This window comes from Diadema antillarum, unplaced genomic scaffold, assembly GCF_040938485.1.
Source record: "Diadema antillarum isolate AM-2024a unplaced genomic scaffold, OU_Dant_1.0 seq00000459_RagTag, whole genome shotgun sequence".
Lineage (NCBI taxonomy): Eukaryota > Metazoa > Echinodermata > Echinoidea > Diadematoida > Diadematidae > Diadema > Diadema antillarum.
The window spans coordinates 401,290-462,237 of NW_027271430.1; the positions used below are offsets into that span (position 1 = coordinate 401,290).

At 38.4% G+C, this 60,948-nt stretch overlaps 3 protein-coding genes across 3 annotated transcripts; 2 read left to right on the forward strand and 1 right to left on the reverse strand.

Annotated features, from left to right (window-relative positions):
• Positions 1-1,047: 1,047 nt before the first annotated feature.
• LOC139732994 (uncharacterized) lies at positions 1,048-13,433 on the forward strand. Its single transcript, XM_071643833.1, has 13 exons — positions 1,048-1,267; positions 2,015-2,140; positions 2,953-3,063; positions 3,786-3,957; positions 4,845-4,916; positions 5,313-5,384; positions 6,419-6,490; positions 7,524-7,595; positions 8,637-8,711; positions 9,815-9,889; positions 10,851-10,922; positions 11,812-11,889; positions 12,383-13,433. The coding sequence occupies exons 1-13, from the start codon at positions 1,048-1,050 to the stop codon at positions 13,431-13,433; spliced, it is 2,268 nt and encodes a 755-aa protein (XP_071499934.1).
• Positions 13,434-22,695: 9,262 nt separating this feature from the next.
• On the reverse strand, positions 22,696-26,882 carry LOC139732972 (uncharacterized). The gene is made up of 4 exons (XM_071643809.1): positions 26,852-26,882; positions 25,058-25,147; positions 23,976-24,072; positions 22,696-23,306 (listed from the first exon to the last, which is right to left on the reverse strand). Exons 1-4 carry the CDS (start codon positions 26,880-26,882, stop codon positions 22,739-22,741), a joined length of 786 nt encoding a protein of 261 aa, XP_071499910.1. The 3' UTR covers positions 22,696-22,738.
• A 97-nt stretch (positions 26,883-26,979) lies between these two features.
• LOC139732973 (protein HIRA-like) lies at positions 26,980-56,534 on the forward strand. The gene is made up of 28 exons (XM_071643810.1): positions 26,980-27,111; positions 28,130-28,192; positions 28,712-28,822; positions 29,871-29,961; positions 31,329-31,414; positions 32,720-32,815; positions 33,382-33,464; positions 34,099-34,176; positions 35,545-35,712; positions 36,393-36,443; positions 37,228-37,284; positions 38,484-38,554; positions 39,865-39,970; positions 40,475-40,678; positions 42,209-42,297; positions 43,263-43,434; positions 44,262-44,264; positions 44,534-44,595; positions 45,478-45,811; positions 46,740-46,896; positions 47,805-47,898; positions 48,950-49,111; positions 50,108-50,166; positions 50,869-50,974; positions 53,174-53,296; positions 53,983-54,146; positions 55,599-55,693; positions 56,421-56,534. Exons 1-28 carry the CDS (start codon positions 27,075-27,077, stop codon positions 56,532-56,534), a joined length of 3,036 nt encoding a protein of 1,011 aa, XP_071499911.1. The 5' UTR covers positions 26,980-27,074.
• Positions 56,535-60,948: the final 4,414 nt, after the last annotated feature.

A 60,948-nucleotide genomic window follows, 5' to 3' on the forward strand; every position in this document is an offset into this window, starting at 1 on the left:
TATTAAGTACAGGTTCAAAGAGGCGAGTGTGGCCAGCGTGATAAATGAGATTGTGCAGGGGGGGATGTCTTAAATCATAATTACGCTCAATTGCTATGAAATTATGCCACATCATATCAAACAAAGGAACAACAAACAAACAAACAATCCCAAAAAGGTATCACAGTAGACAAAACGCATACTTATTTTCAAAACAAACAAACAACCAGAGAGACAAGAATTTTTAAGAAGAGACATTTCTGTGATAATTATGCCACAATTATTCTTTAAAAAAAAATAAGATTTTGCCTGGCATAAGACTACTTGCTGAAGCGTTATTCTTTTTTAAGGTGTATGAGGTGTATAACTCATGGGCTGTATATATGACTCGTGAGCTATATGACTCGTGGGCTGTATGATTCGTATAGGTGACGGTCTCGTGACGTGCACAAAAACAATTATGCCAGAAAACATAATTATGCCAACTCTGGAAGCATTGGGGTGTCAGGCACTAACTTGTGCTGCTGCCTCCCCCTCCTCGAGCAAACCGATATCAAGTATACTTCTCATCGTTCACAATCTCTCTTTCTCTCTATGTTTTTTTTTTTTTTTTTGTTAGACAAGTAAGAATCACGGCTCTCGTTCTTTTAAAGAATGTGGGAAGCATTGTGGCCCTTTTAAGGAAACAGAAGACAGGTGTTAAGCCAACACTTTCATCATTGTGAAAGGTGCTACATCCAGTCTGGGCACGTCAAGAATAACAATTTCCTCAAGTCATTTATTTCAGATTTATTAAATGATAATGAAATCATACAAAAAGCATAAGGCTTCCATGAAGGAATCTTCACATTCACACATTGATGCGTCTTAATCATTTGTATCAAATAGGTTTATGATAATCATGCATACGTAAAAAAAAATCATGCCTGCATGTATAATGATTATGATTATACATACGTCGGTTGTCTGGAGTTTTAGCTGGACGTAGAACATTCTGTTGAGATTTGGAATAGCCTCATTGAATGAGAAGGTAAGTCAATTTTTATACTGTCTTCCCGTCAGGTGCTGATGTTGGTCTACGCCTTCGACGTCGAGAAGATATGGGACTCTCTAACAATACGTCACGTCTCAGCAGACGACGCTACGGAGTCCATTGACGTAATGATAATCACTGGCAATACCACATCCATTCTCTTTCCCGGCGGTGATGTCGTGGTTGAGTTTTGCTCCGACCGGCTACAAGAGTTCGGTGGCTTCGCGTTGAATCTTCACTCCGTCCCCGCAAACGGTAGGCCTTTGCCATGTGGGCCCCATTCCATAAGAGTTGATATTGTGGCAATTTTGCTGGACAGGCAACTTCCCATAGTAATGGCCAATTGGAAAGTTGGTATCTTGTCGTTGCCATGACAATCGGGCAATTCCAGCAAGAATTGCTATATCAACTTATTTTAAAATGAAATAGGCCATTGATGTGTCAGCTTTGACTTTCTGTGCATTAATTGTGCCGTTCATCATGGTGCCATGTAAACGTTGATCCACTACGTTAACGCGAGTGGAAGAATCGATTCTCATTATTCATTGTCTTCTTATCACATTCCTACTTAGAGTATCAATATCCATCATTGGAACGTGAATTTCTATACACAGTTTCTTTTGGACTCTCCTGAAAGCTATGATGAATTAAGGCAACAAAGTTGATAGAAAATTAATGATGAACGAAATCGGACATGATTTGGAAGTAATTACCGATTAAAACGACATTGCGTACTGCCAGGAAGAGGTCTTGGTTATTTGACATTACTGTAGCTTGCAGATTTAACAATTCACAAATAAAGACATTTCTCACCTCGAATGATATGAATCAACAAAAACGAATACAAACAACAAAGAAGTCTTCGAAATACCAATTGGTACATTCGTGCATATCCATTTATTTGTTTGTCTGGTTGTCTGTTGTTGTGTTTTTTTTTAGCATAGCGAAGCACCCATATACTATTCGTGAGTCGAATTGTTTGCAATTTATAATCATTGACAGATACTGGCATGGGCGATTCGATAACCGAGTTCGCCTGCCTGTCTGGGGTTCAGTTCATCCTGGCAGCAGCACGGTGCGATGGTGAGGTCGACTGCTACGACTTCTCCGACGAGATGAATTGTGGCAGTAAGTCGTATATCAATTATACCCGGTTCCATGACATTTGCTTCTGCGACAATTGCTCCCATGAAATATCTGCACGCTTAGCCAAACATAAATTCTACGCAGAAACATAAACGTAGCCCCAATCTTAATCCTCATATCAAACTAAACCATAACCCGATCACAACCCTATCCCGAACCCTAACCCTAATCCTGACCCTAACCCTAACCCTAAGTCCTTGGAGAAAATGAGGAGCAAATGTCGTGCCACCCAATTAACAACAGATATCAATACTTAAGCAAGTAGCGCAGTCCTCAACCCACTTCTCTTTGTGCGCCTGGAGCACGATTCTATGTTACTATGATCCCGATGATGAAAAAATTAGGATTGAATGAATGTGATATTTTATGAAGCAGGTCAAGGGGAGTTGGAAGGTGGAGAAGAAAAAAAACAGAAGACAGTGACGGAGACCAAAAAGGTTGACTTGTTGAAGAGGAAGATCTTGAATAAAAAAAAAGGTACAAGGCAAATTAGAATTAGAATAAAAATTTAAAGAATTTATGGCGGATTCAAAATTATGATCAAGCAAAAGTGATTGGACAGAGGCAAAACGTTCACCGATGGATTTAGGAGCAATAATCAGTTCGAATCCTGCTCGAGTATGAATACCCAATGGATCCTATTTTTTTTTTTGTCATGGCTATACTATTAAAACACTGATCGATTCAGCGCTTACTTACCCTCAATGCAGGGCAATTTGTCAATCAGTTCAAAAAATGGAAGAATTTCATCAATTTGAGCAATGACCACGTTCTGCGCTCTTTGTTAATGGTAGATTGTGGTCCCGACTACTTCCACTGCCGGAGTGGAGACATCTGCGTACGGCGGGAGTTCCGGTGTGACGGGTGGTTTGATTGCCCCCACCGAGATGACGAGGAAAACTGCGGTAAGCGAAGCTGAGCTGTCTGGGGTAGATATGAAAACACAATTAAATCGGACACACGAAACCAGTTTAAAAAGTCGGTTAGACCTATCTGCATCATATAATTAGGGCCTACATGTATAAGTTGCATAGAACTCTAATTGTAAACAGATGAATCTGGGTACATTATGATATTAATATATATATTTTCGAATGATCTGCGTTTACAAGCTCTACTTTTTACTAGATCACTCTTTCCCGTCGCTACATTGTTTGTCACCCTTGAACACTGTGCATTGTTTCTATTCCTTTGTTCGTATATTTTGTATCAAACTTTATGATTTGTATTTCTTACAAATTAACACTATGATCTATTGAATGTATATTTTGTCTACGTACTTATAATTACCTTTGCTGGATGGAAATGTAGCGCAAATGTACTGAATTAAATTAGATTGAATTGAAAAGATTTGAATTGAATTGAATTAGATTAAACTGAACTGAATTGATTTGAATTGAGTAGAACTGAATGTCTAATTTTATTTCATTAATATCAGATGTTGCATTATTGTGAAATGCAGACGTAAAACATTTACAAGTTCTACACCAAGAATACACCGAGACTAGGGAAATAAAGTCACTTTGAATCGGACTTGACCCCTGTTTTGCACACACACACACACACACACACACAAAATTAATAGAAAAAAATCCTTCTTTATGGTTGCTTTTCATCGTCTTCAAAGGCATTGCACAGTGTCCCGACAGATGTAAATGCGGGGAAAAGACTTACTACGACGGTCATGGTATCCAAGCCCCGCCCTGCGCCTTGGAGAACTTTGTGCCTTTCTGGATCAACTGTTCGGACACGTGGAGCGGCGACCACGCCCGCAATAGCTCCTCCAAGGCGACAATAGTGTAAGCATAACGCCTTTAACAGGGTGCAGAATAAGGAGTGCAGGTGGTGATGGTGTGGTAGCTAACAGACCTTTCTAAGCCGGGTCTAGGGCAATTACCCCCTGACCCTAACTCTAATACTCATCCTGAACCTAATCATATCCCTAAGCCAAACTCTGTACCCTAAACCTAACCCTAACCCTATATAAATCTTTACTCTAGCCTTATTACTAACCAGTATTTAGCCGGGGGGGGGGGGGGGGTAATTGTCCTCGGGGGTTAATTGCCCTGATACGTCTGAACCACTTTGCCGCCGTATCCGACACTCTTCGACCAACATTTACAGAAGGACGGATTTTGTTCCGTCGTAGCCACAGCAAACTCCCTTTGGTTACAATAAGTTATGTCGTCTTTAAAAAACCTCTTAGCGAAATTTGAGCAATAAAATATAGTAAAAAGAAAATCACGATCAAAGTCAGAGACTTCTCCTGCTGAAAGGGCTCAAGATAAATGAAAATGAATTGAACTGAAGTGAAGATGAAAATATAGCGGTATTTCTCTATAGGGCTTATATCCGGGCAGCTATGTTACAGCTATGGCTTATATGGGCTACATACAATAGTAACTGCTGTTCTCAATTGAAGGGCTGTATTTCTTTCTTCTGGCATCGTAACTGCAATTATTATACATTGCCTCTACCATTCGCAGCCGAATTCTCTATGAATGGGCCCATTGTCTTACAGGAAACTAGGAACCAAAGGAAATTGCTCCTGGAAAAGATAGCTATATGATGTCGTCATGTCAATAGCAACATACATGCAAGTACACTTTTTCCTAAATCTAAAGTAATACGTATGTCTGTCTACCTGACCACACAAAGAAGGACAATTTCCATTTTCCATTCTTAGGTATTTGAACCATACTCCACTCTTCGAACTACACGCAGGTGATTTTCTTGGCCTCGGAAACGTACATGCACTGTAAGTTTTATGTGATTCACCTACCAATGAATAATTATATATTCAATGCATTTTTATGTGTGTTTTCATATTGCTTATGATTACATTCATATCATGTTTGGTTACATGTTTAAGATACATTCACTTTGGCTTCAAACTAAGATTTCTTACATGTGAAAAAATATTGATGATGGGAGGCATATTATGTCTTATCTAGTGTATATGTATTATTCACACAGTTATTAATCTAAACTGAAGCGTTACTGATGTGGATGTGTATATAGTCTATGTGAAGAAAGAACTAGCCAAACAGACAAACACATATACAAAAGTATTTAGTACTTCTATTGCTAAATGGATTAACTTGGATAGTTTTCTTTTTGTTGTGTTTTGTTTTTTAATCTCATTTTATTTCAGATATCTCTCCAGCTGTCAGCTCAGGCGCTTGACTCCCGGGTTGTTTCACGGATTACACCGAGTGTACAGACTGTATGAGTCTCGTTTGCATTGCACCTAAAATTTTAACGAACAAAAAATATATACATTTACGAGTCATATCATAATATACCATTGTATGTGTACATACCTGTAAACGTGAAAACATGTTGATAATGAATTTTATGTGCATCATTAATGAGCATCTCAAAATTTAAACAAATATTAGGTTTCTAAAAGTGAATACGGAAAATGAAGATGAGTTTATTTAATCTGTCTCTGAAAATGTATGGGACATTTATACATGATGAAAAATGAAGGATGAAAATCAATATGTTGGAGTACGTGACATGCTAATCAGCAGCAGTGGCGTGCGCGTAAAGATTCTTCTGTCTCACTATTACTACATAATAGGCCGCCGAGGGTCTTTCGTGTGTATGTGTGTGCGCGTTTGTGTGAGGGTGAATAGGTGGAGTAGACCCCCCCCCCCCCCATTCCACGGCCCTGTGTTGACATCGCTTATAATATACAGTTGTTTCATCTTTGATTTTCATTTGTGACTCACCGGTTGATATCCATTTCGAAAGGAAAAAGTGACTTCAGTTTCTATTAAAATATTGATTCATTCACGTTTCTCTTCAAACTCACCACTCACATATTTACAACATTCATGTTTAAAAGACCGCAAATCTACGAGGTATTCTTCCTGAAAGAGTATTTTGATATAACATAGTATGATATTTTAGATTAAGAAGTAAAACAAGCCATAACTGAAAACTGGAATGATAATAAAAATGATCTTATTTACCCAGGGGAGCCTCTTCAGTGTTAACACTGCTCGCTTAAGAGGGCCAGATCAATATTCCCTATTGCGTGATCATTTTCACACCTGGGTCGGTGGGGACATCTTGGGTTAAAACATCGAACTTGGAAACTCCGTTTGAAATTCATATCAACTATACCGCTGTACTTCCATCATCGAACAATTTATAGAATTGTGCTTTTAAATGATCGATTAGAATCCTTGCCTACCAGAATGAAACAAGTAATTTCATTCAGCCCAATAACTTTCATTCTTCACTTGTTAGAGACGCCATTAATAACAGTTTGACCTACTTGGAAAACGGCACCTTTGAAGGCCTCATCAACGTCCGAGTATTGTAAGTCAAGACTATCAATCCCATTTTATGATGTCGCAATACTTAAAACATTGTTATGATGTATCTCTTCATATATTATCTCTTCATATATGTCATGATAAAGTTTGCTTGTGAAGTGGCGTACTACGTAACTTCTGTCATTCAAGTAAGAAAATATAATTTTGCAGCTGTCAAGTCACTTTGTGTTGCAATTTCCTGTAATGAAGCAAAAATGCAATAACTTTGTAATTTTCAGAAAGTTTAATTACACCATAGTTTTCTCAATAACTAATTTTCTTTGCTCTGATTTTGTTTTTTGTTTGTTTGTCTTTTTTGCTTATCATTTCGTTTTAAATTTCTTATGATCATATTTTAATCTGATTTAGTCCAACAATCAATTAAGAAGTTTTGGAGTTTAATTATGATTATGGCAACATGATATGAGTATATTTAATCAGTTTACCTTCGTTCAATTCTACAAACCAATGTTATTATTGGAATGTTTCTATTCTAAGCCATCACATCCAATCTCAGAGACGCAAATAATATTTTACCTTGGAAATTCGCCGAAAACTCGCATACCCCCCCCCCCAAAAAAAGAAAGTTATCTTTATTCTAAATGTTTTAAAAGTCACAAACACGTCAGTATTTTACATCTATTAATGAGTACATTAGTACATTATCACCATAAGAGTTACTGTTGTATGTTTATCGATAGCTTTTTATTCAGTCAGTGGTCATGCACAATACATTTCATATTATATCAAATCACATACCCTAAAGGAACCGGTAAAAGATTGCATGAAAAACATTTTTCTTTCAGAGAGTAGCTAAAAATTATTTCTCAGAGTTACTTGTACGCACAGGGTTAAAAGGCACCCATATACTAATACATGCAACATATTTTCATCACTAATTTTGAGTGAATTACAACTGTTAGCATTGCGTATATTTAAAGATAGTTGCGGAAGTACTGTCAGCTGACTGTGAATTCTGAAGTATTGTTGTTGTCCTGTTTACCAAGCCTGCTATTCAATTTCCCACTTATTCTCAGATATTTGGAATTCAACATGATTCAACGACTAGATGAAGGATGCTTTCGTGGAATGCATAACGTCTTTCTGATGTAAGTGAAGGGTATTTTTTATTTCACTGCGCGAAACAAAGATTATTTTCCCCAGATATTAAACAATGTTAAAGAAGAACCTCGAGCATTTATTTTAATGCATATTAGTTTATAACGTACTAGTAATATAATACTGTAGACTCTGTAGACTGTAAACTGCTTTCTGGTTAATACTAAACACATCGACGTGTACAAGCTTGTTACATTATCATGAGTGGATCAGTGATCTCATAACGAACGGAGAGCAGCATTCAATATTGAACAACATGGTTTAAGTGCCATCATTAGATATAATGTTTTTCTTCCTGGATGAATAAAATTACAATGTATGAAGCCATTCCATTACAAACTACTCGTATTCTTGTTTGCGTATTTATGTTTCTTATAAAGTATCCAAGGTGTCCAAAATATCAATTCTACCTTATTCACTGTGTTAATGGTATTTGCAATTCCTCTGGGTAGCACAATGAAACATATCGAGCGAATGCCACAAGACTCATTTGTCCAAATTAACTCTTTGCTTCAAAGTGTAATTCGCACGGGCGATTAGGCTGAACACCGTCATCAGTGAAGCGGCTATTTCTTGCTGTAATGGCACATCGCAATTTTGCCCATCGGTTGAATTGATGTGGTAACGTGTGAGATAGCGGACAGAGGTATACTAAAGATGTAGGGCTTACTTGTACTGACTTGTGATCAAGTCCTATACACGCGCCATGCCCTGAACTACTTTACGAGAATTTTATGACCGTGTAGTAACTGACAGCCTTAATATGGAACAGTTTGCTTATCACGATGGATAGCCAGGTGATTACTTTCATTGCGGTGATATTGATAAAGCAACTTTTAAAGAGTTTTTCTCGAAATACCTTATGTTTCACAAGTGTCTTTGACAGTGTTTTATTATGGTGCATCGCGAAATGTTCGATTCATAGTTAAGAATGAGCGTATTCTTTATTTGTGTCTACTACTTGTGTCAAATGAATATTTCTGAAATGTATTTTCTCCCTCGACACTTTTATAACAAATTTGAATCCTCAGTGATTTTGAGAACAGCTCCTTGAGTGACATTTGGCCCGGTGCTTTCCGAGACATCGGAGGATCACTCTCCAGACTGTAAGTTAACCTTTTCTGTGCCAATGAGTAAAATGTGCACAAATTTCACATACCTATGGACATGAGGCAAGCATCTGGCACGCAAAGGCTTAAACAGAAATCTTTGATCTACTCGTCTGATTGAGAAGATGCACGTTAATGTAGCACATTCGCAACGCCGAACATATTCTGCATAAGCAGGTCATGAAATATTCTTTGCTGTGATGTGCCTTACACTGGGATCGTTTTGCTTACTCATACGTTTGTATGATTTTTATATCACAGGTCATCCATATGAAATGTTAATATTAAACATTCAAAGGTTGAGGGAACGATAATCAGTGTGATTACAGTCATTCTCCCGATCTCATAATATCACCGTATATTCTCCTTATACTTAAGTATATTTCATATTTCAAAGTTCAGTCTTGTAAGCTGGAAACGAAGTCGAGCGCACAGAATCATTCCTAGCTGTTGGTTAAAGGGATCGTACAGTTTTGGTTGAGACCTAATTTCAGGTTTCTAACATTTTTTGGTGAGATAATGAGAAACCTCTTATGAAATATGAAAGAGCATGTAATTTTATGAGGAATTCAACGTTTATTTGATGAAAATTGGTTTTGAAATGGCTGAGATATCTAAAAAAGAGCGATTCTAATAAAGTGTGGGACCCACACTTTATTACGATCGCTTTGTTTTACTTTGTTTTTGGATGTTACAGCTATTCCAAACCCGATTTTCATCAAATAAACTTTGAATTCCTCTTAAAATGGTATGCTCTGTACTATATCATAAGTGTTTTCTTGGTATCTCGCAAAAAGTTAAAAGCCCAATTCTCATCTCCACCAATACTGTACTATCCCTTTAAACACTGTTTCCTATAAATCTAATAGTAGGCACTTAGTTCGTGTTTTCTATCACTCTTGAGATTTAATTCAAACAATATTGCGTTTACTTGTTCTTTTCTTTTTTTTCTTCTTTTTTTTCTTTTTAACACTGTTTTTATACTGCATAGATGTAACTTCAGATAACTTTGTCAATCATAGACTGGATGTTATTGATAAACCATACAGATGATACCTGTATCTAATCTTCATTTCCCTTCTCCTTCGTTCGTAATTTAGCGTTCTGGACAGCAATAACCTGACAAGCATCAACCAGGGGATGTTTTACGGACTTGAAAACTCTCTTCAAGTTGTGTGAGTAGCATACCTTTCCTTTTGCATTGAATATACTGTACTGAAAGCCTATATTATATTTTTGGAACCCACATCCTACAAGTTTTGCTTTTTAGTGGGTTCCTCATATTACATGTTAATTATACGTCCTTATACATTTTGTACAATTTTGTTTCAAACTGACCATTGTGTCAAAAACATTTCTTTTCAAAATTAAATGGAATATAAAACTTGTATGAAATGTGGAATATGGAATATGAATCTTAAAAAAGATTAACTCCATCCAATCCCAATCGTTTATATAGCTGTGTAATGCATATTTTAAAGTAAACAGGCTTTGGACATTGTCGCTTGTTCAGGTGTGTAACATGAATTTAAAAGTGAACAGGTTATGAACATTTTCGCTGGTCATAGGAAAACACCAGTGCACCCTATGTGGAGCTGACGATCCTACGAAGCCTTAGTTTCTTAAAATGTCACTTTTTCTCTCTAACATTCCTTCTCTTCTGTCAACCAAGTCACCCATGCATGTTAATGTATTGATCAGATAGATAAAATTAATTTGTCTTAATGACTGCAAGCGTTATTATCTAGCCATCCTTATCGATTGTTTCGTTTGTTTCACATTGTTTTTGTATAATGTGTATTCTTATTTATATATATAAACCACTGAATGAATACACATCAAACTTAAATCAGATGTCGTTGTCGTTTTTTGTTTGTGTGTTCGGCATACGGAAAGAGAGAAGTCTCGTTCACGTTCAGGCGGGACGTAATATTGTAACAATAACTATTTACCATGAAACAGTAATAGAAGTCACTTGCACCGCGTAACAATTAAAACGGAACAGTAAGATACAAAATGATGATTATCCATGATGCTGTCTTCACAAATATAACAACCAGTATACCAGTAAATATGTTACCAATGCAGATGACCTCTCACCCCCAAAGTGACATGTGGCATTTTTCCCCATAACAGGAATTTCCAGGACAATCCAATCGGCGCCATCGAACCGCATTCATTCTCGCACCTCATGGCACTGGACGATTTGTGAGTATCACAAGGTGTTGCAGTGCGAAATAGTATAACATGTGACGATGTCCTTGATTACCCAAGGTATATAAGCTCTTCAGTGTTAACACTGCTCTGCCAAGATACCCTGCCACTATTACTACCCTAGCGTTGATTGTCTTAGGTAGAGCCTGCCTATATTCTTACGCCTTTGTCAAAGGGAAAATTGTAAAACATTAAATTGAAAACGAAGTTAAACATCTTATCCAAGGACATCAGCACATGGAAATTGAACTAGGGACCCCCATTTGTGATATTATGAGTCAAAGTCTAACCTCCTATATGTACAATAATCATTCTTATTAAATTTCGTAGTCGCAAGGGACATCAACTTCAGCCAAAGACTGGCTTTTGCACCTAGAATGATAGCCTTTGTCAGTTAATGTCAGGAAAGAAAATGAATATGAATGATTTTCTTTTTCTCTAATGTGCTAGATACGTAAAGATGGCATCCCTTTTCTCCAGATTATGAATGGGACTTTTTTAGAATGATAGCGTATAGCTATGTTTCTTTAAAATTCTTAAATAAAATGCTGTTGTGCCACTTATGATTAATTTCCATATCAGAATGCTTTAATTCTTTCCCAAGAACTACAGACCAATTTGGAAATTGCTTACTAGATTGTGGTTTTCTACACGTATCTAAACGGAATTCACTTAGACTTTTACGGGAAAAAATGAGGAAAATCAGACAATTCGTGTTAAAGATACCCATAATCTTTGTTGGTTATTGTTCTGACGAGAAATTATTTTCTGACAATAATCTCTCTTGTGTTGATAAAAAACTAATTATGAATAAATAAAGAATGAGCATACAGTAAAAATGTTCACATGGGTGGTGGTTTTCGTGTTTTGTTTTTTTCCACAGACACTTGAGGTCATCACTTCGATCATACATCAAAATCTATCCAGATATGTTCGAGTCTGGGCCAAACTTCCAAGCTTTGTAAGTTTGTCCTGTCATTGTTCAGAGATTTTTTATTGTCGAATCAGCAGTACTAGGCCGGCACTCAACGTACAGTAATGATTACTTTTTGAAATTGCTTGGTCAAATTATCTTCGTCCGTCCATGTATTGATATAAACAATAAATGATAAAATATGAAAATGACATGAACATATCAAACACATTCCACACACAACGCGTTATTGCCTTCGCATTGTGAACACACGAATGACCAACTCTCCATATCTCTATATCTGCTATGTTGATATAAAGAATGAATAATAGATAAGTAAGGCATAAACATGACTAATCATGTAAAACACATTACATAATATCGTACTGCCTCATATGCCTCACAAGCCCTCCTGGCGAGAAACATGCATAATGATGATCTAGAACTAGTTCGTTTGATGAAAACTGACAGATGGTCATCTGTAGAAGATGTTTCGTTTCGATTGCCATTAAATTCCAGAATATGCTGTTACCACCTGCAGGTTCGTCTACGACCCCAGGATGTGCTGCATCGCTCCGGACGTCGTCAACTGTGTGACGGTGGAGCCGGCCCACCCTCTCTTCACCTGTCGGAGGACGTTCCTGCAAAACGTGACCATCAAGATCTTCATATGGATCCTCAGCATAAGTGCCCTCATCGGTAACGCTTGCGTCATCATCATGCGAATGAGGAGCAAGCCGTCAACCACCGTGGCTGTGGTGCAGTCCATCCTCATCAGCAACCTAGCCGTGTCCGACTTCCTCATGGGAGTCTACATGTTAATCCTAGCCATCATGGACGTGGTCATCGGAGAGACGTACTTCTGGGAAGGACGGGCGGATGAGTGGCGGGCCAGCGTCACCTGCCAGATCGCTGGGTTCATCTCGTTCCTGAGCAGCGAGGCTTCCGTTTTCCTCGTCACCCTTATCAGCATCGACCGCTTCATCTGCATCGTGTTTCCGTTCAGCGAACGCCGCCTTGGTGTCGGTCTGGCTCGCGTCGTCGTCGCCATCATCTGGCTGGCGTCCATCCTCCTCGGCATGGTCTCCGTCCTGGTCTACTACCTCAACCCCGACGCCTACAGCCTCAGCGACGTCTGCGTCGGCCTGCCGCTCATTCGCAAACACACCGACTTCAACGCGAAGCTGGATGACCACACGCTCTCCCAGTACAACCACATACTCTTCAGGACCGTCGCCTCCTCCTCCTCCGCCACCTGGCAGTTCTCCATTGCCGTGTTCCTTGGCATCAACTTCATCAGCTTCATCATCATCCTCATCTGCTACGTCGCCATCTTTATCAAGGTGCGATTCGCGCGCGCCGAGGCCGGTCGCCGGGCGGACGACGACATCAAGATGGCGCTGAAGATGTCGCTCATCGTTGGGACGGACTTCTTCTGCTGGATGCCTATCATCATTCTAGGGATCCTGGTCCAGGCGGACTTCATCACGTTGACCTCGGACATCTACGCCTGGCTGGTGGTGTTTGTCCTCCCAATCAACTCGTCTCTCAACCCGTACCTCTACACCATATTCTACAAGATCACAGGTTAACGTCATAAAAAACCTATTGTGACGTGCTCGACGTGCTGCCCATTCATTCGTCCAAACATAAATTATTTCCTCTTTGACCTATTTCATCAAATAATTATGTGACTTATCTATTTTAAACATAAAAGTATATTTTTGGAAGGTTTTGTAGCGTTTTGGACAATTGTGCCTTCACTCATTAGAGAAGGAAAATAGATAATGAAATGTTACCAAAATTTGTGAGTTCATCGTTGCTTATGCAAGGCCTTGTTAGGCAAAGTGCTTGGAACATTGTGTCCACATAAAATGCAGTCACAATGAAAATCGCCATATTACAAAGAACAGAACAATTAATTTGAAATAATCATTTTTTTTTGGAACTACCAGTATGCTTTTTTTTTCATCTCGTTCTAAGAAAAAGAGGCCTTTACTGTGATGTAATTACTCTCTCCCTAAATATCCTTTCAAGAATATATTGTGAAAGCCTGCATGCCCTTTGCCAACTTGGAAATCCATTTTTGCGAAGAAAGTTAGTCCTGCAGTGACACTTTTCTCAACTATCATGCATATTTGTCCCCCTGAAAAAACGATGAAAGTGGTATAAAAGGGGTGTGAACAGGGTAAAGGGAGAGATTCTTGCCAGCATTTTACGTATCATTGCCGAAGTACACCCGTCCGTGAAAGCACTTAGCTTTACTGGTACAACATGTGCATAATGTGCACATGCATTGTCCCAATCCCCCAAAAACACACGCACACACACACACACAAAACATACACACACACACACACACACACACACACACACACACACACACACACAAAACACACACACACAAAACATACACACACACACACACACACACGAGACACTTTGCCATGGCCTATCATCATTCGCATCACCTCCGCTGAGGAGGTTACGTTCTTGCCGGCGTTTGTTATTTGTTTCTTTGTTTGTGTACTTTACAAAATAATTCAAAAAAAGTTAGGAACGGATTTGGATGAAATTTTCAGGGAAAATTTTCAGGGAAAATTGATAGTGATACAAGTAACAGATGATTACAATTTGGCAGTGATCCAGATCATCGTCTGGATCCAGGGTTGTTCCCTTTTCATTTTTTGTAGGATTCTTTATCATTGGGAAATATGGCCATTTTCAGCATAATGTCAATAAAACTGCACAATAAATAGATTACTTGGCATCACCATCACTCTTTTGTACACTGTATCATGATGATGACCATTAATTATCTTTTATTACACAGTGAGAACGTACGATTGTGATTATCAAGTGTGGAAATCACAATAACGGTGAAAATGAGGTGCTTGGAGGAGGTCTGCGCTCTCCAAGTGTTCTTCTGTACGATTGTAATATATTCATTACAGACATGATAGAGGCACTGTGGTATAATATTTAAAGCCTCTGCGATATTGAATTGAGATAATCTGATGTTCCTTACGGCGCAGATGTAAGAATAAGTAAGCCTAGCTGGTAACGTTTTGGTAATGATCATGACAAAGCTTTGCAGATGAGCAGAGCTAGGGGGCTGAACTGCGTACACGCAACCTGACGATATCTCCAGTAAAAAAAACCAACAACAACAAAAAAAAAAACAGTAAAACAAAGTATGCACTCTTAGCTCACTACTATAGCATAACACTGCAATGTCATCTGCGCAGTTTAATTCGTTGTTGTATCTGTTAGAATTCTAAAATTTGTGTCAGACGCAATGAACCAGTTTTTATAACCGTAGATAATCAGTTTTTCCAACATATGAAACAAACATGATGATGCATTTGAATTGTTCCTTAGGCCCCATTCCACTGACTATCGGAGGCTCATCTGATCCCCAAAATGCAAATATTTTGGCCTAACGACGAGTTCCAATGAAATCTGACCCGACAAGCTTCAGAGACTCGCACCAAGACTCACCGAGGGTGATACCAATGCCAGAAGATCCCCAGAACCAAGACTCAGGCCCTAATCAACCTACCAACCTACACTTAACAGTTATCGGACACCGGCTGGACACTCCCGTTGGCCACACAACACAAATCTGACACACATCCAACTAACCTGGCACTCACCGGACTTGACTCAACACTTATCCGACACTGCCTCGACTTGCGACTGCAAATGGCGCCGATGGCGAACTAAGCTCTGAGCTTGGTTCCTTCATCGGACGATCTCGCTTCGCCGACATGTCTGACACTGACCTGATAGTTGACCAACACAAGTTGGATTCATCAGACTGTGATTGGATAGAGGCTTACTTCGTCTGAAGCAACAAATTTTGCTTCAGACGAGTGACCGGTGAGAAAAATTTCTGTGGACCTGGCATGCCTGGGTTATTACAACATCTTCTCTGCGAACCATCACCACACGTATGGTCTTTCGACAGTCTAAATATTTACAATCATTCTCCTGGCTATAACCGTTTTTCATTGTAACAAATCAGCTTGCCTTTATCAACAATTCTCGAAAAAGAAAAGAATGAAAATGTCGCTATGACGACTGGTATGCCTCCGCCACATCGAATTATTCTCCCACAGGCTGATAGTGCATCTTGACAGTGTGAGACGACAGTTGAGTTGACGACATATTTGAAAGTGTGATGGCACAACACCAAATGTATTCAGTGTTAATACATGACTCGAACCAGATTTCACTTCTGATTGCTTCAGATTTTTCAGAGAGCAAGTATACGGGAATTTGAATATCTTCACTTGACCAGTGACTCTTGCCCTTTGACCCCAAGGCCCAGGTCTTTCTTCACAATAATAACTAACTGGTAATATCCAATTTACATTACAACATTTTTGAGCTACTGTCAAAACACGGTAAAAATGGTGGCATTTTCACACTATCATTGAACCTTTGACACCATGGCCCAATTTTTTTCCCTTTTAGAATATGTATGTATTATGGTGTTATTTCAGCATCAACAATTTTTCTGATTTTCACTTGACCTTTGATCATTAACCTTTGACCCCATGACCCAAGAATTCTCAAGAGAAGGCATTGTCACGCAGTACATGCATGTATAAAAAGTTTCATGAAGATCACATGAGCGATGTCTAAGATATGGAAAAATGGCATTTTATCCTTTTCACTTGACCTTTGACCTTTGACCTTTGACCCCATAGTCTAAAACTCTCCCCAGTGGTTGTTTGTATATCATGGTATTCCATGCATTCACTAAGTTTCATGAAAACACCGTCAGACGTTGCAGAGATTTGGGGGAAATAGCTAAATCAATTTTTAAGAATTTGACCTTGACCTTTGACCTTGATTGTGTGCATTCAAAAGTTGTTAGGCAGAACTTCATCCACTCATACATACATATTATGCCAAGTTTCATTCGGATACCTTCAACATTTCTCATATCACACTGTCCACAAAATTGATTACAGACGGAAGGACTGACTGACGGACGGATCGACGAACGGACAACCTGACAACATTTAAAATACCTCCGACGACACTGGGTGGAGGAGCCATAAGAAAAACAGAAATTTCACAGTCACAAGGAAAGACGAGATGTTTACGATGAAAATGAAAATTAAACAGGGGAATAACGTACATCTTGTAAAAACAAAGAAAGAGTAATTTTACAATGTGACTGTACAATCATTAATTTTTATTTGGTATAAAGATGGGTCGCGTATGGAACTATGTATAAGCACTACACTCATTGGTATTATAATGTGATATTGCCCAAGAGGACCGCTACACGAACATATTGGTGTTTAAATGCACAAACACTCACCTGTTTATGTTACACTTACACCATGTGCTCTAGTGCATTATATGGTCCCTGTTTCCAAAATGAAACACGGAATCTGACCGTTAAGTATCTCTGTGATTTGAGAAGCTTGAGAGTGAGTGCCGTGCCACTGAGTCGGACGAGACGAGATAATTTCTAAACTTCGCCCACCTCAAGAGGTCGAGAAGACGACATCTCATGTCTCGCCTTCATGTTTTCTAGAACCCGAGTAGTCGGGAGGACGAAATCTCCGGATCTGAACTTTCTCCAACCCTTTAAAAAAAATGAGAACGTACGGAATCATCTCGTCGTCCTCTCGGTGGTACCTTGTACCTTAAAGATTAACGCATACTGTATATCACCCAGCAAAAAGTGTTGCACTGAACTTTGTGATGATTGGAGATTCCGATCATTGCCATTCCCCACATCACGAACCATTAGGCCCTACGGTATGAACGGTTGATGACATTCGTGTAACTGTGTTAAAACTGGTTCTAAAAGGAGTAATCCCTTTTTATCCACGACATTATTGACATAACTGTATATACATGTACAATGCTCTGATGAAAGAGGTTAAAGGGATCGTATAGTTTTGGTTAATACCTAATTTCACATTCCTAACATTTTTGGTGAGATAACGAGAAACCTCTAATGAAATATGAAAGAACATGTAATTCCCAAAGGAATTCACCATTTATTTGATGAAAATTGGTTTTGAAATGGCTGAGATATCTAAAACAGAGTGATTCTTAGAAAAGGTGGGACCCACCTTTTATTACGATTGCTTTGTATTACTTTGTTTTTAGATGTCTCAGCCATTCCAAAAACCAATTTTCATCAAATAAACTTTGAATTCCTCTTAGAATGGTATGCTTTGTACTATTTCATTAGTGGTTTCTTCGGGTATCTCGCAAAAATTTAAAGCCCAATCCTCATCTCCGCCAATACTATACTATCTCTTTAATGTTGGGAGAGCTTTGTGACTCATGTGACACGCACACTGTGTGTTATGAGGAGTTACACAGACAAAATAAACGTGTACAAGTTGAACCATCGCAAATGATGACAGCACTTCTAGTAAGGTCAAACTCTACTAAAACTGTCTCCTTTCTATAACTATTTGCTTTTACATCAAAAGAAATCAAAATCATCTGGAGTTAGTTGTCACAAAACTCTTGCGCAAGTTGTTATTTATCAAAGATGGCCCAAGGCGCTATTTGAGTCTATGTCCATAACTATCTCCTATTATATATACTTGTAAAATCACGTGGTCACCAAAGTTTTGCCGATAATGTTGTGCAACATCACCTTGAAGATTGTATGATGTCATTCCTGTCTAAGTAATGCACTGACGGATTAAATCATAATGTGTAACACTGTTGGTGTATTCTGGCATACTTGTCCACATTTTGACACTGCTTTAGTAAATCATAGTTTTGCAATGAGAGTGAATGTGTGTAATATATGTATACATTCATTTATTTTATATATATATATATATATACATTGATGCACATACACATATACATATATGTATACATGATATGCAGAAACATATATGTAACTTGCTTGCTGTGATATAATGGTTTTAAGTTTACTTCACGGCACATGCAAAGCCATGCATGATGTACATCTGAACTACCACTAGTGACACATCGCAAGCTCACAAACAGAATCTTAGTAATATAAGGAGACAACTACAAAAATTAAGTATATACAGTGTGGGTATATATATATATATATATATATATATATATATATATATACACTTGTGATTCTATCCTTCTATGAAGAGTGCTCGATATCCTCAAAGGAAGAGCTTTAGACAGAAGTATTGGAACAAGTTCACTCGGTTGACAGCAGGTTCATCTGTATTTATTGCTACTCGGAGTTTCATGTCACCTCCATGAGGCGCAATCATCACATTTTTGATTGCCTGATGATTGCGCCTCATGGAGGTGACATGAAACTCCGAGTAGCAATAAATGCAGATGAACCTGCTGTCAACCGAGTGAACTTGTTCCAATACTTATATATATGTATGTATATATATATATATATATATATATATATATATATATATATATATATATTGAGTAAATTGTCCACATGTTGGTGTAACAATAACATCAAAAATAAAACTGAAACCAAGTTCATGCTGAAATAACCAACAGTTTCTTTCGGCACACACATTTTTGAGCGATTCGCTCTTTCTCAAGTGTTCTTGATACTGAGAGATTGTTCTCACAGTATCAGGGTTACTTGAGAAAAAGCAAACCGCTCATAAATTTGTGTGCCAAAATAAACTGTTGGTGATTACAGCATGAGCTTGGTTTCAGTTTTTATTTTTGATGTTATTACGTATAAGTACACATATATGTTATAAACATATACAGTATAATGTATATATATACTGTATATGTATATGTACATATCCTGTATTTATATACAATCTGCAAGGAATAATTGTCCACATGTCAGGGCTTTTGCTGTATTACAAATTATGCAGTAACTAAGTATAAGTTTATTTCAGCTCTTTATTGAAAACTGTACAAAATGGTAGGATGCATTCATACATTAATGACATTTGCTTTCCTTACATATATAACATTGAGGTTTTAACAAAAACTGAATGATGCAACATACTCCATGATATTTGGGAAATCTCTGGATATTCTAAAAACCCTGAACTCCTGGATTGATTTACTCCTAATACCGTATTCTCCGGTGACAAAGCCGCACCTCTGCACAGGCCGCACCCCAACTTTGGCGACAAAAAGAAGCAAAAAAAAATTTAAAAATAAAAAAAATCTCCCCCACATTGGCAAGGAAACAAAAGCGGTTAGTAGGTGATGACAATAGAAACAAAAAATACAAGTTGTCAACTGATTGCAGAACATTGCGTTATTGTCTATAAGATTGATTGAATCACTGTATGACATGGAGGTGCTCATTGGCACATTGCATAGTCCCTTACATGATTACTGTGTTGGTTCAGCAGCTTATTCGCTAGGTTGAACAGGCCACGATTTGGTTGTGCTGGCATATAGGCCGCACCCCAAGTTTTTTTGTTTCTTTTCTGTGAAAATTAGTGCGGCCTTATTGCTGGAGAATACACTATTCACCTCTTTTTTCCTTCCTTTTTGTTCCTACTGTCCTGTCATTTCTTCATTGTGATTTTTCTGAATAGTGCACCCCTGGTACACTGAACACAGTGAAAACAAAAATTTTAGAACAACAAAGTAAAAATTCAGGCTGCGAAAGTACTATTTATATACATGTATCTTTATATACTTTATTTGTTCAGCTATTCTAAAATTTCGAAATAACGAAAGAAAACTACCGCTCCTGAGGCCTTTGTAAATAACAGGAGTAGCCTGTGACTTTGACTCATGTTATGTTTGTTTGTTATTAAGTCATGGTCTTGCTGAAAACCTTTTCACACTTGACTGCAGGGATTTAACCATGAATACACAAATAAACAGACAAACAAACAAGCCAAATGGCTCTACAAACCACATTAAATTGCCAGGGACTTGCCACTTTTGGACATAGTACAGAGACAAGACTAGTAAACATGGCATAGTGTGTGTGTGTGTGTGTGTGTGTGTGAGTGTGTGTGTGTGTCTGTGTGTGTGTTACATTCACATGTTGTCCACACACTGATATTCAACTTGGTTGTGCATAAAACTCCCCCCCCCTCCCTATAATGGAAGTGACAGATACGAAATTGATAAGTCTACATAGCACAATCGACTGATCCTTTTATGTAATTTCCAACATTTTACCACCATCTCATCTGTGAAAGATAATTTTCTCCACAAAATGTACTCTAAAGGTGCTCCTTTAGAAATGACAAAGAGAGAATTTTTTTCATACTTAGCCAGGAAACTCCAGAAAACTTCCAACGACTCACAAGTTAGATGGAGAAGAATTATCATATGAGCTTTACCAAATATTGGAGAATGCTCACATGAGAGCAATTTTTCTATGAATTTATCTATTTTTTTTTTTGGTTCAACATGAAGTTACTTTCACATGGAGATGCCTTGATGTGCACGGAGGCACAATGCCAAGATGTGTTCATAAAAGTGTTGGGGGGGGGGGTGTCTGCACTAGGGGGACCTGGTCAACTCTTATGCAAAGAGTGAAAATGTGAGTGTTCTGCCATTTTCTACTGGAAACAAACACCACATGACATAGCTACAACAGCGAGTGTACAGCAACGGGATTACAAACAAGAGAATGCATTCGTTGACAGACTCACAGATCTACTGATGTTCCTTCATGATTTGCTCTGTGCAAATTATCACCATATTTTTGCAAGTGTGAGTAAAATCTTCCTCTCGTACCTGTCAACTCAAGGTGAGTTCATTGACGTATGCACAGTTTAATACAATGTAGTACATGTCTCTTATATGATCAGGGGAGCGTTTCATGAAGCATTTCGTCTGACAAAGTTGTCTGACCAATTTGCTCTCAGCCAATCAGATGCAAGGATTTCTATAGCTTGTAACAGTTTGTCAGAAAAATATCCGACCAAAACGCTTCGTGAAATGCCCCCCAGGGGGGCATTTCACGAAGGAACTTGTCGGATAAAATATCTGACAAGTCAATTATATCCGACAAGTTCAGAGAAATCAGCCAATCAGACTACAGAATTTCTCTGAACTTGTCAGATATAATTGACTTGTCAGATATTTTATCCGACAAGTTCCTTCATGAAATGCCCCCCAGATCTCCTGATCATTCAAGTTGAAGCTCATCTGTATTGGTATTTCACTTGAAATTGGTGCTAAATTTCTTATCTTAATGCATACTATTTACCTCAGGCATTTTCAGTTGCTACCGCTACAGCCTTCATCAGCTGGCTGACCCGTCTTTGCCTTGATAGTGATCACATGGCAGTCAATGAGCAGGTAGTAGACTTTCAGACAATTAAAGCACCCTTCATCTTTGTTGAGAGATAAATAGTGTGTCGAGATCAAAAGTTTAACTCCAACTTTCCGTCTCTTGATCAGTTTAGTCAAATTCAGGAAAAAACTAAGAAGCACAAAAAGCTGCTGAAAACTGCTTATCCAATAGAGGTGAGCCAATGGAGTAAAATGGAGTCAAAAGGGGCCTGAGCTTTCGGTCCTAGCAGAATCTTTGTCAGAGGCAAAAGAAAATCTTTCTTTTTGAGAGAGAAAATCATTTTTTGAAAAAAAAAAAATCCTTTTTTTTAATTTGCTTCTGACGAAGATTCTGCTAGGATCATAAGCTTAGTCCCTTTTTGACTCTAAAAAAAATGAGTAAATATATAAATAAAGAATTATCTTGTGAAAAGGGAAAGAAACATATGGGGAGATTTTAGTGAATTCAGTTGTCAGAAGAAGAAAACTTTTGAAAATGAAGCCAGTCGTTTCCTGAGATTCTACCATAAATACCAATGCTCCTCTTGACTGATGTTTCTTTCTACCTGAAGGAAACGGTTTCAACATCATAGGCTGGTCACACTTTAAATCCTTGGGATTCAGATCACATAGAAGGTGTCTGCTTCTGATGTGGTATAAATTCAATAGTCTACTTCAAAGTTTGTGGTGCAGGAGGTCCATGTTGTGGAGCCTTCTGCTCCTGCTGTGCCTGTCTTATTGCTGATATCAAGTGCTGCTGCTGCTGTTGTTGTGGCGGCTGTGGTTGTGGTTGCTGCTGTGATGTGTGAGATTGCTGCTGCTGCTGCTGTTGTTGTTGCTGCTGCTGTTGTTGCTGCTGCTGCTGTGGTTGTTGCTGCTGATGTTGTGAGTGGTGCTGAGGCGGCAGGGGTGCCTGCATCAGGCCCGCTCCGCTGGGCTGGGCCGGTGCCGCACCTGGTGCCCCGCCCGCTGCACCTGTTGCCCCTGCCCCTGCCCCTGCCCCGCCCTGCTGTTGTGGTTGCTGTTGTTGTTGCTGTTGTTGCTGCTGTTGTTGTTGCTGTTGCTGTTGTTGTTGGCTCTCCAGGTGTGACTGTTGCAGTCGCATCCGTCGGCGAGTGTAGTGCTGCCAGTGTAGAAGCTGCTGGTCTTCAATAAACTTGACACACTGGGCATTGGCTAATTCCCTCCTGAAGTGCTCATACTGCAGGAGCTCCAGGAAGTGAAGACACTGGGGAAATCTAAGGAACATAAAGACATGAGCGTACACTATTGTACTTCATTTCAGTCACATCTTACAATGAGACATCTATCAAGTGATTCAATGTGTATAAAAGCCAATGATACTGTATCTAAATGACATATTGAAATGAGGACGCATCTGAGTAACTGAATATGCACAAAAGCCTAAAATGTAAGTTACATCTTAAATTCAGAATGCCAATGAGTAAGTGATCACATACGAAAAAAAAAAATAACAAAAAATCTTTGCAAGTTATGATGGTTAAGGCTACAAAAATGTTGGCAAAGCATCAAATACAGCTTCCTAAAACAACCTCAAAACTGCGCCAGAGCAATAATGTAGTGGGGATGTCTCTTTTCCATTTTGTTTTTTGGAACATAATTATTCCAGTTTCAAGAGAAATAAAAGTTCATGTTGAAGATGTATGTTCAAATAAAACATTACATGTATTGAGTGTCTTATAATCCTTAATTCCACATAAATCATATCTGGAATAAATGCTCAAAACCTAAACGGGCCACACACTTTTTGGTTATTGTTGGTTATTGGTAACTGACATAAATTCTCAGTAGCCAATATCAATCTATGCTTAAGCTGCTTATATATTTTACCATGAAACAACAAAAAGCAGTTAACAGCATTGTTAAAATATGATACAAAGTCTTACTTGAGATATTTGGCATATATGGGCTCCTTCCAGTATTGTAAGTACTGCAGATAATTGACAAATTTCTTTTCTTTTAAGTACCCTCTTTGAGCAAGAACTGCAAACAAAATGATACAAAAGAAAACATACACAACTGATTAATTTCCAAGGAAGAGAAAAATACAAATTCATTGGCACATAACTTCCAACTACCAGTATAACACAAAGCATTTCAGTTCATTATAAGTTTTTGTACGAGATCATAGAGGAACCAAAACAAATTTTTCACTAATTAGCAGTCATGTCTATATATCAATGCAAATTTAAACTTTGGCATATCAACACATTTCTTTTAATATGGGTAGCAAGGTTCTGCAGAGCATAGGTGTTAGGGAAGTATATAGTTTGCCCTTCTCAACAGATTTCATGTAAATGATGTACAAATATGCACACGTAAATTACAAAAGCCAAATCATTGGGATGCATAACTCCATGGCAGATGTGAGATCTCTTCATTCAATATGATAAGACAAGAAATGTATCATGCCACAATGTCTGGCTGCCTCAGAAATGACACTATCACGGAATGTGAGAGCATGTCTCTTGATCTCTTTCTCTGAACCGTATCATACCAAGAGATCCTAATCACTTTGGGATGCTTTCTTCACAGTAAAGATGTATGTATTGTGCAATTCTTGTACATCATATCAAAGTATTTTAGCTAGCCAGAGCTGGCATAATCAGAACACACAGTGCATGTTCAGATATCCATAGAGCAAATCAAACTCACTTCACTGTCTAATAAACAATGCATATTGTAGTTTATCCATCGAGTCATTTTCTTCTTTGACAAGGATTTACATCTTCACGAAATTAGTCATGACTGGTGATCTTTTAAAAGTAAGGATATTGATAACTTCTTTTAAAAGTAATTTTATGGTACACACATCACTGTGTACTCCAAGTTGCATCACATTACACAGTTGTGACAACATCATAATACACAACTCTGAGCAGAAAGTAACCTAGGTATACATGCACATAATGTAGGATGATGAATAATGCATGTTGGGAAAAAAATCAAAACAAAACAGATCACTCACAGTTGAGATAATGAGGGTTTGCCAGACACTGGACAAATTCCAGTTCCACCTGAAATCGAATTTGCTCCGGATCTTGTAGAGAATCCATTCCTTTGAGGACAGAGTCAGAGAAGAAACAGACATGAGTGGTAACACTATGAAGGTACTATTACAACAAATCAACAGAAAGTCAATACATGCTCATCCTGTGAACAAGAATTAGCACTGGGATCATGTATCATAAAGAATATTGCTTGGATGCTCTACTCTCAAAACACTGAATGGTGAATAGTTCATAAGCTCAGATTCATTTACTCATTGCATGTGGCTATCATTTCTTTAACCCATTGAGGATGGGCTGATTTTGCTACAACAAGTACTTCCCATAGACACCTGCCCGAGCATACTTGAGACTTGTCCTCAACGGGTTAAAATCATACACTTATCAATAAAAAGGAACATGCTACTCCTTGTTCAAGATGAAGTTGACTTAAAAAGACTCGGAAATCGAACAAACAAAACAGTATATAATTTATTCTAGTAAAATCAGATATAAAACAAGGAACTTGTGAATGTTAAATGTGATGGCATGTTAGGAGACAATTTTAATATCAAATTCTCAATCCGGTATAAAAATTCCATTTGCGGAATAACATTAAATGATGCTGATGATGAATAAAAGCATCAAGTATTTCAGTCCCCAATCCCTTAAAAACGGCCCAAAATTTTCCCCTCTCTCCTTTACTCAATGTCATTCAACTGTTACGGTACATTCCAGTAGATCTGATTTATCAATTCAAGTTCAACTAAACATCATATTTTATTCATTGCAATTTAAACCTCACACAGGTTCTACTTCTAGACTCTTTAAAAAAAAACCACAAGGCAATCAATTCAATCTGGCACAAGATAGTTTTCAGTCGTCAGAGCAGAGCAGAGAGAGGGTCTGGGTAGCATGATCAATGATCTAGAACAAGTTAAATACTCTGAGCTTTGAGTCACTTTGAATATTAAAGGGATTGTACAGAGTCAGCCGAGATGGGGTTTAGGTCTAGGTTTCCAATGTTTTTCATGAGATTTTTTTTAGAAAGACCTAATGAGAAACCTCTTATTTTAGTCTTATGAAAAGTTAAAGAGAATATAGATTTAATTCCAAGAGGAATCCTAAGTTTATTGGAAAAAAATTAATTTTGCAATGGCTGAGATATCCAAAACAAAGCGATCCTTTGTTTTACCTTGTTTTTTAATATCTCTGCCATTTCAACAACACCGATTTTCATCAATTAATGTAGACCCCTATGCTCATAAACATTTCTTAAATTGGTTTCTATTAAAGTAGGCCGATCTTTAGTCATTCTATTTCTAGATACCTGACTCTGAGTGGTACTGGTACAAAAAGGCTAGATTCTATTTCCCAAAAAGTTAAAAGCTGAATCCTCACCTTAACCAATACCATACCATCTCCTTAATTCACAGGTAGACTAGAAGATTCAAGACACCTAAGAGCCTACGACTAACGTTACGTGTATGTAGGAATAGAGTTCAGTTTTATGATAGTAAACCTTACACTCTAACACCATTGTTACTGTGCTGAGTAAAATTAACACCTTATAATTTATAATTTTTAGACATTTCCACGCACGCATAAATTTATAGGTGGGACCAAGGTCTCGACCATGTACGAAAAAGATATCCAAGTTTTCACCATCAAATAGCAGCAATTGATGTCGGGCATACCTGCAACATTGTAAATACATAATTTATATAGCACAAGACCTTAAAACGGTGAATGATGTAGAAAATCTGGACACAAACCTTGATTTTGTTGCTGTGAATTCACGGACATCGTCGACAAAAGAAATTACTCAAAAATACTGTAGCGCCATCTACGTTGAAATAGAGAATAACTTGACAGAAAGTGACGCGGGCCCAAGCATGTTTACAAAATATTTTCAATAATTTTGACGGAATCTGTGGTGAAAATTGATGATAAGATCGTAATATTCAAGCTCCATCAGAGTTCCTGTGAACTGGGAAGATGAAGCTGCTCAAACCACCTTGGGTTAATCATGGAGGTGAGTTGAATACGAGATTTTATCATTCATTGAAACCTTGGCCTTTCCATGCATTTTATACCCCGAATTCACAGTCCCATTCAGTAAATATGCTGTCCTTACCTTGTAAGCCCTAATGCAGCAGTAACATGCAGACACATAACCATAACCCAGGCCACGGCCACGGGCCACCCACCAGCACAGACACGGTACACACTCGTACACGCGCACAGCTTGCCTTGACAGAATAATGATTAACCATACTGTACGCTCCACAGATTGTAGTGGATGGAGGCCGGAGGTACGGAGGTTGCCTAACAAATTCACGATCGATCCAAAGTCAACTTCATCATGTTCATGGGTCTATAGACAATAGTCTAGTATTTGTAATCTTAAAGTCTATGAGAGGTTTATTTTCTTTACAATTTACAGACCTCGGGTTTAACTTGTCTTAACTTGTCAGGCTAAGCCAGACGCAACCTGAGTCTCTACTGCAGTGAGTGCAGCTCTGCTCTGTCTAGCTGTCAAGTTATTGTGTAATTTATAGACTCTAGACACGGGATTTTGCTAGTCTTAATTTAACTTATTAGCGGTTATGTTTATTATAGATTTAGGGGGTAGATCTATCAATATGTCTATATTTCTTTGAATGGTTCATCACATGATGATGGCAGTATGGTAACATGAGATGTACGTACAAATGTGTGTGTGTGTGTGTTAAGAGGGATATCAGGATGCAGCCCCCCCCCCCCCCACCTGTTTCAACCTGTTCAAATGTAACATACAGAATCTAGTAGAAAATCATGAAGAAATTTTTATGATAGCCAAAAGTAGCGGAAAATCCTGAAAATAAATGTAGACCGTCTATTGCGAACATTTCTGCTTTACAGTATTTGCACAAAAATACATTGTAACTATAAAAATTACAATTAAGATAAATGCCAAAGTGGTTACATGTACAGAGGAATGCATGTGAGGATGTCAGCAAAGTTGCACTGTCAAATCTGTCACATTTAATTCTATATTTCTCTTACTACAGGGAGACCCATCTTTGGGGTCGATGTTCATCCAGATGGAACGAGATTTGCTACAGGAGGACAAGGTATTTCTTTTTCTCTCTTTCAAATCAGTCTTTACAAACACTGAGCGGAAAAAAAAATATAATAAATACAAATGTGCTTGGTATGGTTGATGATGGCATGGATCTTCATCTTTCATCCAGACAATACAGTATTAACATGTGCTGCCTTACTGTTGTAAATGTTGATTTGACATTGATGAAACACTAAACCACAGATGTAAAGTTAGTATTTGTTTCTCATGGAGGTACATGTATTCTTCTTCAAAAGTATTTTGAACTTGTAGTCCAAGTGTGTGTCAAATGTACATTAGTTAGCCAAACCTGAAAAGTTTTATATAATATGTAACACTTTGCTGTTTGGATCGGCTCCTTATCAAATACAACAAATTTGTTGTGGGTGACTTTGGGCTGAGAAGAAAGAAATGACTTAAAGACGAGAACTACATGTAGAGGATCTGCATGTTGTCATTATTATGATACCTTCCTTTTTCCCTCTTTATTCTAAATCTTTGTCTGTGTTTTTGTTTGCATTTTCACCAGGTGATGACTCTGGGAGAATCATAATCTGGAACATGGCGCCAGTCATGAGTGAAAAGGATGAAAAGGATGAGAATGTTCCCAAACTCCTGTGTCAAATGGATAACCACATTGGTAAGTTAGAATGTCAGCTCTGAGGCACTTTGTATTTTTCTGGTGTTGGCATCATGAAACTTTTTGTCAGTGATTTACACTGACAACTGTTAAAAGCTACTGAAATCCTTGCGTCTGATTGGCTGATAGCAAATTCGTCGGTGAAAGCCTCCGACGAACTCGTTGATGAAACGCCCCCCTGGTGCTGGCATCATGACAATTACATTTAGCATAAAGGTCCTGTTTACATGTAACTTTGGGAGCAGTGATTGTAAAAAATGTTCAAGATATCACTTTTGATACGTAATGTGTAGGTCAGTTGTATCACAAAACATCTTACATATAAAAATTGTTCAATAAGGCCTAAAATATAAGGAGATATCAATATTTTTCTCATTAAACCATAACTGTAGACAGTTTAGTCTGGAAACATCTTTATTGTAACTATTGTTCACATTTTGTATATTAAACAATACTTAACATTAATTATACTGTTTCAAATTTTTACATTGTTTTTTTTTAATCCTTGACTCACATTTTAAAACTATTTTGAAGCACTAATACTTGGTTTTTGTTTCATCTGCAAATGGTAAATTATGCATTTAAGTCCTTCACATGTAATGAGAGCAAGTGTCATGTGTGAACCTGAGTTAGCTAAACTAATATGGGTGTATGTGCACAGTAATGCAAGTACAGTAACATGTTCATTGTTTAAACTTTGATGAGTATTGGTTCTTTTATTAGGGTTATTCACGAAGTTACTTTCATACCTAACTATAGCATTGCCATATGTAACTTGTAATCAGTTGATATTGTTGTTTATAGTAGTGGTTATTACTGTCTTCTGGTATTTATTTTGTGACCATTTCACTAGTTTAGGACTTTCAATAGATTTCCATAAGTAGGAAGAACAGGAAATTTGAAATGACTCCGGGCACAAAGTATTCTTTAGCAGGTAAGAATTGCCTTGCATTATGATGCCTGCTTTGATCTGTGACGAGATTGAAATACTAGTTTGGATGTAGTTGGAGTTCATTTGCTGGCCTCTCTGAACTTTGACCCCTTACAGCCTGTGTGAACTGTGTTCGTTGGTCAAACAATGGCTATTACTTGGCTTCAGGAGGGGATGACAGACTCGTCATGATCTGGCAGATGATGGGGTATGTGTCATAATAGGAAGCTTTAGGTCTGCTATGCGAACGCTTAGATGACGATTGTGTTGGTCGTTCTCCTCTCTCCCTGCGTCCTGTTGCAATGTAGCTTAAAGCTTGTCGCACACTACGACTCATGACCTTATGACTGACAGACTTTGGATCCGAAATAAATCACAGTATCCTCAGAATAAACACCACTTATTTATTTCAGATCCAAAGTCTGTCAGTCTTAAGGTCGCGAGTCGTATAGTGTGCGGCGGGCTTAATATTTCGCAAAGACAGGGCCTACGTGTATGAAAAGTAAAATGGTGCCCCCATACATGTATGGTCATTGCATCATGTAGTTTTTTGCATTGTGAATTAGAGGGGACGCTGAAATGGCTCAGAACCAACGTGAGAGCTCAGACGACGCAAGATCCATTCTGATTTTAAGTGATTTTAGGCATGCACAGAACAGGTTTTTTTTTTCTTCCTCTAACGTCCGCATTGTGAAAATCTAAAGCTCCCTATTGTGTGATGTGTAAGATATTGGATTGCAAGCAGCTGTGCCATGAATCAAACTCTCTAGATACCCAGTAATGTGGGGATTCCATGGAATAGGGAGGCTGTCCTGTTTTGAATATGTTCAAGAATCACTAGAACGAATTTTGTACCGGTTTATCACTGATCTTTATGTGAGTACACACACAGCCAAAGAATCTTGACTGGAGTGGACCGTTACTGATGAGTGTACTCTTCATTGCGCATATTCGCTGACCAGTGCTGTATGTGGTTTTCAAATGTACCCTGGTGGGCAGCAAATAAATCAGGCCATGCATGAATCCCCACACTAACAGGTCTTTAGTATTAAAGACAGCTGTATGGTAGTAGTGAGAACAGATCTTTATATGATTTTAAAAATGAGTGTGTTTAAACTCTAGTGGATATATCCACCAGATGAATTTATTATGTTTTGTCATTTAGGAGTAATGAAAGGATAATCAAAGAGCAATTGCTAATGTTTTTCTGCAAAAAATAATGTATTTCAATCCCTGTATATGTGTGTGTTATAGTTACAAAAGTTTACACATGCTTATATGCAGATGCTTCCATAGAAGTGTATCCCCCATTTCAAGATGAATCAATGAAATTAATCAGAAGAAGTGGCCAAGTGAACTTGCATCAAGCAGAAAAAGAGTGACAGCTTAAGGAAAAAAAAAGAAAATAAATTCCAAACAGATACAGAAAGCAGGAGTGCACATGACTGCAGTGTATTTGCAGAAATTACGTACAATATTGATATTTTTCAATATTTTTGTACTTTGGAAACCCACACAAAGTAAAAAATACCACTGATCCGGCATGCCACTCTTCTTTACTGTGATTGTCCATAGGACGGGGACCTCGTCTGTGTTCGGTTCGACCGTGAGAAACGTGGAGCAGTGGAGGTGTGCCTACACGCTACGGAGTCATGAAGGAGGTGAGCCTAGCATTGGGATATTAAGTGATTGACAGATCATGAATCAATTATTATCAGAAGAAGATATAATGGACAAAATTTATAAATACCCAAATAGAAAGGAAGGTAAAACATATCATGATTGTGTGAAAATGCTGGAAAAGGGGAGGAATGCTAAAAAAAACAGTATTTGCAGGGTGCATTCTTCCAAACATGATTGTACAAATTACATAATTGATTTGCTATTGCATAATACAGAAGTGGAATTGCAACACTCAATCACACAATCTAATCAAGAAAAAGATGTCTCCATCAGAATCCAAATACTCTTCTGTGCTTCTCTTCGAAGTTGAAATGTTTAGAATTATTGAAAAAACAGAAAGAAGGTTAATATTACAGCTAGAGAACAAAGTAATGGTTAGTGATTTGTGCAGAACTTTGCCTTGAAGTAAAGCGAACCAAATACTGAGATTTCATGTCTTTTATTGAGGTGAGATGAAAGGTAAAAAGAAATGCCGTACCACTTTTGTCGAATTGTTTGATTTTATTTTCATCATCTCATAGTGGTAGTAGCACAGTGAAGGAAAAACAGAAGCAAACCATGGTTCTGCTATGGATTTTGTAACCATGTTTCTAGAGAGGGTTTCATGCGTAACCAGGATATGATTTGCTCGAGCTAACAAAACATTGGTCACCTGATGTGGATTCATTGGGTAATCATGTTATGACTTCCTTCATGTGATGCTCCATCAGGGAACATGCGCCAGGAGACCCATCTAATCTAGTTTGATCCTGCCTTGATAGGAAGAGATTTGTAGCTGATCTATTTCATCGGTCTCGTTAGAGTTGTGGTGCGAGTATAAAGACACCATGAGAAAACAACAAAAATCAGGTCTGAGTGCAGTTTGCAAACAGACCATCTTCTATAGCACTATTGCTGACCCCGAAAATAATTAATGACATAAATTGCTGTAAATGTTGTTATCACATGGACCAAAAAAAAAAAAAAAAAGGATTTAGACAAGGATTCCACAGAGTTACTGATGAACCTGTATACTAACAAGTACTGACATAAATATGGGTACATGGGCCTGTTGTGGATGTCTTTTGGTCCTTTCTTGATATATTTGCATCACACAGTTTGAGAAGGAATTACTTCAGCACAAGTCTATATCAGGTCTTCAGCTACAGTATTGTCTAAATCTCACAAAATTGAAAAACTCTGCTGATTTTCTCCCTTAAAAAAATGTTGACGGGCTTTTATTTGATATGAAGAAAATGAAAGAAGTGATGTCCTGTTTTCTTTCTTTTCTATGACATTTGCAGATATCCTGGACGTGGCATGGTCCCCGCATGACCTGTGGCTAGCTTCATGTAGCATCGATAACTCGGTCATCATATGGAATGCTGCCAAATTTGGAGGTGAGCAAGAACAGCTCCGCCACAGGTCTTGGCTTCAGACAGTGAAGCTAGTTAGAGTTTGCTGTTTTCTGTTTGTCATTCAACAAGATCATGTCAGAATTCATGATGACAAGCATTATCATCTTTCCCTGAGTTTGCAAATCTCTGCGCAAAAATACTGTAACACCAGAAATGTTCACGTGCATTTTTTAATTTGGCGAATTTTGCGAAAGCCAAAATTTGCTAAATTAAAATGCCCGTGAAAGTTCTTGTCTACACTATATGCATTGAATGCCATTTGCAATTTGCGAAAATTTCATGCCGCAAATATTTTATGCTGTACAGTTCTGCCATCTAAAAGTTATTCTTCAATTCATCGTAGGATACAAACTAAGAGAGAATAACTCGGGCTTTGTTTAATTGTTGTCATGAAGTATGGAAGGACTGTGCCAAAAAAAAAAAAAAAAAAAGAGAGAGAGAAAGGACGTTTATTATCATGAGTCTATTTACCTACAAATGAATAATGCTTACTTTATTTCATAACCACAACAAGTGTTGATATTTCTCTGTCTCATTGTCTCGTTCAGAAATGATAACCGTGCTGAAAGGTCACTCAGGGTTGGTCAAAGGTGTTTCATGGGATCCAATCGGGAAATATGTGGCATCACAGGTAAGTTTCATAAGGGCATAGGTCACCATAAAGGCTTATGCAGTGTAACTAGTAGAATGTGTGAAATGGGCCTTGGAGCCAGAATGATATTGTACATTATAAGGTTTTTTGGCAGGACCAAAGTAGAAATTCTCTGACTTCAAAAAAAGGAAAAAAATCCATAGCATGTAATTAGACCTTCATTAGCAGAGTACAGTCAAACAGGCAGAGTTTGACTTCAGTTGGACTGAATGAAATGAACAAGTCAGTGAAGTTCAAAGTTTATCAAGTTTTTGTGAAACAATCATTTTTTGGGTGTGCCATAGGTAATAACTGTAGCAAACAAGTGGTAGTATGAAATGACAGGAGAGTAGGTTCCCCAGAGTCTTCACAGAAGGAATGCTCCGACCATGCACACATTCTTTAATGAAGTATGATTTCAAGCAATGCTATGTGCTTCAGTCGATTCGTTGAATCTTTCAGGACCCCAGATATAAAGGAGGGAAATAACAGAGAGATACCAGTAAGACATGATCAGAAGAATATGACATAGAAGCAATTCCTTCATTTATACTATGGAAAGAAATAAGTCTTTCATATTAAATCCATGGTACTGACATGCCTTTCTGGTGGATTAATCTTTTCTTTCGCAAAGTCTGATGATAAGAGTGTGAGGATTTGGAAGACATCGGACTGGAAGGAGGAGGCAGCGGTCTTCAAACCATTTGCTGAGGTGAGGTCTCCACTGAGAAGCATCAAACAATGTACTGTATACGCCATATAAATCTAAATTTTTCGCGAATCGGGACTTCGCGACGATTTCGTGAGTGGTTGAATTTGCGATCATTGAGTACTCTACTGAACGGTGAAATGTAAACGTGTGCGTCACATTCATATCGGGATCAGAGTCATTATTTTTGCATGTCTTTAATTTCGCGAATAGCACCTGACTCGCGAAAATAAGAACCTCGCAAAATATTCGGCGTATACAGTAATAAGATGAAACTTACTTTTCTTTCCTCGGCTTCAAAATGTAACCTTGGTGTATCAGGTTAACTCCTATTATCAAGTCGTCTTCTTTTTTTTCGGTATATGAGCAAAGTGTATTGCTAGTAACATTATCAAATCACATGCTAACATCCATAAGTTTATCTTTGTACTTTACAGCAATGAGGTTGATAAAGACTTAGGAAAGAATTACCATGGTACCACATAAATCTTCCTCTTCTGTCTTTTCTTTTTTATGAGGGAGATGGGTGGGATGATGTGCAGAGCTAGAAAATATGTGTCATTTCTAATGTTGATATTAACCCCTTGAGAGTTGACTGATTTTGCTTTAACACAAATTTCCCACAGACACCAGTCCGAGTATACTCGGGACTAGTCCTCAACAGGTTAAAGGAGGACATAAAGCTTACAATGGCAAATCTAAAAGAAAAAAACATTAAAGGACAAGTTCACCTTCATAAACATAAGGAGTGAGAGAATGCAACAATATTAGTAGAACACATCAGTGAAAGTTTGAGGAAAATTGGACAATCGATGCAAAAGTTATGAATTTTTAAAATGTTTGTGTTGGAACCGCTGGATAGGAGACTACTACAGCTTGTGAGTCATATGCGTACAACAGTATAAAGAAAATGTAAAAGAAAATTCAACATATTTTCACTTTTTTCGCATAATAAAAGAGCTCTTGACTTGCCTCTTTCTAAAGGCAGGGGGAATAATATTACCCATAACATTTGTCGGTAACGAGTCAGGGGAATGTGTACTTTTTTCAAAAGATGGCATTTTGTGAAATTCTCTTTATATTTTCCTTATATTGTTGTACGCATGTGACATCTAAGTTATTCGTACACTGCAGTAGTCTTCTCATCCAGCGGTTACTGCACAAAAACTTCAAAAATTCATAACTTTTGAACGGATTGTCTGATTTTCCTCAAACTTTCAATGATGTGTTCTACTAATATTGCTACATTCTCTCAATCCTTATGTTTATGAAGGTGAACTTGTCCTTTAAAATCACTTCCTTTTTTTAACTGATGCTGCTTTCCATGCAAAGAGTCAACATGACTTTATATCTGTCCTCCCTGCACTACAGTGTGGAGGTACTACCCACGTCCTCCGGCTCTGCTGGTCTCCCGATGGTTTCTACCTGGTCTCCGCCCACGCCATGAACAACCGTGGCCCCACCGCCCAGATCATCGAGAGAGAGGGGTGGCAGCCTACCATGGACTTTGTGGGACATCGGAAGGCAGTGACGTGTGTGGTAAGGAGCCAAGGGGGTGCAGAGAAAGTTTGGTAGAGGGGGGCAGTTCTGTTGGGTGTGGTCTCAGTGAGCAACCCTTTGTTGTTGATGGGGAGAAGAACAGACCTTAATAGCTCTCATGATGAGAGAGATAATGATGAATGTTAATGAGATGCAAAATAAATGCACGTGTGAAACACATGTACAGCAAAAATCATAATGATGATGATAATGACAGCAAGAAATGACACTGTCGATTATGAATGTTAATGCTGCTGGTGCTAGTGATGATGGTGATGATAATGATGATGATATTGGTATTTATACTGATGATAGTGATGTTGGTGCTCATGATTAATGGCTACGATAGTAGTAAGAATGATAGTGATGGAGATAATAAGGGAGATGTCATTGGTAGTAACACTGATGATGATGGTTATACCGTTAATGAGAAGGATGTTGGGGAAGATGATAGTGATGATAATGATGACAGTGAATACTGTGTCATTGATAGTGAAGATTGTCATGGTGATGTAGATGACTATGGTCAGATGAAGAAATAAAGAAAGGAGATGGAGTAGAAGGAAGTACAGGACAGAAAAAACAAATGTTGATTAAGGTGTCATCTCCAGAAAAGTGACATCAGTGTGAAATGTAAAGCAACAAATGAATGTTATCGTAAATTCTTCTCTTCCTAACAGCGTTTTCACAATAGTATTTTCACAAAGCCATCCAAGAAGAGTTCAATAAAGGTGAGGCCCGAATCATATCTCTTTACGTTTTTATGTGAACAGACATTTATGGTGAAGATGTATTTCTTACTCTAGGTTAAACTGACAGTTTTTGTGAGCCTTATCTAACCAAGTGAGATATTGATTCCCTTGTAACACATCCACTAGATTGTGAGGAATTGCTTTGTTGAAAATGTGTAATGTCAAACATTCAGATACAATTAAAGGGATCTACTAGTTGTGCATCTGCAGAATTGCACTGCAATAAGAAAAATTAGTGTCATATGATTTATTTTGTCATCATAGCATTTACACTGTTCCTTAGCCTAATAACAAAGTTTAATCAGTTTACATGTGCCCAAATTTACCAGTTAGTACTTGATCTTTGTTGAGTGCTTGTGAGTATATTCAGATTTTGAAATACAATTTATTTATCAAATTGACTTTGATGAATAGAGTAAGAGAAAATGGAGACAGTAGTAGAGTTAATAATCGAATGTGGTTTTGACCACTCACTGTTGACTGAAAACACTTGAAACTATAAATTTTTGTAAGTACCTCATTTTAAGGTTTGTTTGTTTTTTTCACAATACCTCCATCATACCATCTGTTTGAGTCTACTTTATGTGTTAAAGCCAGCCAGAACATGGTTTTGCTTTGCATTTTGAAGATTTCAGACCAGTAAAATGGCGGGAGAAAGGAGCATAAATCTGGATTTTCACAAAGATGTGATGAGAGAATAGGTAGATGTGAGGGAAATTGCCTGAGGATTTAAGTTTTGGATATGCACATGTTTGCACTGCAGGCTCACAACTACAGTATCTGTGCCATTGGAAGCAGGGACCGAGCCATATCAATTTGGGTAAGTGTCATTCAGCTTTCAGAATTTGCAGTTTGCCCACCTTAAGGAGAACTGATATTGTACAATGCTTTTCCTAAGGGGATTTCAAACTTATCTGTACTTTGTGAAATCTCTGCAAGATATGGTAGCCATCTTCTGCAAGACGGCATCCTTTTCACCAATTTGTTTGGGAGTAACAGATTTAATTAAAACAGCACAAATCAAATCTCATCTTATGACTGCTCCCAGGGTTTCCTTTGAATACCTACACACAGCATTTCAAATTAGGAGCTTCCGCATTGAGACTTTTAAATGTGAATGTGTTGCATAACTAGAATAACTCAAGCAGTGCCTGTGTGCCACCTCTGCAGCAAAGACACAGGAGAAAAAAAAAAGAATATCAACTGAAAACTGAATCAGTTTATAAAACATTCAGGAGAATTGGGTAATGGATGAAATCAGATTAGAATTTAATGTATGATTGAATGGTGATTAAAAGGGAACATTAGCTTCAATGAAGTGATTGAAATGCAATGGAAACTTCAGGAATGTACTGTAAAAGTGGATATTTTCGCGCGACTAATTTTTCGCGCTTGGCCGGGTAAGAAGAGTTTCGTGGGTTTTTAATTCCGTGGAATTTAGATATCAAGTACAGGAGCATATCGTCGCTTGGGTGATAAGACCTCGTATCTACAAAATGTCAAATATTCAGGAGAGCCAAAAAACATGGCGGCCAAAGCACTGTGGCGAATGGGATAGCCTTTCCTTTGACATGCCGTGGTGGCTTCATTTTTGGAGTAAGACAGTTGGGATTTGGACAGGACATCACTTAACCCATTATTTGACCATTAATGCAAAAAACTCATTTTCACCAAAATTGCAGATACAAGGTCTTATCACCCCAGCGACGATATGGCACGCGAAAATGTTTACATGCTTTTATTTTTTTTTCCGGTTGCTCGAAATGCACGAAAATTTCAACTCCGCGAAAATTTCCACTTTTACAGTAGTTTGTGAAAGGACATGAATGATCAAAGGTGTCTCGTGAAAGAAAATATGATCTCATGACCACACGAGCAGTAATAGCTTGATATGTAAGCCTGACAGACCATCTAGAAATCTATTCATCTTTTCCACTGTAATGTCTTCTGTTGTCCTGCTGACTATGTTTGCTATGTGTGAATGATGACGGCAACAATTTTGTTGTTTTTATTATCCAGATGACATCACTGAAGCGTCCACTTGTGGTCATTCATGATCTGTTTTCAAATTCTGTCATGGATGTATCATGGTGAGTTTTTATCAAATCTTTCATACTTTTGTTGTTGTTTTTGTCTTGCAGACATGTCTTACATTCTGCCTTTCTAATTAAATAAGACGAGGATACTTCGGAAGCACCTGCAATATGATTTATGATGTATATCTTTAAGATGTAGAAATATGATTGCAGTTTGATTTGCATGTTCCTTGGAAGGTATATATCAGTACTTGATAACAGAATGCAGTACAGCTTGCTGCAAGACATAATGTATGAATAAGCTATTTACTGCAGGATGCATTTATCCTGTCAAAGTCAGTAGAGTCACATTTCTGTGGCTTGATGTTTATATCTTTTAATATTCATTGTCCCCGCCGAACGAGTTCGTGCAGGGGACTATGAAACGGGCTCCGTACGTGTGTGTGTCCGTGTGTCCATGAGTGTGTGCGTCCGTGTGTGATCAAAATGCTACAAAATGCTACTCCTTCGCCATTTCTAACCCGATTTCGATTCTGTTTGCTTTATGTGATGGCACTAGGTGAGGGCTTCAAAACTTCTACACAGAATTTTGACCTTTGAGTTCTTTGACCTTTGACCTTGATTTCTGACCTATATGCTACAAAATGCTACTCCTTCGCCATTTCTAACCCGATTTCGATTCCGTTTGCTTTAAGTGATGGCACTAGGTGAGGGCTTCAAAACTTCTACACAGAATTTTGACCTTTGACTTCTTTGACCTTTGACCTTGATTTTTGACCTCTATTGTACATTTTGCTACAAAATGCTACTCCTTCGCCATTTCCAACCCGATTTCGATTCCGTTTGCTTTATGTGATGGCACTAGGTGAGAGCTTCAATACTTCTACACAGAATTTTGACCTTTGACCTTTGACCTTGATTTTTGACCTATATTGTACGTTTTGCTACAAAATGCTACTTCCGGCGGGGACATATATTACGCACCGCGTAATTTCTACGTTTCCTTGTTACTATTCATTTTCTGTTTCTCACAAGGTAGAGTAACACTTGTTCATTTGTGTTTGTCTCGGTTACAGAATTTTTGTAGAGCCTCTTCATTGCTAAATCTATTACTGTTCCTTAAATTACCAACACATTTAAGAAGATTAAAGTTATTCAAATGCTTTTTCCTCAAATTGGCAGAATTTGTCCATCTATGTATTTCTTATATTTAGCAGATGTAATAAATTTACCCACCTCTATCTAGTCTTTCTGCAAGTGTTGCCAATTCACTGAAATGACAAAGTGATGATCTCTGCAGAAAAAAAATCCCCAAGGAGTTGATCGGTTAATGTTGTCTAACTGGGTCATTGCTGTTACTACAGGTCAAGGTCAGGTGGGGATTTGTTGGCGTGTTCCTGGGACGGCACGGTGGCGTACTGCCAGTTTGGCATGGAGGAGATCGGGAGACAGCTCACAATTGAGGAAAAGGTCTGTCCCTATGGCTTTTTGCCCCCTTCTTCCTCATCAGAGTGAAAAAACAAGAAAGATGCGACGAACTGACATGTCTTCCAGCCTTGGACAGAGACTACTCACTTCTTAGAAGTGATGTTCACTACTGTGGAAGTACATTTTGAGAAATTTACCGTGCTAGCCAACCATTACACTTTCCACAAGACACTGTGCTTACCTAAACAAAGAAAGAGAGAATGGGAGCCTACGCAAATCGTATGTCATTTGTGTGAATGCATCATGTTTAATTGTTGAAAAAATGTGCCATTCGTATGTTGATAAGATGTGTAGTCCTCAAAAATGTCTCGCTTGTTCTTAAGACGTTGCTTCTCTTCAGCTGATTTCTGTCATACTTTTGTGACATTGTGAAATGAATCAATTTGATGTTGAACTGAACCGAAGTGAATTCAGGAGAAATGGAGAATGAAATGAAGACATTTGAATAGAACTGAATTGTATCTACTTTGCCGTTCTCCTTCCCAGAAAAAAATCCACGAGGGCCTGTACGGCAAGGGGGTGCTGTCGACGAACCTGGCGTCGAACACTATCATCGAGAACCCCGCCATGCTGCAGCTGATTCAACAGCAACAGAAGCAGAAGGAGGAGCAGGCAGCCCAGCAGAAGAAGCTGTGTACACCCACCAAGAGGAACCTTCCTGCCAACAGTGTAGTGGAGGGCCAGCCAATTGTGAGTTTGAACTGTGACCCCACATTGGGTCAAAGGGTTACGTGAAACTGGGCTCCATTTCATGAAGTCGTCACATAAAAGTCTTTGCATAAATCTCAGAATGGCCAGAGTGGCTCATTTGTAGATATATGAGACTTTCAAATCCATTTCATGAAGTCTTTCATAAGTGTGTTTTGAGCAAAAAGTGTCTCACAAGACTGCCATGAAATGAACCCTTGGTGAAAAGGATTGCAAGGAATATTTCATGTCATTTATTCCATTTATCCATTTTTATTTTCTAACAAAACATATTATGCTAATAAAAAAAAAGCGATGTATGTGTTCTAAGTATGCTAAAATATAGTATAATCACATTGATATGATAGGCTATAAAGCAAGGATGCATGATTTTTACTTTATAATGTTGAAAATGGAGGGGGAGCTAAAAAGCAGGGCTTGTATTATGCATTCCTTAAAAGCAATTATTGTTAAGATACTGAAGAATGTTGGCTACAGAGAAACACTTAGGCAAGGTCACCTTCCTATATCATGGAATTGGGGTGGGGGGCAGTACAGTGTCATGCGGTGTTGGTTTGTAATTGTGGGATTGAATTAATGCATTTCCAAATCTGTGTATGCAGGCTTGAGACGGAATCAGCTATGATTTTTTGAAGAAAAGAGAAGGTATTTCACTACATTGTTCCACATACTCCTGCCTGTGTTACAAATACTTCTTATTCATGGATACTGAAGACTGAATTATTCCAAAGTTACATGGTACAGTGTCGCTCAAGAAAAAGTCCCCAAACCTAACTTTCACTTGTTCGTGAAAATCTGTAATCAAGAGGCCCATACAAGGATGAGAGTTATCCTGGTCTCTTTGACTGACAAAAGGCAGCTTGAGTGGCTTAACAAATTTATGGAGTACATGACTCCTCAATTGAAAGACACTCGTCCATCTCAAACCTTTAATTCTTCACTGTCAGAAGGTCAAGAAACTTCAGCTCATCTCAATTCTCCTTATCGCATATAACCGATATCAAGCGATAACACCTCGCGATACCGATATCTGATCGATCGCACTTGGGACGTATACTTCCGGTTTTGCAGCTGTAGAAACATCACATCCTTCATGTATGTATATTTTCCATAATTTTGTCATTTGGCATCATTGGCCCAGCATTCGGCCGCTTCGCAGAAGAATCCCATTTATCAAATATAAAGTTACAGATTAGAAAATAAGTCTATTATTCGTGAAATTATAAGACAGAATTTGATACAATCTACGAATACCAGTACTTCGGCATTCAACGTGCATAAAAGTGTACATTTACACATCGCTCATTCATAACCGGAAGTTTATGTCCCAAGAATTACAGACAAAAAGATTTGAGCGCCACACACGTTCAGATTTGGAGAGCTGTATGCGATAGGGAGAATTATAATCCCTAAAATGAATAGGAATAGTAATATTTTATTTCCTTGACTATCTTGCAGCAATGTGAAGACAAGAGTCTGAGGTGATTACGTAGTTTGTTCTTGTCTCCCCAGGATGTCAAGAGAAAGCAGATAGAGACACGGACGACAGATGGTAGACGGAGGATCACCCCAATCTTCATTGCTCCTCAGGAAGGCCCATTGTGAGTGGTCCCACAATCTGATATCATATGAATAGTTTGATGATAATAGAATTAATGAGAGAAGCATTCTGAGAGTGCAGACCTCTGCCAAGCAGCTAATTTCCATCTATATCTGCAAAAACATATAAAAATTGATGGATCACTACCAAAATGTAATCATCTGTTCCTTGTGTCATTATCAACTTTTCCTGCAAGTTTCATCCCAATCCATTAGCAACTTTTTGAGTTATTTTGCATGCAGACAAACAAACACATAACCTCCTTCCTTGGCAGAGGTAAGTGATACTTCGGTATGTAGTCCTCTTCCGATGTGACAAAATTCTCAATGTGCTTTACATCCAAGATAATTCTAGATGTAGGATACAAACTTTGCTTGAACTGTACTGAACTGTGTTGCAAATAGGTTTGGGGCTGTCATATAATATTCATCTAAACATGTCATGTTCTCTTTTAAAAGATAAAGTGTGGTAGGAGAGAGAACGCTCTGTCTTTCACATAATTTTCCTTGACACAGACTGAAAGGTCTTTGCTGTGATGTAACGATGTATGTTATCCTCTGAATTCTATGCAGCCCTTTGTATCATGATATGTATTACATTACCCATTGAGGACAAAATGATTTTGCTATACACAGAGTTTCCCATAGACACCTGGCTGAGTGTACTTGAGGCTTGTCTTCAAAGGGACATCAAAATTGTTGACATGTGTATCTAGAGAAGACACATTAACTCATGTAGCATAGTAGCATCCTGTTGATATGTGTACAGAGTTCCACAGAATGTATAAGTAGCTTAAGGAACAGAAATATACTTTTTAACCTGTTGAATACTAGTCCCTCCCGACTATACTTGGGCATATTTCTGTTGGAAATGCGTGTTATGGCAAAATCAGCTCGTCCTCAACAGGTTAATTTTCATGTGAAGGGGGAGGGGAATTAGAGTGTGATTTTGATATTTTACTTGCAGAGGTCCACCAGCCCCGTTCACAGCCACCACAAACTTGGCATTTACCGAATCAGTGACTGTGGATGAGTCTAGCAGAGCTTTCCAAGAGAGTACTGAGACGTCAACGAAGCCAATTAAACAGGAAGTGGTGGAGAATGGAAAGCCACAAGAGGAGGCCATGGGAGCAGAGAAGGTATGAATAGTTGGATGGATGAATGATGAATGGATAGATGGTTGGGTTGATGGATGGATGGATGTATGAAAGATGAAAAGATGGATGGATGGATGAATTGGTAGATGGTTGGGATGATGGATTGATAAGTGAATGGATGGATAGATGAATGAAGGATGGATAGAGGGATGGATGAATGGATGGATGGATGGATGAATAGATTGATGGAGGGATGGATGAAAGATGAATAGATAGATGGTTGAGTTGATGGATTGATATGTGAATGGATAGATGGCTGGATGGATGGATTAATGAATAGATGGATGGCTGGATTGACGAATAGATGGATGGATAAGTGGCAGGATGGATAGATGTACAGATGGACAGATGGATGAATGAAGGATTGGCATGAAAGAGCATTGATTAGATGGAGGGATTATATGTAGGAATGTTTGCTAGATGAATGAATGAAATGGTAGATAACTTGATGCATGCAGTGGTGGATCAATAGATAGAAGAATGGCAGGATGGATAGAATGTTTGCTGAATGGATAGATGGAATAATAAACTGATAAATTGATAGATTGGTGGATAGATGGATGAATGATTGGTATGACGGCATATTTGCTAGATGTATGAATGATATCGAAATTGTCAGGAAGGATATTACAGACAGAAATGGAATGAGATACACAGAGCATGGGTAAAGGCCAAGACAGACAGAATACACACTTAAGGAAGGCAAAAATAAGAAACATAAAGACATGTAAAGGAATAGTCTGCCGTAAGTGCATGAGATTTTTATTGTTTAAAGGTTTGACTATAAGCACATATTACATCTTTAAAAGAAAGTAAACTTTTTTTAAACAGTAATGCAGTAATAACAAGCAATGACAACGGAGTGACATGGAGAGGCATGCTGTAGACAGGAAAAAAAAAAAGTATCCAAAAATCTTGCTGAAACCGGACAACTTGATATATTTCTTAATCAGTTTTTGCAAGTGCGGAATGGAGAGAAGATATGAACACTCTGCATCGTACATATACAGGATGTACCATATGTAAAATAATTGGATGATTTGTTTTGATTTGTTCTGTGCTGTTTGTTTTTTACCATCAGGCCACATCAGCGCTGGACTCCAGATTCACGGAGAGGGCCAAGGTGGTCACTCAGCCCACTAGGTAGGAATTCTCAAGATGACATAATTTGAGGAATTTGGCTCATTGTAATCCCATGGTACTCAAATTTGGAATACAGGCATGTTGGGCTAGATGAATCCCTTTCCCTTTCATTACTTTAGTTAGTGTCCATGACCAGTCCATGTTGGAATAATGATGTATTGCTACCATAAGAAATAACGTCTGATATTTTTGCTCAGAAGGAATATCCAAAATTGTAACATTTATTCCTTTGCTATGTAGGCCTATGCACTGGATAGTAGTGGTTGTAGTATGTTTGTTTTTTTCTTCATTATTTAACCCGTAACACGCATTTCTCATAGACACCTGCCCGAATATGCTGGGGACTCATAGACACCTGCCCGAGTATACTGGGAACTCGTCTTCATCGGGTTAACCTTCAAGGGGTCACGTTCATAATATCGACTCTTTTCTGTTGGAATGCCACATTGCAAGAACATGATAGAATGCCATATGTGCTTGTTCCCACACTAGACATACAGTCGTCACTTTCTATGGCTATTTCTCTGTGACTGGTCGTGAATTGTATGCTTGACTGATTCCATTGTGTCGGTATTCCCCTAACGTTCCAATTTCCTTTGTCCGCCTGTTAGGAAAAGCTTTTGCTATAGTCAACTGCTATCATTTATCTTTTGTCTTTGAGTAAACATGGCAATGCTTGGTTGGGACCATGGCCCTGGATGTGACTCGATGGTGGCAGTATAAAGGGGCTAGAGTTGTCTACATTTTGAAATACTGATGTGATAACACTGATTGGTGAGATTGAATTTTGAAGTAGCAAGGAGTAGTTTTTGTCATGGCACAACTTCAGCACCCAGAGCAAGACTCAATAATTCTCCATCCTAATTTGCTGCAATCCTACAGGACTGAAACCGCAACATCTTTCCAAAAGGAGACTCTTTCCGTGACGCCCGTTACAGTCCACATTCCGCGCCGCAAGGAACCGGAGCCGATGCGGAGTACCACCACTGCCACGGCAGCTGCAGCCGCCGCTGCTGCTGCTGCAGCAGCGGCGACGCCCCTCGCTGCACCAGCGGTCACCCCAGCGCCCACTGCCACCGCTGGCTCGGCCCCACCCGTGGTGAAGAGGGCCAGAGGAAGGCCCCCTGGGTCTGGCAGAGCAGCGGCAGCGGCTGCGGCTGCCTCGGCTGCCGCAGCTGCTGCTGCCGCTGCTCGGGCCACTCCCGCTGGAGTGCCTGTGAGTATAGCCACAAAACAACTGGGTCCCTCATCCATTAAAGATATTGGCCCTTTTTACCCCTTTATTTTCTCCATCATATATTATTTTATGAATACAGTTAACAAGAGACATTTTTTCAGGGCATATTAGGGCAATTACCCTCGAGGACAATTACCCCTTTAGCTAAATACTTGTTAGAGTAAAGATTGGGGTTAGGGTTAGATTAAGGGTTAGGGTTAGGACTATGTTCAGGATTAGAATAAGGCTTTGGTTCAGGGCAAGGGTCTGGGGTAATTGTCCAGGGGGTCGTTGCCCTAGAACCATTTCAGGGAAACATGTTAGTTATTCTCAAGTGTAGGAAAAAGGGCATTCCATTGTGTATCATTCATGGTATTAGTACTTTGGCAATGATTGGCACATTATGTCACTGACAGAATCTTGATTTGGAAGGTTTTTTTTGGGGGTCCATATCCCAAGTAATCCCAAGAAAAATGGTAGAAAAATTATGATAGAATGTATGGCACATATTTAGATTTTTTTTTTCTGCGACGTAAGTGCTGATCAGGGTGTTATGACTCATCATAAGTCACCATGCATTTGCACTGCATAGTTTGTCTAAAGAATGGCTTATCACTAGCTAGCCACTAGCATCTAAATAATGCTTCTGCCATAGTTAAATCTTTCAGGTCTTTTACTTTTCCTAGAGAGAGAGGATAATGTTCATAGAGGATTCTTGTATTCACTGAGAGTCACTCATTAAACATAAATTGAGACACATGTCTCACATATAAAGTTGAAATGAAAACATAGTGAATTATCTGACTGTCACAGTTAGTTTTCAGTCTAGGTAATGAAAAAGATAAGTATTGTGGAATATTTTGTGCAAAGAATGTAATTTGTAGTCACTTGACAACTTCTTTTGCTGATTTTTTTCTTCGCCGTCAAGGGTTTGGCGGACAGAGACCCAGCCAGGTTTGGGAGGCGAAGCCTTCAGCTACCCGCCCCATCGGTCAGCAAGCTACTCAGCACCCAGATGATGGGCAAACAGGCCGGAGGGGAGGGGCGGGTCATGGTGGAGGTGGACAATGAGGTCAACGCTGGCAGTGAGTTTGCAGTCCTTTGTTGAATTTCATCAATATGTTGTCTACTTTTCTTAATTAGTTTCTATCTTCCATCATATTTTCTTTGCTCTTCAGATATTTTGTTGTGGTTATGTCTCCTTTTATGCCATTATTATATTTTCCTATGTGTAGTTTTGTATATTTGTTTGTGCTTGCTTTTGTTTGTCTTTGTATTGTAGAAGTCTTGTATGCCCCATTTCATAATTGTATGTCTGTTCTGAGTATGTCAGTTTGATAAACCTTAAAGTTTAGATTTGTTGCCTGAAAGGTCAGAAGTTAGTAAAAGTCAACCTAAGAGATTGGATCTAAGTGCTTATTTACGTCGATGTAGGGCAATTTGTCAATCAGTTGCAATAATGAAATTATCTTGACATGATATAACAAAGTTCTTGTGTGTCAGATTTCTTGTAGTTCCTGTCTTCTAAGTACAGGTATGTTGGAGACCGTGGGTGGGTGTATTTTAACATTTCCAATGTTAAAGGGATAGTATAGTATTGATGGAGATGAGATTTGGACTTTAACTTTTTGTGAGATACACTTAAGAAATAGTGCAGAGCATACCGTTCTAAAAGGAATTTAAAGTTTATTTGATGAAAATCGGTTTCGGAATGGCTGAGACATAAAAGAACAAAGTAAAACAAAGCGATCATAATAAAAGGTGGGTCCCACCTTTTATTAGAATCACTCTGCTTGAGATATCTCAGCTATTTCAAAACCAATTTTCATCAAATAAACATGGGGTTCCTCTTTGAATTACATGCTCTTTCACATTTCAAGAGAGGTTTCTCATTATCTCACAAAAAAAAAGAAAAATGATAGAAATCTGAAGTTAGGTCTCAACCAAAACTATACAATCCCTTCAATTTTTGTCTCTTTCTGTTTGTTTCAAGGAGTCTCTGTACAGAAGCTGCGCTGTATGAGAGGCAGCCAGACACTGTGGGAAACAATCCTGTCCAGTAAAGGACTCTCGGTGGCAGCAAACAAGTAAGTAGAAGCAGAAAGCATACCTGTTGGTGGACAGAGTTTGACAAACTTTGTTTTAGTTGTTCACTGTTCATTTTGTGTGGAAAAGAGAGATGTCATAACTATATGGCTCTATCTTGAAAACATATGCACACATATTGCTCATGCATACACACTTATTTGCCCATGAATCGTGAGCATGAAAACTAGTTATTAACCCAGGCTTAATTATGACTACCCATCGTTTACAGGGCAGAAATACATCGCGTGAAATGCACTTCATCCATCAACAACAAAAAAAAAACAAATGAAAGAAACTCTGGTGTAGCATTCGTTAAATGTTCTTAGAAGAATCAGATAAACCTTTGTTTTAATGAAGATATTTACCTAGACTGCAAATTAATGAAGTCATCCTTTGATGTCAAATTTGTGTCGCAATACAAAATGTAATTGGAGTGTATTACTCGGTGCAATTTCAGTATGGTTCTGTAGGTAAATCACAATACCATTGTTGTGTGGTTTGTTTCCACCCCCCCCCCCCCTTAACTTGCTAACCATACTCTGTGAACAGAGGTAATGTAATATTGTTTGTTTGTTTTTTCATGCTGGGAGACTACATATCCAGGGTGGTCCACAACTTGAAATTTTAGCATGTTGCAAGCTCAGAATCTGAGAATATTGCTGAAATTGAATATGCGCGGAGTGCACACGATGAGTACGTAGTATGCAATATTTTGCTGCTTATCTCCCTTTGTGCTGCTTACATTCAATGTTCTCTCTCATGATTTGCACACAAATATTTAAAGTACCTGGTAGTTTGATGTTTCTTATGTTATGCACATGTTTTGCACATTTTTAATACTTTTACTTTGAGCTTGTTGCAAATTCTTGAGGATGTTGTATAGCATGTTGCTGGCATTTTAGGATGTTGCACAAGAATTTTAGCATGTTGCAGCGACATGCTAAAACCCTTCGTGGACCACCCTGCATATCATTCAAGACTGCTTTTGTGACTGACTTTGTTTCCCATGACCAGTAGTATTAACTCTCTGTGACTCTATTTGTCATACAGCAATATGATCTGTGTAAACTTTGAAGACAAGACTCTTGGGGTTTTCTCGCCGAGCGGGAGACGTCTGCTGCCCTCATTAGTCCTCCCATCGGTAGGAAGCAGCATAAAGGTCAGAGGTTACCACATCATGGCCATCACAACGTGTGGAAACTTGTTCGTCTGGTGAGTTGCTGGCAACTGTGGTGATTGTGGTAGAGTTGAACCTTATTGATTGATTGATTTTATTCATGCATTTCTTTTACATGCATAAATGTAACACTAAGTCACTTGAGCAAAGTTTGTTTGAATCTTATAGGTGAAACAGATAAGTGATTAATTACAGTGTATGACATTATTTATTGATTATAAAAAACGAAGATGAGGAAGTGTTATTTCATGCATATTCGAACTTAAAAATCACATGTACCTGCCATTCAAAAGACAGATTAAGCAACTCTACATACAGCAAAAATACAGGAAATCATTATCATAAGCAAAGGCTTGAAAAGTATAATGACCTCATTTAAGTCACTCAACAACGATTGATAAAACTATCATGTGAGTTGAAAAAAGGTTTTTTCAGATGTCTCATGGATTTATTCAATACAGCTTTTACAAAGACAATGAACATGGGCAGTGGAATCATGAAAGCACTGTAATCTTTTTATATGGCAATTTAAAAGATGTATGATAAAAGCTGTCATTCACAAAGTCGGTGTAGATGACATCTGATTTTCATAACTAAACAAGCTTTTGTTGTGTTCTGCTTTAACAAAAAAAAGAAGAAGAAGAATAGAAAAAGATGAGGTCAAATGCCGAATCTATAGATACTGCAATGTGAAAAATGAAAATTATGCAAGATACACTCCAGCCTGTCCTATAGTACATTTAGCCTGGAAGTTGGGCCTCTAATGTGCAAGCAATTTGAGGTAGACTCTGAAGTCGTCGTTGACGTGAGACTCTGAAGTCGTCGTTGACTTGTAAGTTTTCCATCCTTCAAAAAGGATAGATGGGGCATCCAATTTCTTTTATGCTGATAGAACACAAACGTCAAGTGTGCTTTGAATTTACTGAAACCCTCCCAAACTCTCAAACTGTAAATGAGGATCTTTACAGAATGGGAAAGAAACTGATATTATGATGAAATTTTATGTAATGATGTTTGTTTGACTGTTGCAGGGATGTTAGAAAACAGCAGGCTGTGGTCAATAAGATCTCTCTGGAAACCATCATCACAGGTGAGGCAGTGTGTGTCAGTGTTTGGTGTTGGCTTCTGTGTCTGTGTCAGTGTCTGTCTGTGTATGTGTCTATGTCTATGTCTATGTCTGTGTTTATGCCTGTGACTGTGTTGATGTGTATGTCTGTGACAGTGGTTGTGTGTGTATGTGTGTGTATGTGTGTGTGTGTGTGTGTCTGTGTGTGTGTCTGTGTCAGTGTCTATGTTAGCATTTGTGTCTGTGTCTGTGTGTGTATATGTGTCTGTGTCTATATCTTTGTGTATGTGTGTATGTGTACAAGCGTCTATGTCTCTCTGTGTGTTTGTATATGTGTCTCTGTGTATGTCTGTGTTTCTGTCAGTGGTTGTATCTGTGTCTGTGTCAGAGTCTGTGTCTGTTAGTGTCTGTGTTAGTGTTAGTGTTGATGTTAATGTCTGTGCTTGTGTGTGTGTGTGTGTGGGGGGGGGGTATCTGTGGGTTTGTATGAGTGTATACATATATGTGTGTATGAGTGTTTACCTGTTGATGTGTTTGTTTTTGTCTGTATCTTCATTTCTGTGCTTCATCCTTTGTTTACATGAGTGCCACGTATGGTGTGCCTTTGATATTCAAGATGCTTTGCATTGATGTTATGCAAAGTTTCTCTTTAATTTATGGAATGTGGTAAAAATAGATACCCATAACATGATAACTTTGTGACTTTACTTCTTTGATTGTTGGCAGAGCCCAGTATTTCTATCTCCAAGTCCCTCCTGACTGACCAAGGAGTACCGGTCATTGGTCTGTCCAATGGACGTTCCTACATGTACAGTAGCCCTATGTGTTGTTGGTAAGTCTTCGGCCAGACTATGAGGTTCAAATTTACAAAGGTAGTTTAACCCTAACTTACCTGGGCTATTTAGCGAGTTTGAATTCCTGGGGGGGCATTATGGCCCCCCCCTTCAGATCTCGGCCGTTGATCGCGCGATCGCCGCAAAATTTTGCATGAACATAAAGGCGGATGTAATCTACAAGACTGTTCAGTTAGATTTTCAAAAAATTTGCATTTTCTATTTTAAATTAATTAATTATGCAAATATATGCAAAAAACCTCATTTTTGTCTGTAATTGGCTTATAAAAGCTTATGAAATGCTGATTTTTGGTGTAAATATTCCTAGTGACATTCCAAACATTTGTGCGTAAAAAAAATTCAGTTTTAGAATTATTTTAATATTATTTTATTGTTTTATCAATTTTTTATGTATTTCTTTGTTTTTTCGAACATTTGTTTGTTTTTCAGCAGAATTTGTCATACACATTTTTTGAAGCATAATTATACTAAAACAAATTGATTTCAACCGTTAGAATTCAAAATATGAATCTTTATATGAACTAATCGAAAAAACACAATTTGTATTGACTTTGTACACAAAATCACGTTTTTGAGCAATTTTTGGGTTGATAAAAATTTTTTGAAGGGGCGTGGCTTCGGAATGGTATGCCCGGGCGCGACAAATTTGGTCTCAAAAGTTGCGCGAGACTTGAAAGTAAAAAGTCAGCGAGCGGCGCGGTCAAAAAAAAAAAGAAAAAAAGGTAAGTTAGGGTTAAATCAAATCCATGGTTTAAGTTTAGTGTATGGGCTAAATCAAGCACAAAATTGGCATACCTTGTATCTGCATGTGTCATCATGCGGTCGTTACTGGATATCTGTATTATGCGCTTTATAAATGTATTATTATTATTATTATATCTGTTGGCGTCACGATATGTCATTTGCATTTATGCAGTTGAAATTTGCATAATCCGTCGACTAAACGTAAACTACCTTTGTGAATTTGAACCTTGAGTGCTCTGGGGCGGATTACTGTACTTCATTGCTTTGTACGTTGATATGATTTAAAGTTTTTTGTAATCACATTAACTTGAAAGAACTACTGTTGGGACATTTTGAAATTGAAGTCCAGTTCTTGGAATAGGCTACATCAGGGGAGATCTGTTAGACTAATAAATCATTTGTCTGTATGCACAGCTGAAAAGTGAATCACTGAGACATCAAGGGCCGATTCCATAATATATGAAGACCAATTGTGACCCTGCACCTCAAAACAAACAAAAAGTCGCCAGACATGAATTTTTAGTAAAGACCATATTCTGAAAGAGCAGACTTTAAGCTTTAAAATGATGTATAACTCAAATCAAATGGACTCTCTTAACCTATCTAAATATTGGAAAGAAAGCACAAACTCAGGAAAAGTGTGAACTGAGAAAAGAGGCTCTGAAATACAGTGTCTATTCAAGCGCTTAATCTTTACCAAACCGTGCTGGCTGTGCGATGAATGGGACAAAAAACAGGAAGTAAACCACCAGAGTAACAACAATGAAGGGATTATCAGATTAAAATGAAATTAAATGTTCCTCATTAACACATTCTGTCCATAATTAATGCCAACTTTCAAAGCAGTAGCACTATCCTTTCAAAAGTTATTAGAGTTGAAAGTGAAGAGTGTGGACAAGGTTTTTCAGAAATGAAAAAGGGATTCTAAAGACACACCTAATCACACTATTCTACCAAAAATGTTCGAGATAAACTGCTAAAAAACACACTTTCCTGCCTGTTTTATGATACCAAATTTTTGCATAATGTAAAAGAAGACCCCCTCTTTCAGAAAATATGAAAAAGTCAAGTTCGGCTAGGTTGACCCATTTCACCTATTTTCAGTCCTCACGCAAAATGTGTGTGCAACTTTATGTTCGTTTTGAGGTGCACGGTCACAATTGATACAATGAGAAAAGAGAATCTGTCACAGAGAAATTAGTCAGAGTAAGGACTAGTCAAGTAGAGATTAGTCATAGGAATTTTGTACTTGTTTCAAATCTCTAAGTATGGTTTGTTAGTCTTGTGACAGTCTATATTGCTATATGCTCTTCACTTCCTTTTGGGGTAATCATTTTGATTAGTCACATGAAACCTGTATTATGGCTTTTTCCTTAGTGATCATGACACTGATCTAAATGTGATGCATCCTGTGTCATTTTGTTTTCTTCCAGGCTATTGATCGATCAGAAGGAAGACTTGCTGCGGCTAACCTCCGACCACCAGCCCTGCCAGCCAGCCCAGATGGGCACACACTCCGGAGGACCCCTGGCCCACATCCAGGGTACACAACAGAGGTGAGAGAATGCAGGTAGTGTGGTTGAAATGCTTGAACCAAGATTCCAGCATAAAAAATGATGATGGTGATGATGGTGATGATGGTGGTGATGATGATGATGATGACGATGATGACAGTATTGATGGTGATGGCGGTGATGATGATGATGGCGATGATGACGAACATGGCGATGATGATTATGATGACGATGATGACGATGATGGTGATGATGGTGATGTTGTTGATGATGTTGATGATGATGGTATAATGATAATGATTATGATAATAGTAATAGTAATTACAATGATAATGATTATGATAATTACTGTAGTATTACAATTTCCACTTCTACCACCACCAACAATGATACCGATGAAGGTAATAAAGTTGTGATACTTATGAGATTATGACAATAATCATGTCATGTCCATGATTATGATAGTAATGAGGTGAAAGGTAATCACCTTCAAAATAGAGATTGCCTGGAAAACAAATAAACTCCTGAATACAAGAAACTCACTCGGTATGATTGTTGGCCATCCAGGAAGAAGTACACAAAGACTTGTCATTTGTTGTTATGATTAGCACAAAGCAACAAAACATGTACATGTATGTTGATGGTAGAATATTTCTTAGTACCCAATTGGTGCCGATATTCCTAAACCTGTTATAACACCACGTCACCAATTCACCATCTCTCGCCAGACCCGGAGGTCAGGCGCGGAGTATGTTCCCTGGCAACCACAACCTGCAGAAGTCTGCCACCATGGCGCATCTGGAGAACCAGGTGTCTGCCGCCCTCGCTCTCAAGTCGGCCAAGGAGTACCGCTTCTGGCTGCTGACCTACGCCAGATATCTGGTTCAGGAGGGTGAGTCCTTGGTTGGCAAGAGTTATGTCAAATCTTAAAGGGGAAATCCAATCCAAATATAAGTTTATCTGATAAGAAAGAGTAAAATATCGCAAGTTCAACGATAAAGATTTGACCGAAATTGGATGAAAAAAAAAGGAAGTTATGACATTTTTAATTTTCGCTAATTTTTCAGGAAACAGTTCTTGAATGGTCAATATGAATATGCAAATTATTATTATTATTATTATTATTACTATTATTTATAGTGCGCTTTTCCCACAAGGCCCAAAGCGCTTACAAAAATGACAAAGTGAGCATGTTATTCCCTCACAACTTGCCATATAGTTTGTACATTGAATTTTGAAATTTGCAGTGTTTAATTTAAATGCAATCATGCCTAATGCTCAAATCCTGGTACAGTCAAACCTGCCTTAGCGGCCACCTGTTTATAGCAGCCACCTGTCTACAGCGGCCACTGAAAAATCCCCCAGAGAGAAAAGCCCTGTTAAAGACCCTGTGTATAGCGACCACCTGTCTAACGCGGCCAGCGGTCACAAATTTTGTTTCCCACGGTAGATTTTAACCTGTCTATAGCGGCCAAAAACCCGATAGAGCCGTAGCCGAGCCGCTAATTCAGCATGTTTTATGCTTTGTAGCCGTGCCAGTCATTCCCGAGCAATGTTCAGTGATCGCCACCGCTGCATTCATCCCTCATTCAGTCATAATAATGCACTAGTGTTAAGCTTTCTTCACGACTGTACACATGCTACTGTGCAATAATTTCATAAACACCGGCATTGTTCAATGCATGAAACACACGTGTGCATACGTACACACATACATGTACATGTAAGTACTTGTAGATGTATACAACGATGATGCATGTACTTGTAGGCAGTGCACACAAAGTTGGATGACCTGTCTATAGCGGCCACCTGTCTATGGCGGCCACCTGTCTATAGCGGCCACCTGTCTATAACGGCCACTATTTTCGTCTCCCTTGGGTGGCCGCCATAGACAGGTTTGACTGTATATCTAACTGATCACTATTCTGAAGTTATTCAACCAGGAATAACATCATGTTTCAGACTTTAATGACAGAAACATTGAATTTTACCCACATACACACGCTATATGCACCCTTTTATACCACAAATACAGTGAGGTTCAAATTTCTGTTGCCGCCATAGAATTGTCTGAATAGTACACTGCCCTTCACACAGGGTGAGTGTACAAATCCAATTTTTTACTGGTTAAAACCTGGATTCCAAAATAGGGTGGAATAAAAGCAGTCGCCTCAACCAACTTCATGCATTGTCACAGTGCCCTGAATAAGCGTGAAATCATTGCTCTGACTGTGTATTTTGTCAATAAAAAAAGTCCAACAATTGGTAAATTCAAGAATATTTAATCAGAAATAGCTATGTTATGACTTACTCATATCATATCTAAATTGGATTCCTATCACAGAATGCGAGGGTCGTCTGAGAGAGATCTGTAATGACCTCCTCGGGCCATTCTACAGGGGAGACCAGGAGGATGACCACTGGCAGACCAGCGTCCTGGTGAGTGGATGATGGTGATGGTGATGGTGATGGTGATGGTGGTGGTGGTGGTGGTGGTGATGGTGATGGTGATGGTGATGGTGATGGTGATGGTGATGGTGATGGTGATGGTGATGGTGATGGTGATGGTGATGGTGATGGTGATGGTGATGGTGATGGTGATGGTGATGGTGATGGTGATGGTGATGGTGATGGTGATGATGATGATGAAGATGATGATAGTGGTGATGATGGTGATGATGATGATGATGGTAGTGATGATGGTGATGATGATGATGATAGTGGTGATGATGGTGATGATGATGATGGTAGTGATGATGGTGATGATAGTGGGGATGATGTTAGTGATGATGATTATGATGATGATGGGGAGGATGATGGGGTTGCAGATGATGATGATGATGATGATGATGATGGTAATGATGTTGGTGGTTACATGTGATGATTAGGGGATAATGATAGTAATGATATTGGTGTTGATGTGATATTGATGGAAGTTGTAATGATGATAATGATTATGTTGATCCTGGTTATGTTAAGATGATGATTGTAATGATGTTGATTTTTACATATTTAATTGTGTTGATATGAATGATATGCAATGATTGTAATGCTCGTGATTATGATTCTGATCAACCTTTAGATTTAGATGCACTTCAGAATCCCATAGCCTAGGTGACCAGTCAGATTAGTGACCAAACATTTATTTTGTCCTCCTCCCACTCAGGGCATCTCCAAGAGAGGACTGCTAAGAGACATCTTGCCTTTCATCGGGACCAACCTCAAACTCCAGCGTCTCTACACAGAGTACGAAGAGCAGCTGAACATGGTTCCTAGGTGATACCGTCAAGTCTGGAGGAATGCATCCCTCTTTGTATCATACCCCCTTTTCCTCTTTTTTTTCTGTTTTTTTTTTAACTCTTTTGATAGACAGAAAAGCTGTGTTGATATTTCTGGTCTTGGAGTTCAGATCGGCAAAGTAAATGCAGTCTAATATGCAATGCTTTGAAACTTTGAGCTTGGAACGGATAAAAACACTGAAGGTATTGATGGCAAGGCCATGCATAAGAAAATTTGTCCAACACTATGAAGTTTGCTGCCAGCAACGGGGATGGTTACCGGGTGTGGCATGGTTTGTGGTGTGAAGACACCTGCATGGTATCATGGTCAATCATAAGAATTAGAACGGGATCCAGGAGGGGGTCAGATGTTATGAAGGGCGTTACTCCACCCCCCTGGCAAAGCCAATGTGATTAAGGAGAAGATACTTAAAGTTTCTTTTATCTTCATACAGAGAGTGAAATTGTTTCACATTGCTAAGAGTTTGACAAACTTACATCAAAGGGAGACACGCTCACACTTGACCTGTTGAGGACGGACTGATTTTGTTACAACACACATTTTCCATAGACACCTGCCCGAGTATACTCGGGACTCGTCCTCAACGGGTTCATTGAAATATTCATAACAGATTTAATGGAAGCCAGAGCTTCTGTGGAATGAACATCAATCAAGAGGTCAGCAATACGAAGGCATGAGTGATACATGTAAACACAAGTAGCGCAGTTAAACTTTGCACAGCACAAGAGTCTCAGCAAGCCATGCATGCACAGCAAACACACCCTGTGCATCTTGTGAATAAATTATGCAAATTACATGAGTTATGAAGGCTGTTGGTGGGCGTGTCTCCTGGACTGCAGGTGTGGATGTATATATACATATACAATTCTATTTTCTATGTACTGTGTGTGGATTGTTTAGACACTACACCCCAGTGGTAACTCGAGTTGTGAGTTACTCACACAGTGGGTGTATTCAGGGATTCTACAGTCAACCTCAGAATGATGTCACTCAAATAGCGCCCTTGTGAAGGCATTTTAAAGTTGTACATTCAAAGTTGTACATTTACACTTTCAGGGGTGACTATCTGGTATATATATCATATGGTGCATTGATATAAGTAGTGTCTTCAGAACTTACTATATGCACCCAGCCAAATCTTTTCCTCTATGAAAATGGTGAAACGTATCTCTGCTGCTTTTATACCAGTTTTGACATACATACATAACATTGATACCTATGAGATAGCGGAATGTATCGACACATCTGTGAACTCTACTCATAGAGTCAATTTGATGTACCCAATTCACATTTGTCTCTAAGTTGAGGAGACAATTAGTGGAGAGGTTTGTCTTCTGGGACGATTTTTGTATAATTAGTTTACCAATCAATGGCCTGCATATGAACACATTCCAGGCTAGCCCACAAAATGTTGGCCCGTCTTGGGTCATGGAAGTCAATCATATCAACTCTGGTCTTAACATTGACACAGCAGACACGGAAAACGGTTCTTGTCTCCATAATTTATTGCACACGGGCACGCTAGATGTGTTTTTCTCCTGGAGTCTCAGAATTGTGCCGTAAGTTCATCGCAGATTGAGGAGGCTCTAGCTTTGAATGTTCATGCAAAGAAAGTAGAGGAGAAAACATGTTACTTTTCACAGAGTTTCTTGTAGACTAATCTTTCAGTTGAAGAGAATGTGTTCATAATATGAGCATCTGTTCACAGAGTTTCAATTTTCCATCATAAATTCCTCCACTGCTTACTCTCCAGGAGTTCCTCTCACTGTTCACATTTTTCGACATAGTAAAGAGTGTTTGAAATCATCTTTTCCATGCACCCTCGGGTATAATTTTCAGCGAAAGGAAATGGTGTGAGTATAAACATCTGGCTAACTCACAGAATGTCATGATTGGCCATGTTATGGGCTTTGATAGTGAATCAATTGACTTTGATCTTGGCACATTGATTGTATCAGTTTTGTTCGTTACTCTCAGAATATATAATGGGTTATAACATGCCAGATGATATTTTTGCTAACAATCATGTATTGCCATGACTTTGATGTGCCCAGTCATTTCAGCATCCGTCACATACGATGGATTAACTGACCTCACGTATATCGAGCTCAAAAATTTCTGGTCCTTTCTGAAAGGTTACAGGTTCAATCTTGTCTAGCTCTTCAAACCACTCAATCTACATCTCTAGTGGCTTTAGAACATGAGGGCTCGGAATATCTCTGTCATCTGAATAGTTTTTAACCACTGAGGACGGGCTGATTTTGCTGCAACATGCATTTCCCATAAACACCTGTCCGAGTATACTTGGGACTTGTCCTCAAGGGGTTAAGCTTGGTAACTTGTGTAACTGTCAAAGTTATAGGGTCTTTGGCAAAATAGGCTGGACCTAAAGCTCTTGATGTGATCATGAGTTCCAAATTTAAGTGGTGTGGATGATACACATAGCTGTTATTCTAAACTAGAATGGTATATCTTTTAGTTTTGTTTGGTCAATTTCTGTCGTATGATTGATTTGATATCAGTGTACAGAGGACCTCACAAGAAGTCATGGATCGACTTCCCCTTTGTGTTTGTGGGACCATCATTTTATTTCTGTGTATGTTTTTTCTTGCCAAAAGTCAGGAAACAAGTGTTCAGTAACAATGGATGTCATAAACTCTGTGAGAGGAAATTTGTTTTTCTTCTACGAGAATAATTTAAATTTGATTGAATCACTACAGCAAGTCTATCAATTTTTTAAAACCATTTACATGTCCTTTAAACAGAAATAAAGAAAACAGAAAAATATGCTGCTCTCCAAATAACCAAAATATAGAATGGGTAGCATTATGCAAAAGCTGTTTCCTGAATATTGAAACCATATGCCTTCCAATAAAAGAGTTTGGCATAATTTGTAAATTAGACAGGATTTTGATAGTTTGTACTGATCGTTTCTCAACATGACTTCATGTTTCTCAGTCTTGATCGAGGCTAACCCATGGGGAGGAGGAAGTATGTGTTGCAAGTAAGATTAATATATCTGCCAATGGCTGAGGACATGTATGGTGGCAGAGGGTGTTAGTCTTGTTTAAGACTGGCATGATGCAAGTGCTCTCTAGAAAGCATACTGGTGGGAAAAACTTAATTCTCAAAGCCAGGCAGAGCCAGAAGAAAAGCTGAAGACAGCATTTGAGGTTAGCATTCAAAGGCCACAAACAAACAAAAAAGATGAAAAAGAAAACAAATCAAGAAAAGGAGGATTATCGTATTGAAGGAAGAGCAGAGAAAGATGGGAGGAGGTGGATGAGAATAGGATGCGTGACAAAGGTTGTCATGGCAGCAACATCATGAGCAGTCTCACTCTGGTCAGTTTGAGCAAGTTTAAGTATTTCTTATATTGGAAAGTAAAAGGAAAGGTACACAGGGGAGAATGGATCAGAAATTCATGGATTTTGCTTCCCTCATGACTTACGGATGAAATTAATGTTTGTTTGTTTTTTCCTGATCATGAAAACTCAAATACGGCCTCCAAGGGGTACAAAATGAATTGTGCATTCACAAATTTATTTGCTATGATAGATACGTAGGGCAGGCACTTCTTGGTCAATTTGCCTGTACTGTAAAAGTGGATATTTTCGTTGGAGTATTTTTTTGCGCACTGCCAAGTAAGATGAATTTCACTTTTTTTTTAATTCCGCGGAATCAAGACATTGCATAGTGGCACATATAACAAGTAAAAATATTTGCGTGCTTTTATTTTCGTGCTAGTTTCTGGTTGCGCAAAATGCACAACAATTTCCACACTGAAAATTTCCACTTTTATAGTATGATGAACTTCAAAGAAAAATGTCACAGGCAAAAATTTGTGATACACATGTATGTTTTGTTTTTTCTTACTGCCAAAGTATGCTTTGAAAAAGCACCAATCTTCTTACCAACTCCAGTATTTGTGACTGCTTTTTGATGTTGATATATGTAAATCAATCAAGATGTTGGCCAGACAAAGCTTACATTTTGTTTCTTTTTTTTTGTTGGTGTAGTCACAATTTGAAATACATTTTTCCACCGTCGTATGTGTACATAGTTTTGTAAAATAAACAAGCCAAAAGGCACAGCAGTCGATGCCTGTGTATGTTTTCTGTTGTATAACCATGCAAGAGGCAGAAGTTGTGTGAGAGAGAGAAATGTTAGGTAGCCTTGGTTTAAAGGGATCGTATTGTTTTTGTTGAGACGTAATTTCAGGTTTCTAACATTTTTTGATGAGATAATGAGAAACCTCTTATGAAATATGAAAGAGCATGTAATTCCATGAGGAATTCAATGTTTATTTGATGAAAATTGGTTTTGAAATGGCTGAAATATCCAAAACAGAGTGATTCTAATAGAGTGTGGGACCCACATTTTATTACAATCGC

Coding starts and splice junctions, on each gene's coding strand:
- LOC139732994 (XM_071643833.1), top strand. CDS start 1,048: ATGTTGGTCTACGCCTTCGACGTCGAGAAGATATGGGACTCTCTAACA. Junction 5,385..6,418: donor TTACACCGAGTGTACAGACT/GTATGAGTCTCG, acceptor TTCACTTGTTAG/AGACGCCATTAATAACAGTT. Junction 11,890..12,382: donor GGGCCAAACTTCCAAGCTTT/GTAAGTTTGTCC, acceptor TACCACCTGCAG/GTTCGTCTACGACCCCAGGA.
- LOC139732972 (XM_071643809.1), bottom strand. CDS start 26,882: ATGTCCGTGAATTCACAGCAACAAAATCAAG. Junction 24,073..25,057: donor AAACCCTCATTATCTCAACT/GTGAGTGATCTG, acceptor TTTTGTTTGCAG/TTCTTGCTCAAAGAGGGTAC. Junction 23,307..23,975: donor ATATATGCCAAATATCTCAA/GTAAGACTTTGT, acceptor TATGTTCCTTAG/ATTTCCCCAGTGTCTTCACT.
- LOC139732973 (XM_071643810.1), top strand. CDS start 27,075: ATGAAGCTGCTCAAACCACCTTGGGTTAATCATGGAG. Junction 31,415..32,719: donor GCTACGGAGTCATGAAGGAG/GTGAGCCTAGCA, acceptor TGACATTTGCAG/ATATCCTGGACGTGGCATGG. Junction 35,713..36,392: donor GGAAGGCAGTGACGTGTGTG/GTAAGGAGCCAA, acceptor TCTTCCTAACAG/CGTTTTCACAATAGTATTTT.